We start from the raw sequence: 60948 nt of genomic DNA, 5'->3' as shown, positions 1-60948 counted from the left end.
TACTTTTCTTACGTCTTGAGTGTGTGGATATTGTTAAGTAGCGCAGTGAATAATACAATTGAGAACCCATAAAAAAGTAAATGATAATTAAATAAAACTTTTTTCACTAAATTGATTGCAGCACAAGATGTAGATTGCATATCGTCCGAGTCACAGTCATCTAGTTCATGCCACAATATATCCGTAACTATATATACATCTATATCATATTTTATTGACAACTGTAATACCATTTTTATTTTCCTGACAGAAAAGTTTAATTACGCCTCCAGATAACCATATGAATCTATTAGTTCTTCTGGAGGTCAACATGTTTCATGAATAGCATGTGAGTTTTTTTTATTTTAAACTTAATTTTGCCAGGAAATAATGGATCGGTTTGAAATTATTCTAATGTATGTTATGTAGAGTGTCTCGGGCACGGTAATATTGGCTTTTTCGGGCCGAAAATGCTTGTTATGTAGACTGTCACTTCAGTATTGCCAATTTCGTATTTTTACGTTTTGGTACTTTGTGGTGGTGCCTAAATTTAAAAGGAAATATAATGAGCTAACTAATATGAAAGTTCTTTCTATAGTAAATAATCCCACCATAGCTACTAATGGCTATAATAAGCAAAACCACCTAAATGAGACAGTGTGAATGATCTATTATTTGTTTAATATTTTTCATATTTATTTATTTTCATATTATTTATTGCTATAGATTTAATAGCAAGTTAAATACAAACCATGTAAACTTTCTCACAATGTAGGTATATCTGGTATTCTCTGGTTATCCGCTCTCATCTACATCGGTCTGATCTATTATATTACCTTCAACGTGTTAAATTTTGTTTAGTATTTGTACACTCCGAGAATATTTTTGTTTTTATCTTTTTTCAAATACGGCTGAAATTCGTCATTATATTTTTGCCTAATTTGTTTTGCTCTTGTTTTACAATATATACATATATTTATATACTTTAAAATTATTATTGGTGATACTTCTATCAACAGTAGTCTTTGAAAAAAAAAAATTCCGTGAGAATTTTTTAATCATTTTACTCACGTTAATTTCAACCGCGCCACCTGCGCCCTTTTCTGTCTTCTAAAAAGTTCTTATCAACATCGCGAATATTTGTTGATAAAGCAAAAAATTTTGCTGCAACAAAAAATTGTTTAAAATAAATTCAATAAAAATGAAAAAAAAATATGAAATATGAAGTATGAAATATTTCCCGTACACAAATCGCGTTCTTCAGTCAACAAACGTGGCTTGTGTCAACGTGTCGATCAAAAGAATATTTTTATTTCAGCATTTTGCAAATTAATAAAAAAACTACAAATAAAAATAACTATTTTCAATAAAAACTGTTAAAAACGTTTTATAAAAAGTTAATAAAAATTTGTTTACAAACAATTGAAAAGTGTGTCGTTACTTTCGTCTGAAGCCACACAGTTCGGTTGAGCAAAATGGCTAATGTGAGTATTATTTAAATTTAAAAATGCATTTTAAATATTAATTAATGAAATTAACTAATTTATCTAATTAAGACATTTTTTTTAGTTATTTAACATAATTGTTTAATAAGACTTAAAATAACTTTCTAATAATTAATTTAACTTCACTTCTATATCTGGCACTAATATCTCTACATATGTATGTAGATATTATCTTGTTACAAGAAAATACTGGTGTAGGAGAAACAGAAGATTGGCCTAGATTATAAATAAGTGCTTAGACAGATAATTACTAAGTGACTAGCACATATAATTTAAAACATGGAAATGAGGTCGTTGGTGTATTCTTGAGGTGCTCAAATTAAATTATTCTCCCGAGTAGGGAAGTACTGTAGTATTTTTTAGACAGGAGTTGCGGCTATACATATTGCAATATATGACTTCGCCAAAATAAAATATTTGGCAGGAATATAAACATTTACAGTCATCATGACACTTGTTGTTGTTTTTACAACATATAGACATATATCCGACTATCGTAAATCTAAATGAAATGTCGAACATATTTGGCCGTTTTAAATCTGATCTACTGACCAGAAGTGACCAAACGCTTTCCGTTATATTAATCGTAACCTATGTAGAAATCTAGGTATACAACTGTACGTACAAAACGTTTAAAAAAATTAACCAAATAACGTGCAATGAGCATAATTGTCTAACTATATTCGTACGTACGCTGTAGTCCGTCCATTAACTAAAAATAACTGAGCAAATGTTCAGGCTTTCACGTTAATTGATGTCTGAAATAATCGCTGTAGTGACAGGATACTGTCGCATTGGTAGACATGCCAATTGATTAAGAATTCTCTCCAATGAGTATTACACATTTATTCCGCAACCGTCTGGAACTCGCCAGAAGACGAACATCTATTCTATGTATTACCAGACAGATATCGCTAATAGCATTATTTAGGAAATGGGGTGCATAGAATGAATGTGTGTCTTCTGGTGAGTGATAATAGACAGCTATCACTAGTATTGCCAGTAAAAATATTGTTTGTTGCATTTCTAATCCAATAAATATAAGCTGCCTATTACCCACTATCCCATAGACTGGTTAAAAAAACTATCACAAACTGTAGATCTCTAATAGTCATGTCAATCATAAACGAAACAGAATATTTGTCTTATTGAAAGTTACAGAAACTCAATTGATTCAATTTATATACACATTGAAATATTAAACTTTTACTGCCAATTTTATAATGCATGTGTAAGTTATCTTTTTAAATGAAAGTCACATTTATTAGAACTCTAAGTCAGGCTTTAGTGCTAACATAAATATCGAAATCTTAAGGATGTCAAAAGAAATCTATCAATAAAAAATTAGTTGAGGAATCTATGTATAGCTGTACTAGGACAGTTGATGAACATGATTTTAAACTTTAAAAAACTACCAAAACTTTTGAATAAATACTTGGTAGAGAGCTTGGTTTTTTTTCGCACAATTTTCGAAAAGTAATGTGTTAACATTTCAGCCAGAAGAGTTTCTATGAAGAATCCAAAGGCTTAAAGAAATTCTAAGCTCTGTTGTCACGAAATATATATACCACAATAATGCGCACATCCGTTTTACTTTTAAAAATTCTTCAAACTTCTAAAAAAGTCTATAATAGATGAAGTGAAATATAATTTAAATTATTCCTGTAGAGCAATTTAGTGACGATTTTTGTTAACTAGCAATGCATTAACTAGCAAACTTTTAAACTTTAGCAACAATATCTAACCGCAAATTATTTTTTGATTGTTTATTAGAAAATAAGCTATCTTTTAATTTAAAAATATGTGATTTATTTTCATTAAATGATGCGTATTTTTCATAAATATCACAAAAAGCGTAAAAATACTTGCGTTTTAAAGTCCAGAGCAACACTAACACTCCATGTAAATCGAACAATTTTCGAACTTCGAAATACACGTCATATTTGCTTTTTTTCAAACATCTATATAACATAGTATCCAAATCGAATCAAGTGTGCGTCGTTCGAAAAAATTTTATTACATATCAAATAAAAAAATATTTTATTAATGTAAACTTATATGTTTTGTTAAACGATCAATTTGGAAGCAGCAACGAGTCCAGAAAAATCCAAATTTATAGTTGATTGAAAAAGATTTTTTCCTATTTATCGTTTTGGTGAGTGCTATTAATTAATATATTTTGGCAAATATATTTTCTTTGTATTTTCTTTATTTGTTAATTAATGCTTATTCCTGTTGCTCTATGAACATTACAGTATAGGTCCTTCTTCCATTATAAAGTATAACTTGTAATTATATCACAATTAGGGGTGAAAGGGCACAGGTTCATTTGTCCCGATTGATTACGCGTAAGGTATAAACAAAACGAAAAATGATGGTGTTGCCTTTTTATGTACTAATTTCTGAAAGGTTTTTCAGTTCATAAAAGATTTGTTTTGCAATATTGCAAGGCGTATGTATAGCTTTCTTAGTATTAGTTATCAAGGATCACATTTTTTCAACTCCTTTAGTGCTTCACAAGCTGCTTTTGATCAATTTTGTAAGTAAACTCTTTTGCTTCATTAGAAGTATAATAATTATATCGAATTAGCAGTAGATATAATTAGATAAATAGTTCAAATATCATATAGATGACATGTGGCCCGACTAGGTTCCATTTTTTCTAAGCTTTTTAAATTAGATACATTTAGTAAATGATATTATACTAGCATTAATATTTTTTCAATCACCATTAACAAATATATAGTCTCAACCAAAACTGATCACCCGTTTACATCAAGCTGCTTTAGAGTTCTTCAGCACAGTTCAAATTATATCTTAGAAGTGTGTTATGCATCTCTCAACTAAATGTCAAAGTAGTTCAACATTTCTCTTCTCTGGGTTGATGCTTACAGAGATATTGAACACAAGTTGATAAAAAAAATCTAACAATCTCATTTATATGTTACGTGCAGATATTAGTCTTCTGGTGGCCTTGCTATAGGTCACTATAGAAAACCGTGTTCACAGATTTTTAAATCTCCGTTTTAAATGTTTTCTACATTTAAAATAAAAATTATTCGACCTAAAATATCAACTACTAAACGTAAGTTATACCCGAAGGCTTGACTTGATTTATCTATATATAAATTAAAGTTTGAGACGGTTTGAATGTAAAAAACGATGCTAAGAGATGATAAGGCGTAAGGAGATACTCTCATCTTGTGAGCTCATCTTGTTCTACAAAGTCGAAATATTTGGTACCAACGAGTCGCGTCAAATGATTTCAGAAAGGAATCTTAAAAATCAGCAGATTGCAATTTTTCAATTTGCATAGTAAAAACCCAAAGCTGGTAAAGTAGTGTAAAACTAAACTGACTACGTAATCACTGTCCAATATCTTTGGTTTGAGTTCGAGAGGAATACAACAAAATGAAATTGTGGGTCAACAAGGATCAGAAGCGTTGTTTGTTAAGGAGTACATACTAATCTTATTAAACGCTGTTCCAAAACATATTTAGTATATCCTCAATAGATAGAGACGGCAGTGCTGGCAGATTACTGACTCATGCCGAAATATTGGACATTCCTTACAATTAAAAATGCAGGAGCTGTAAAAATGCAGGAGAACGTCAGAAAAAAGAAACAAACTGAATACAAGATCTATTTCGAACTTAGATTTTTAAAAAATAATCTCGTTTATCAATGAAGCAGATTGGTTTTAAAATAAAATTTTTATAACCTGGAAAGAAAACCAACCAATCACTTTAGCAAAAATGAAAAATTGGTATACTACATATTAGTGATAACCTACAATTACAAAATTCTTAGTATTACAGAGGCAGCGATGAACAAATTGACCGCTTTTGCATAGAGAAAGCAATGAAAATGATGTGGTTTAATCTGAGAAATGGCAGCACTTATAAAATAATGTATACCGATGAACTATATAAACTACTAAGTGTGAATATTATTATAAAATTATAAAAAAAAGACAAAAGCAGTAATAAAGAAGATATTTTACTAAAAAGCCTGCCGGAAAGCGAAATTAAATAGATAGAATAGAATAGAATAGAAATAAACAGGGTACTAGTTCCCACTGGAGCAGAGCACTGCGACCAGATTGATCTTTTGTGCCGTAACTGACCCTAATTGAACAGAAGACATTCCGCTTTCCGAATGAAGGCCAGAATGTCGTCCGTTGAGGACCTCCTAATGTCAGAAGGAGAGAGCAGCTCTCCTCCCAGTGATTTCCTCCTTGCCCAGATCAAGGCTGGGCAGTCACAGAGAATGTGGCTCGTAGTCTCGTCTGCCTCTAAGCATAGTCGACACTCTATCTCTTCGGACAGACCTATTTTGTTAAGGTGATAACGCAGTCCATGGTGACCCGTTAAATATCCCACCAGCAACCTCAAATCTGATCTGCTGAGGAGGGATGCCTTGCCATAACTATATGGATGAACCAGCTGTTTTGCCTGACGGTTACCTCGATTGTCACTCCAGTAGCGACCTCTCTCGGCTGAGATCCATTTATCAATTAGATAACTAGTTGTTGACCAACTTAGTCCACAATAGGGTTCTGGTCCACGGATTTTAGTTGCAGAACCTGCCCTTGCAAGGCTGTCGGCAGATTCATTTCCTTTTATACCTGTGTGTCCAGGCACCCAGCAAAGCGTCACCTTATTTCTGCTTGCCAGCTGTTGCAACATATCAAAGCAGTCTAATGAAAGTTTTGAGAAAAACCTCCAGGTGGATAGAGCTTTGATTGCCGCTTGACTATCTGAGTAAATACAGATGCGGGCGCCTTTCAACCCGTTGTTTAAGTTGATACGAGCGCAGACCTCGATGGCGTGAACCTCTGCTTGGAAGACAGTGGGCCATATACCCAGCGCTAGCGAGATTCTGGTGTTAGGACCAAATATTCCAGCACCAACACCTTCCGTGGTTTTTGAACCATCGGTAAACCATGATATCACTTCTGGTTCTGCTCCAGGGGTGCCATTTACCCAATCCAATCGATCGGGAATGAGGACTTCGAACTTTCTACCGAAGCGAAGTTCCATGTTCATGCGATCTGTCCTATCGCAGATCTCTATGCCAGGAACTAGTCTGCAGATAGAGTTTTGACTGTCAAGACTTCCGTGCATATTGATACCAGAGTGTAGCCTAGCTTCACTCAGGGCTGCCGTCTTTTTAATGAAGAGGTGCAGAGGGGTAAAACCCACTATGGACTCCATAACTGATGTGGGACATGTTCTGATAGTTCCCGTCATAGCGATACATGCGAGTCTTTGCAGTTTATTGCATTTGAGTATTGCAGCTTTTTGTTGTGCCTTATTCCACCAAACAAGAGCTGCATAGAATACAATTGGTCTGACCATTGTACGGTAGATCCATGAGAGAATTCTGGGACTAAGGCCCCAGGTCCTACCATATGCGTTCCTGCATGTCCACATTACCCTTGTGGCTTTGCCAATTACATTATCCAGGTGAGTGTTCCAATTAAGACGCTTATCTAGGGTGATTCCTAGATATTTAACTTCGTCGGAACATTCAATAGCCGTATCTTTTATACATAGATAGGGACCCTAAGTTCAGTTTGTACCTTCTGGAAAATGGTACAATTACTGCTTTTTTTGGGTTAATACTTAGGCCTTCTTTTATACACCAGCTCGAAACTTTGTGTAAGGCCGCCTGCATTACGTCAGTGTGGCCTCATATTTACCGCAAACTATGATTGCCAAGTCATCTGCATAACCTATGGCATGGTAGCCAGATTGTTCCAGTTTGACTAGTAGATCGTCTACTACCAACGTCCATAACAATGGTGAGAGAACCCCACCCTGGGGGCAGCCCCGTACTGCACTAATGCTAACGGTGGTATTACCTAACTTGGTAGATATGTTCCTGTCACGTAACATCCTATCTATCCACGTTATTGTACAGGAGTCTATATCTTTCCGGGCCAATGCACTGGATATGGACTCATAAGATGTATTGTCAAAAGCACCTTCTACATCCAGAAATGCACATAAGGCAATTTCTTTAGATTGAAAGGTGCTTTGAATTTTGCTGACCAAGTGATACAGCGCGACCTCCGTAGATTTGCCTTTTGAATAGGCATATTGTGTGGGGTGGAGTGGAACCGTTTGTCCCATTTTTTCCCGTATGTGCAGATCAATTAGCCTTTCGACAGTTTTTAATAAGAAGGAAGTAAGACTAATTGGTCTGTAGGACTTTGGCTGGTCCATGGGTTTATTACCCAATTTGGGAATAAAGATCACATTTACATCTCTCCAGGAGTGAGGGATGTAACCCATAATGAAACATGCCCTAAAGAGTTTGATTAATGGGTCTAGAATGATATCAGTACAATTCTGCAATAAAGCAGGAAAGATACCGTCGCCACCAGGCGCCTTGAATGGTAGGAATGAGCTGATCGCCCATTTCACCTTGTCCTTGTCAAAGATAACACCAGAAAGTGCGTATTCCTGACGTGTAGGAGCAGTTACTTCTCTGTTTGATTTTGATGTTGATGCTCCGATTAAAGAGCCAGGGAAGTGTGTTTGCAACAGAAACTCAAGGGTATCTTCACGACCAGTGGTGAAGGATCCATCGGGTTTTTTTAAAAGGCCTACTTCGTTATTTTTGACCTTAGTTAATGCCTTGTGTAGTCTGGCAGCCTCGGGCAGCTTCTCAATACTTTCACAGTGGCTTCGCCAGCTAGTCCGTTTGGACTGTCTGATTGATTTATTGTAGTCTGTGAGTGCAATTTTATATTCTTCCCAGCTACCTGAGCGTTTTGCTCTATTGAATAAGCTTCTTACTAATTTGCGCTTATTAGCTAGTTGCGAGTTCCACCAAGGAACCTTACCCAAAATTGTGGCATTGCCTGCAACCGTGCTGTTATGAAAGGAGGTTAGTAATACCTCACCTAAGTGGTTAGCGGCTAACTCTAACTCTTCTACAGTTTGTAAAGGCCTAGCTATGGAAAAGTTTGCGGAACACACTAAGTCCCTGTACCTATGCCAGTCGGTTTTTCTGGGTCGGTAAACTTTTTCTTGCTGTGCGGATATACCGGGAATTTCAAACCTAATATGTTGATGGTCAGAGAGGGACACTTCGTCCGACACATGCCAATTCCATATAGATTCCTCAATACCTCTGGTGCATAGAGTGAGATCTAGTACCTCTTCTCTAATTGCGTTAATAAATGTGGGTGTATTACCTTTGTTAGCTATATTCAAACCTGCTGATATGATATATTCTAATAGGTACTCACCCCTTTTGTTAATTAAATAGATACTAAGTATATATTATATATATAAAATATATTGCTAGTGTGAGGATTACAAAAATTAATTAACTGGCTAAAAAATAAGCAGAAGAAATGAACAAGAAAATTAAGCTATTGTCCTTATTATTGTATAATAATGAGGCCATCGGTTTAAAGAATTAATCAACTTACAATATGTTGATTAAAAAGGCAATAAAATATAGAGGTAGCATCTTTGAGAAATCTTTTGCAATTTTTTACTTATGGCCCTCGCTTAGAAACAAACGCGTTTTATGTTTTTTTAGACTGAGACATCAGCGGTTAGTAAACTCCTCTGATATTACAAACTTTATAGACGAGCAGGCTTATTGCACTGTTTTATATAAAAAATTACAGTCGCTCTGTTCATTTATGAATCTTCATTTTTCTCATAATTATTTTTTTAAAACTCTGATGGTAAATGTTGTAACTAATTAATAAACGATTTTTTCTAATATTTTAATTAATATGTCATATAAGGAAAATCAAGCATACTTTGAGAGTATATGCGTATATTTAAATATTTGTATGTTAAATTATAGACCTATATTAAAGCGTAAAAATATTCGCTTTTAAAATTTCGATGCAACACTTATTTGCTTAGAAATCGAACACTAACCAAATTTCGAACATAGTTTCATCTCTTTCTTTACAGTTATTAACAATTACATGCATAAAATGCAATTTTAAATTTGACGGGTTAGAATTGATATTTGAAAAAGTGATTAATCATTTAAAATTCTAGTTTATTAATATTAATTATCTCAGGAATTTGGTAAGTGGTTAAAATTTAGATATTCTGAAAAACAGTATCAACATATTTGTTTTATTGCTTTATTTACATATTTTAATAGCTATTCTTAATTATAGTATTTACAAATATCTTACATGATTAATTAAAATAAAACAATAATAATAGGGTATTCAGGCAACTGATTAGTTACTTAGTTGATTCAAAAACTTTATATAAAAAAAATTTAGCATTTTGATGTTAATCAGTTGCTTGAACGACCCAAAATGCGTAATCTGATTAGTTTGTTGTGTGTAAATGCCTTGGCAGCACTCGCATCAACAGCAAAAGCGAAACATACGTTAACAGTGAAAATTGTTTACACACAATTCAAACAGCTGAGAGAGATAGCTAACAAATTTCTATACAAAAGTTCATTTTAAGTGTCTTGCTTATTATTACCACACTTGGGACTGGCAGCACTATTAATCAAATTTGTACTAATCTGAGAATCACCAAAATAGTTGATTCCCTGCTTAGTTTCATTTTTGTGTGCAAATTTTTGTTGTAATCAACTACTAAGCAACTAATCAGTTGCCTGAATACCCCTAATATATAATGCATGCTTTGATTCTATTTGAGGTTATGTTTAATGAGTTGCTTCGTTGTCGTAATATGTATGTGTCTTGTGGGATATGTAAAAATTATATTAGTTTTTTGCTCTGTTTTGATAAAATCTTGAAAGATTTCATAATCCCGCGTGATAAAAAAGTTTACCTTAAAAATAGATATATATGAATTATTCCAAACTATATGGGTTAGCCATTCAAAATGGCTGACACAAGTTAATTAATATACAGAAAAACAGTGTTGCCTTTTGAAATGTTTATTTTTCGAAACAGAAGTTCAATATTTATAAATTTTGTACTTAGAAGACTGGAAGCAATCACACTGATGAATAAATTCCAATGTCAATTAAATTAGAAATAAAAAATAAAATTTTTGCAGTTAGAGTAAGTCTACTTGTGCGTTTAATAAAGCTAAACTTATTGGATTCTATAGACAATGGAACTAAATACTTATAATTTTAAACTTTCAAATAATGGAAACTAAAACAAACACATATTAAAAACGATAAATTTAACGCAACAACTTAATATTATATATAATTCATTAAAAATGTTTAATATATCATACCTAATTCTTTTGCTTCTGTAATTGATTATTAACGTTAGTTAGACTATTATATTCTTATATAATTAACATTACAATTTTTTTAATGAAAAATTTGATTTTTAATCTTTCTTCATAAAAAGTCGTTCATACATTTTACTGAAATGCTCGTAACTTTGAAAAATCTTGATTTAAAATTTTTTTTTGTTATATATATATTAACCCCATTTTCTGTGAACTTAATAAATTTATCGAGTATTGACAAATTATCGAGATTTTTGTTCAAGCAAGAGCTGTTCGGTGTTCTGAGCAAATATTAATGAACTTCAAAGCTCAAATGCCTAAAGCTTTTCACCACATTGTACTTAACAGTGTTTTATATACAAACAATTTTATTATGGCGATAAACAACTTAATACTACCATATTTTTATATTTTTTTTTATCAATTTCATTACATAAAATTTATTAAATTTAAATTTATTTAAATTTAATTTAAATTTATGTTTTAATAAATAATTATGAATCCAGTAATTCTTAATAGCTTCTTTTTTTGTCCAAAGCATTTGTCATACTGATAATTTTCAAGAAAATACCTTTTTATTTATGGCACAAATTACCATACCTTGATAAATAGTCAACCTTGATAAATAAACAAGATGGTGAGTTTATCAAGTATAAAATATATGTATTCGCTTAAAAAAATATTCGCTTTAAAAATTATAAAGCAAGACTGACATTCCATGCAATTCGAACAAATTTCGAACTTCGAAATATACTTTCATATTCGTTTTTTCAGACAGCTATATAGTAACTAAATTAAATCAAGTGTGCATAATTCGAAAAAAAAATTACTTTAAAATATATATTTGAAATCATCCGAGAGTGAAGAATAACCGAAATTTATTGCTGATCAAGTGGTTTTTATAGCGTTAGTTTACTTTTAGGTAAATTTATATAATTAATATATGTAGCATTCATTTTACAATTTTTTATTTATAAGTTACATATTTCATAAAAAACATGGGGAAAAAACTTATATTTTTACTTATATTTTCATATCTGAGGTTGTTTTTTAAATGCTGCACTAAAATGACTTAAAAACTGTTATTTATATAGAGGGTAAACAGATGATCTAGTATAAATGACAAAACTTTTGGAATATTATTTGCTGATGCGCGGTTACGTGTTTTGAAGCCTCGTGGTTTTGTTTTTGAAGCCTCCATTCTCCTCTAGGATGACTGCTGTTGATTTGCTAATCTCATATATAAATATTTTAATACAGTGTTGTCTCATAGTACATTCACACTGTCTTACTCATTTATATTAATGAGTGAACATTTAGTTCACAAATAATGAGCTTATTTATGCAGCTAATAGAACTTTCATACAATTTTATTAACTTCACTTAATAATACATCACACAAAAGAAGTAAATGCATTTCTTATTATTATGTTCAGGAAAGATGATTCTGGACTAAAGAGAAAATATTAAAAATAAACTAAAATTATCTGTAAAATAGTTCGTTGTTTTTTCTTAATTTTTATTTATAACAACTGTTTGTTTTATTTTTTTACTTGCGAAATAATATATAAAGCATTTTTAATTTTTTAATAATATTACTTAGAAACCTCTGAATGGAAATTCAAGTCTTTTTACATAACATAATATTAGTTTAAAATTGTGTTTGGTTTTGTTTTGTTTTGCGATATGAAACATATCAAAGCTTTATAAAGATTATCATTAAATCTGTATACTTGATTTGTATACTTGTATTATGGTTTACATCTCCTTTTCTTTCACGCAGACCTTTTGAGATATGCGAGAAGATTGTCATCGCTAGATGCCAAATCAAATGATATTGCGGATGCAAAAGCTATTTGAAGTATAATCTGAATTAAATCACCGATTTATTTTGTTTGTTTTAAAATCGGAATTGTTTTGCTTTTTCGGAATGAATAATAATGAAATATATGATTCTGCTTAGAGTTCTATAGAAAAAACTTTTTTTCTAAAATAATTTTATTTTTAATAAACTTTGTTTGTATTATTCTAAAGTTTCATTTGCTAAGTAATAATGCAATAATATAGTAGACATTGTGTTTAAAATTAATTTCTATATACATAAAAATAATTTTTATTTTGTGTTTTAAATCAGTTTAGACTTTGTGTTTTTGCCAATAAAAGACACCGAAACAAAATAGTGTATATTTATTTTATTATAATTTAGCCATGCTGCACAAGTATCGTAAGAGGTTTTATGGTAGTATTACCTTTCCCGCTGAAGATTTTGTAAATGAAGTAATTACTGGAGCTCTAAATAAACTCGCGAGGGACAGACATCGATATTTCATGTACAAGCGTCCATTTATAATACCAGAGAAGAGTAGTTCATCGCTAGAAGAAAGCTGTGAGAAGGATCAATCTGAAATGCAGAATATAGATTTATATGGTGAACGGGTTCAATGGGTTTCAATTGAAGACTTTTCATATCTGAAGGCTGTGAGAAATATACGTGACTTTATTGATTTATGGCATTTACCACGTCAAATAAAGTACTCACTTCTCAATGAAAATAGATTTGAAGATATTGCTGAATTGGGCTCAAATTTCTTTGTAAAAGCAATGTTCTCAGTACCAACAAAAAAGAATCCAAATCCGGTAACTGTTGCTTATGTTAGGTTTCGTATACATGTATCAGCGCAAATGCCCATGGATTATCCCATAATGGTTAGTTATTTGTTTGATGGCTTTAAAACAGTGTTCTATGCACTTGGTGAGTATCGAATGCTTGGCTCATTTCCAAAATACTTTATTTTGAATATATTGAGACTTAAATTTCAATGGTATGATAATGCTTTTAAATGGCGAACTGCAGAAGAAAGAAGACTTGCTCTTATAGAACCAGAAACCCCTGACGATGAGAATGCAGTGTCAACCGTTCCCACGTTTTCATGCAGAAAGATGTGCGAAATTCAAGAGGACTTGAGCGACACAAGTTTAAAGTGCCGCTCATCTCCACAATCTAGTAAGCCAAAACCCAAACCTATAATTGGAATTAAAATTATCAGATTAGGTGTTTAAATGAAGGCGTGTGTTTTATATTTTGAAATGCTGTTTGCTTTAATAAAAAGTAATAAAATTATTTAGAAAACAAGTTAATTTTATTATTTTGATAAAAAAAAATTTATATTGATTTTATTGACACCATTTGGCAATATATCCCTTGTAACTGTTCGGACAGGCACAGAATTTTGTGTTCTAACTCACGATCTTTGTGGTTTCTAGCAAAAAGAGAGAAAGAATTAGTAAGCTCTCATTTCTTGTGCACATATCCAAATTTGGCAAGGGGACTATTTTTGCAAAACTTTTTTTGTACAACCCAGAAAAACTCAGAAACTGATATTTGACATCTCACAAATTTGAAAGGATATTAGTGACACCAGAACCGAAGCGAAAACCTTATACAGGAGTAAATCACTAGAAGGAGTAACAAAGGCGGATAAACGTATAAACGTATATATCAATAAACATATATATTCACAATAACATATTAGTGAATTTTACGATCTGAAGTACCGAGCTTGTGGGTAAAAGCATTTTTTTGTTGTCACTATGGTATTGCTATATCACTCGAGATCGTGAATACTAGAACCGGAACTTAACCGAATAAATCGATATTATTGCTGGAGTGGAATGGAAATAAATATAAGATATATTAAGTTATTTTGTCTTATTTGCTAATATTGGTTGTATAACTTCGTTCAGTTATTTATTAGTTTACTTTTCGGCTTATATGTGATGCGACGAATAAAATCTAAACTTTATTCAACCCACAAAATATTTGTTTCATTCCTTTTAATACTGCTTTAATTACAGATACTATAACGTGGTGTTTATTTTATAATGCCTTGTTTTCGTTATGTCATTTTAAATTACAAAACAATTGTCATAATTGACTGGCGTGTCATAACATAACATAATAATGTTTTCATAACAGATGTCAAATAAAAATTGACAATTTTATACATCTGATACAAAAACAAAATAAAGGAATATTTAGTAAAGTGAGGAAAATTCTAAAGGAAAGTTTTGTTTGCCAGTGCTACAATAACTTTAACCCTTATCGGTAAGGCTCGAAGAACACCTAAAAGAAGCGAGGGAAGCACTGAAAAAAATAAACCCTCACATAAAATCAAATGTCGCCAGACATATAATAACGGAAAAACACCACATCAACAAAGAGAATGCCCAAATAATTAAAAACGTAAGGGATACCTGGAAATTAGAAACGGCAGAGAGCATCGAAATACACAAACATCAGGCAACACCGTTACTCAACGGCGATAAGGGAAACGTATCATCATGGCTTTTCAAATACATCCCAAAAAACAAATCCAACCAGTTGACCGAACTACCTGCGCATGATTAAGCCTGAACAACAAAAACTAACCCATCCCACCATTTTTTACCTAACACCCTCAAGGACAAAAACAACAATAACCCTACCAATTAGATTTAAATTATAAGACCTGTAATAAGTATAAATAGCTTGTAAGTTGCATAGATGTTTTTAATATTAGGAATCCTCCTGATGAAGGCAAAAGCGAATTTGCCGAAATACGTATAGAATTATACTAAAAAATAACGCACGAAATAAAAGTTAACATTCTTAAAAAACAAAACAGATTTTAAACTTTAACGGTAGCTTTAAACGCATACATTAAAAAATTAAAAAAAAAGAATTAGTGGATTAGTCCTGGTTTGAGGCAAAGAGCCGCTATCGGATTTCACGGTACATTACGCAATATGCTGGCACTACAAGAACCATATTGATTTCTTAATTTTTTAAAAATAAACTTAAAAGATTTTTATTACTTCGTGGACCGCATTTCTGTATGTATACTTGGCATTTTCACTTAATAAATTTGATGTTGTCGATGCATTAATTTGCAGTGTAGGCTCTAAAAATCTTAGGGAATTGTGTATAGACTTCATTGAATACATTTTTTAGCACCTTGTTTGTTCCATTTTATTGAAATTTGCCTAAATTTGCATTACTATAGTAACTTACATTAAGACTGAAAAGTTTTCGGAAATTCTCATTTAAAATTCGCGCGCTGTATATTTTTCGATATTTTAAGTTTATGTAGTTTGGCAGCACTGTCCTTAATTACTATGCCAAAAATGAGCTCGATCTGTCAGACAGTTCGTTTACGGCAGCTGTTGAAACCAGTTCACCTCAGTAGTGCGTTGCGAAATGTCTTCGACGGTCGTACGACCGTCCTGGAAGGCTTTGTACCACTCATAAACTTGAGTTTTCGATAAAACTGATTCCCCATAAGCCTTTTGTAGCATTCGCAACGATTCTGCACACGAAATTTCGTTCGAAACACAAAATTTGATGCAAACTCTTTGTTCAATATTTTTTTCCATTGTTTTTTTCGCAACGCCCTACTGAGGTGAACTGGTTTCAACAGCTGCCGTAAACGAACTGTCTGACAGATCGCGCTCATTTTTGGCATAGTAATTAAGGACAGTGCTGCCAAACTACATAAACTTAAAATATCGAAAAATATACAGCGCGCGAATTTTAAATGAGAATTTCCGAAAACTTTTCGGTCTTAATGTACATACTCTAAGTGTTTATAAGAATTATTCGGAATGAACGACGAAGGCTATTGCATTTTGCGCACTCCTATTTTGGAAGCAATAGCCAGTAACGATGTTCTTTGAATTGAAGTATTAGAAACAGACAAGTACATTTTTAAATAACACATTATTTAATACATTTCAACAATTAAATTTAAAATTTAACAGAAATTGTTCAAACTGTGTTAAATTTTTCAATCTACTTTTAAAAAAGTCTACCAAACGACTGTCATATGCAAACACATTGCCAACCTGCTGGCAATTTATTTTTCTCTGTCATACCAGTTGTCAAATGAAATTTTGCTGTTTTTACTTGAAAACTATTTGACACATAAATCACTTGTCAAAAATAACAAGAATGCATATGACATCATATGACTACCCGTTTTCTTTATACTGATAATATTTGTCATAGTGGAAATGAGGCATTAGGTTAAGTACATAACACTAGTGCCATAAGAATTATATACATATTATATTATATATTTTATTATAAATAATTTAATATATATAATTGTATAATATTATATATATAATTCGAGTTCTTATAATAGTGAATATCTTTGATGATATTGTGTTATTTTATATGTTGTAAAGGGCAACGAGTCTCTTTCCAAAATAAATATGTTATGTATTTACAACTTCTTACACAACTTTGAAAATTGATTTATGAGTTGGTTTAAATAGTTGTGTAAATACAAAAATTGTATCTGTAATTGGATCAGGTACATGAAATCCTTTTAACGACTCCAAATGAAGAGCTTCCATATTGGCAGGCTTCTGTATTTAAGCTTAACTTCTTTAAACGTTTTATGCGGTCGTCTTGGATTAAATGCATCCAAATAGTTATAGATATCTTAAATAAGAAATTTCAGTACATATACTCGTATCAGATATTAAACATCATTTGCTGTTTTTATATTGTCTTCTGCTCTTAACAAAATGCCCAACTGTTCATTTAACATTCCATAAACTACTTTCACATAATTCTTATAGCTGAGTAAACGTGCCAGTATTGAGCAATCGACCTTGTCTGCAAATGCAGCTTAAAATATTTCAATTATGGTAATATGAGCCCCATCGAGCCTAGAAACCATTAAGAATCTGTTAGTGAATTTAAAATAATAAATTTGATGATGACGCTGAAGTAAGATGTAAAAACTCTACTTAAAAAGTTTTTAAAACATTTTTCATTTTGTAACAATTTCCGGTCCACTGCTGATATTTGTATAAAATCTGTTTTTTTTTTAATTTTAATTGAAATCTCTAATGTATCTCAAAGTTACTACGTGCATTCACTCAAATAACCATTCACTTTCTTTTTAATAGCATTTTTCCTAATGCATATAAGATTCTTAGTAAATATTAAAAATTTCTGATTTTAAATGTAAAGCGAAACAACTGTTTTGGTATTATTTTTAAAAAAGATCTGCTTAAATTTTAAAATTTGTTTCTTACATTTTTGGCTTCTGCGGCATAACTCTACTTTTTAGATACATTTTCTTGAAATTGTACGTACTCTAAAAATGATTTATTAATTATGAATTATGTGATTTAGTTTTTTTATTAAAATCTGAGATATCTTCAACTTAATAGTTGTCCGTCTGTCCATTGGTGCGGATTACTCAATGTGAAATGTTTAAATAATTAAAAGGAAAATACAATCGAAAATAGTTTTAATTACCAAATAATAGGGAAGAATTTGTTTTTTGCTTTTAAATTTAATTTTCCTCAAATTATTAATTATTCTATTTATTTATTATTTAGGAAAATTTCAATAAAGTTTTGTATTTAACTTTGTGAAATTACAATGTTGTTTGCCGGATATGTTTTTTATTATATTATTTGGATTTTACTAAAATGGTTTTTCAGCCCTGTTGTTAGCTTATAGGTAAAAAAAAATAATGAAAAATATTTGGGTTTGTTAATTACACAAAAGATACTTTGTATTACAATTATTATAATGAACTAAAGAAACTATAAATAATATTGCTACCAATGGTACTAATAACTATATTATTTCAAGCTACTTAAGATACTTATTCAGTTTGTCTTTTTTTTTGTTGCTATTATTCATTAAATAAATTTAGTTTGAAAAAATAAATATATTTTTAGTATTTTAACAATTTAAGTTAAAATCGTTTTTATCTTTTAGAAACGCAACTTGCACTTTACTCGACATAATGTCGTCGGAAACATCTCTCATTAACTCAACATTATTGGAAGAACAAAATATTGAAATTTCTCCGGATAAACAAAAAGAAATTCTATTGCCACTTACATCAAGTAATAGTCCAATCATACCTCATGACGATACAGATTTGTCTTGCTCAGTAAGACTACAGCCGCTTAATATTTTAGCACTGGTGGAAAAACAAAGCACAGCAGTTTCTTGTTATAGGCCTTTAAATATTTTATTAACAAGTACACCAAAAGCTGAACCACAAGTTTGTTCTTCTGGTGAGGATCTGTCGAGCTCACAAACACTCTCGCCGTTGTTTTTAGTAGAAGAAACGGAGGTTTGTGAGCACAGATCCGTACATATTATAAGCACATTAAAGCCAAAAGTTGGATCAAACGTTTGTCGTACGGCTAAAGATTTGTTGTGCTCGAAAACACAACAGAACTCGTCCTCATCATTGAATGAGAGAAAAACTCAAAAAGTTTTTAAGCATAAGTCTACCAAAATTCCCGTAACATTCACACCAAAAGTTGTGCCAAAGGTTTGTTGTACTACTAAAAACTTACCGTGTTCAAAACTAAAACAACCTACATCTTTTTCGTCATTGTTTGCGAAAGGAACTGGAAGTACTTGTGAGTATAGATCTGTTGAATTCGTCGTAGCTTCTACATCACGTGCTGCTTCAAATGTTTTTAATTCGAGTTATTCGAAAGCACAACAACAGATTGTTATTCCATCATTAACTAAACAACGAATTAAAGTAGTTTGTGAGCATAGAGCAGTTTGTGCAGGAATTCCAGCCACATTGAAATCAGAAGCTCAATCAAACGTTTACCAGACCGGCAAAATTTTAACGTCCACAACAACTCTTCAACGAAATCAAACTATCAAGAAAAGTGTGCCAATACCACCTGCGAAATCACACAAGCCAACAAGGATACCAAGATATCGCAACTTTCATCCGCTGAAGTATAGCAGTACTGTCAAAAACAAATGCGTCGATGTTTCGCAACTGCGCACTGAAGAAGTGAATTTGAAACGGAAGAACAATTGTGATAATAACAATAACCATTCGCTTAAAACAGGCTCAAGTGCTGAAGCTTACACATTGGAAACGAAACAAGCAAATTGTGTATTATCCTTGAACTCCCTCGAACAACGGAATAACGGAACAACAAATAAAACAGTCACCCACGATACACATCCTACCGGCGATTTTAGTCCGTGTTCGATTACAAAGCAGCCATCACGAATACCAGAAGGCGACTATCCGTACACATTTTGCTCGCGTCGCAGCTACATAACAAGTGCTAGTAGAGCGGAGTTGGTTAAAAAACAATTATGTTCGTTTCGTTCAATATTCGGAAGCAGTGTTCAGTTAAATAATTATATTTTAGAAAATTCTATTGACCAAACCCGCGGTAGAAGACTTCGCACTCCAAGATCTACTTTTACTACATTCAAGTACATAAAAAGTTCTGTTATTAAAAGTAGCCGTTGTTTTCATGAAGGCCACAATTCCATTATGGAAAATGTTCTGAAATCCGATGATGAGACCGTTTCTAAGGAGGAGGTAAATAAATGAACAAATTTTTTGTTAAATCTTTTAAAATATATTCTGTATTAGTGCTGTTTTTATAAGATAATTGTTTTTTACTTTACTCGTCCGCTCCGAATGAGTGACTACGTAATATCTAAATACAAACGCCGCAAATTATCCTTAACTTTTTTTTTGGTGTCGTTGTAAATATAATATGAACATATCTAGTGTTAGTGTGTATGTGTAAAATAACTTTTAAAAACATGATAGCACTCCACAAGAAGGCTATCGTAATACAAATCTTCTATATCCTTCAATTGATAGCAGTAAGTAGAGCATAGACAGTTGAAACTTGTACTACCTTTAATCTGAATTTGAAATTAAATAATAATAAGTGTTGTTCTTTTAAAATATATGATAAATATCTTGTTAGTCTTTGGAATCCTTCATATATGTATGCACGAACGATGTACACATGTGAATGAATATGTCATGTCATAAGTATAAATCTATGAGAATATTCGATTTTTTTACTATGGCGCACTAAATCGTTAAAAGTTAACCTATATTTTTCGTAGCCACAGCTAGCATGGAGAAATGGGTAATACGAAGCTATGAGCGTGAGCACTATCAAGTGTTTGGAGGGATTGGTGAGTAAGTAGTTGTGTATTTTGACATACTATCTGCGAAAAACACCACGAATTAACGGTGTAAAGGTGTTATAGTGTACTAGAAGTTATACAATATGGTAGAACCTAAATTTGTTATAAACCGAATACCTTTTATTTGCGTTAAAGTTGCAGTTACTATAAATTCATTGGATCTATTTTTATAGTAATAATAGATTTCTATAGTAATAAAAAATCCAAGAAGTTGAAGTGAATTCGAAACTGAGTTACATATTTTATTTAAATGTGTTCGGTATGTTTGTTGGAAGCTAGAGACTCTTAAATCCCTAGTATAAATTTTTAATTAAATTATTGAAACATTCTTAAAAAATCTAAATTTTTAATAATTTTTTGAAAATATATTTGCTATTATGTTGTTTTATTATTATTCCATTTTGTTTTGGTTTCAATGAGTTTGTTTTTGGGTTTTTGTTTTGTTATGTCAAATCATTTATTTGTTTCACATGTTAGGTTTTTCATCTTCTTCTTGTTTCATTTTTCGTACCCATAGGTTTTATGACTATATGGTATGAAATTAGCTGCTCAACCCTCAGATTCCACCCTCTGAAAATAAGCGGAATTGTGTTTTATTTCCTCTTTCCGGTCTCGTGAAACTTTTTGGAATTGAATATTGTTGTAATTACTCTCTATTGTTATTTAGGTATACCATATGTCATTAATATAAGAAAATAGAACGAAAAACAGAGCGAATGTAAGAGAGGTGTTAACAGTTTATGCAACCCTATAAAGTGAACGAGGGTTGTGAAATGAGTTCATTTCATACTAATAAAATATTAATTTTCTTGTGTAACTTTTAAGTTCTAACATTAAAAAAGTGCAATTATAAAGCGACGCTGTAGAAGAAATTCATGTGCCGTGATAAGAAGTTTATATGTTGCTCTTAAGTGTTGCACTTATATTTTCATTTACTAGTTTTATCAACTTAATTTTAATGGTTATTAAAAGTTAAAAAAAGTTATTAAAATTTATGGACAAGATGTCGGTCTTACAAAGCAAGTTGAAGTCTAATTTTAAAACAATATAAATAACAGTAAATAAATTAATAGAAATAATATAAAGAAATTAAATGTATAAAATGAATAATAAATGAAAACTTTTGTAGAATTGTATTTTTAAAAGAATAGTGATGCATTCTTTTCGTTAGATAAACGAGTATTATTATTGCATACAACAGCCTTACAAATATATTGTTAATTTCAAGAGAAAGTTAGAGTATTGCTTTTTGGAAACTATACTATAAAAAATTATTTATGGTATAGATTCCAGTAATAAAAAATTGACCAGTAATAAAAAATTATCATTGGTTCTAAATTTCTATTTTTCATACTATTGTTGATCATGCACCCATTTAAAATATAAGTTTTTCTAACATACTCATTTATTTTTTTAACTAAAACAATCTTTAAAGACTTATACTCAATATTTAAAAAGATCTCAGGTGTTATGATACTAGTTTTTTTTTAATATAGTCTTCTTTATTTATATATATTAACTATTAACTGATAAAAAACTTAAGCAAAAAAATTATTGCATATTTTTTCTTAAATGTTAAGTAATTCACACATGTATTATAACATATATATTTTAGACACTATACAAAAGACATAAGACCTGATTAATTAGATAGTTAAGTATTCTAGGCTAGTACCGGGGTACTACTACAATTAACTTCTTATCAATGATATTCGCTGTTGGTATTTAGCCTGCTATTTGTATCTCGGACAAAATAATATCAAAAAACAATTGAATTTAACAATTTTGGATTGTTTTTGGCTACCAAAGTTCATCACCAACCTCGTTAGCATTGACGTTTCTGAAGCGACATCTCTCTAAGGATCTTCGTGAATACTCAATTTACTTTCAGTAACAAAATGTTTATTAGTTAAAAGTTGCGAAGTAACTATGGTTTCTTCCTGAATTGATGTGTTGTAGAAGTAGATTTTCAATGATATTTTAAATATTTCTTTTATTTTCTTTACATGTGCATTATCGGTGCAAAAAATAATACAGACGTGCTTCAAAACTCTGTCTAGTTGTAATAAAGATAAAACAAGCGAGCGTGTCAAAAACTGTTTTAATATTCTTTAAAATATTAAATATTAATATTGCATATACTATGATTTTGTTCTTTACGTATTTGCTATTCCAAGTCTCAGTTCTTAAGATTACATTAATCAGCTCCATATTTATACTAAAAATTTAACTTGACAATCGAGTTAACTACATTTTTCTAATACATTTATAGTTATCTTTTTCGAATATAAATTTCACGCTGATTTCTAGTTTACAAAAACGTTTAGATGCATTAACTTTCACACCTCATCCAATCTTAGTAACAACAATACTTAATCTGGCTTAAGTTCTCACTTTTATTACCTTATTTTTATTTTCATTTATGAAAGTGATTATATTAAGTTTTCTGTTAGCTGATATTAGCAGTTTTTTCACTACTTTAACTTTATAATATTATAAGAAAATTTCTAAATAAATAAATATAAACATAAATACAATAGTAATTAAGTCTAACTTCCTGGTAGCACTGTTCAAAGCTGTAGAATTCCTGTACTAAACTGAGAACGTGTAACCTTGATTAACTCGATAGAAAAGCAAGTATAATTGAAGATTAATGTATATTATAGTTTAGATTTAATTTTTACATATACGAAATTGATTGTACAAAAGATTTTATACTTGTGTTGGAGTATATAAATTACCTTGTTTTGTTGTATACAAAACATGAAGCTCAAGTAAAGTAAAGACATGTATGAAGAACAAGTACAAAAGCTCAATAGTTACTTACATGCTTAAAATGAGTATCAGTTATAGACAATAGTGTTACTTCATTGAATTTGTATTGAGATCAAGATCTGTTAAATAAATTTGTCTTATCATATATTTGAAGTTTATAATATATATGTATACTTTTATATAGAATCCTGACCATACAGAATATAAGGTTTCCGTTGTAAAAGAATGAAAAGTACTCAATATTTAAAATTCAAAAGATTTGATTTATCTTATTATTTACATGATAGGTTTTTCGTAGCCAAATAGACTATTTGATTCAAATAAACTATTTGATTCAAATAGACTATTTGATTCAAATAGACTATTTGATTCAAATAGACTATTTGATTCAAATAGTCTATTGTATTCTCTAATTAACAATTATTATATGGATATGCTATATATTACATTATGCAATGTTATGATAGCGTTGATTTAACAATGATCTTTCTTAATGTGTTATAACTACGGTGTTCCTACTTCTTAGTTTAGTGGAGGTATTTCGATTTGGTTTTGGATAATAGTACTTTGTTTACTTATTATAGTTTTCTCAAATGTGAATTAAGTAGCACGGGTACAATTACAAACTTCCACATTTGGTACTCTCTTGTTGTTTTGCCTCATTTTTTTAAATACAAAAAATATTTTCGTCACATCCCTCGTTTTTTGAACCAACCACTTTTGCTGTTGACTGAAAGCTCATACTGTTTGAGGCCATAAAGGGAATCTCTTCTGTAATTTTGTCGCTATTTCGTAAATTTTTTTCCTCATATATATTATCATGTATATAAGCATAGATTTTATGTGGCCTTATAAGAGTATCAGTATCTGAAGAACACTGTTGTATATGTGGTAAATAACAGTGTTTCAAATAAATTTGTTTGTATGGCTATACGTTTTGTAATATTTATGTTTTTGTTACTAGTGAAGAGTGTTTCCTATACTTCTTGCGTTTTTTGTTGATTCAGTACGTGGCAGGTGAATTCAGTTCGCTCAGTTCAGTTCAATTCTAGTTTTAGTGGTGTGCAAAGTTCAAACGTAATTAAAATTTAATTAAAAGTGCTTTAAAGACTCAAAGACGCAACAACGAATTTATTATTAAATTTAATTTTTTAAATATTAATTTTGTTTAGTCATCAATTTTTTTTATTTTGTTCGCTTTGTAGTATCATAAAAGTATTTTCTTCTGTGTTTATGTGTAATGAAAGGAGTTTATTGGAAAAAATAACGATAGTTTTAATAAAATTACGATGGAAATTATAAATGGGTAAGCTTACACTAAGTACGTCGAAAAGAATTTAATGAAGAAAAAAAAAATCTATACCTGTTCGATTTCAAATACTTTCTTTACTATGTAGTTATAACCTTCAGGTTTATAGGAAAATTTATGGAATGTCCTTCATATATAATTTTTGAAACAGTTCGTTTTTTTCGTAACTTCAATAAGTATTTTTTAATAATTTAGAAATTTCGTACAAAGATAATAAATTATTTTTCTGTTATTTTAAGTTCTGCAAAATAAGAATTTTTTAATTTTGCAATTATAAATTTTATATTATTTATAATAAATGATAAATATAAATTTACTTATTATTTATTTAGTTCATTGACCTTTAGACAATACATAAAAAAATTTTGAAGTTACCCATATGCCTACAAATTGACATATATTTGATTTATAAATCAAATATTGCACGTTTTTTGGTATGCAGACTTCATTATCAAAATGTAGGTATTTGAACCTATAAAGTACCTTAAACCTCTTCGTCTTTCAAGCGTAAAAGCTGTAACCATATTTTATATTCTGCACACACATATGTTATGTATGTGTTGATATCTACTTTTCCACAAGGCACTTTCAAGTCTATTGGTTTAAAGGTCTAAGTTTACGTACAAACTTGCATTTACAAAGTAACAAAAATGTTACTCTCATGCCAGTACACGTACACACAATAATTATGGCTTTGTAATAATAGAAAATGACGAATGATCAAAGCACTTTACTGTTTAGATATTTTCGTATTAGTTTATTTAATATATAAAAATATACAATTTTAGTGTCTTATTACGATGAACGAGTATATAACATGAATGATACTCATCGTCCATCAAAAGTTAAACATACCAATTATACTTAGACGACTTTTAATTTAAAATTTCTCTTTATGCAAACCCAAACGTCTTAGTAATTACTATAGTTCTAATTTAGGAAAATGTGCTGTGTAGTTAAGTTATAATTATAAATATACTTTAAGTTAAATATGAATATTTAAATTATGTACTGTAATATACTATACGACGTATCGAAACTAATTTATGTTTTAAAAGCTCTCTGAAGTATTCAATCGAACGCGATGTTAGACCTTATGTCGAGTATAGAAAAAATAATTTTCCAAATCTATTTTATAATATGTATTTTAAAAATTATAATATTTTGCTCCATTAAAATCATAGGTTTCAAATTAATAATTTACTAATAAAAGGTTAGCAAAAAGTTTTTAGTCAAAATTTATTATTTTATGCAATATTTGACTTTATTCATGAATTTATTTTTCTATTATTTTATTACAATTATTAATAAAATAGTAATAGTTAGCATAAATTGTTGGTCGCCCTTTTTCGGTATAACTATAACTAACGTCTTTAAGTTCTATAGAAAGCAAGAACATGGACAAAGTTACCATAAAACACTTTTTACTGCTTGGAACTGCGACGATAAGACTATCAAACCAGATCCTGTGGCTGATGGGTGGAAAATATGTCTTCCTCTCAGAAAAATAACTGGGAATATTTAACAGTTCTTGTTTCCTCGGCAAACCTTGTTTTTTGCTCACATGCACGAAGAAACTGTTTACATTTATATACATTATAAAAAACTTATAAATAAATATATGTTGTAACTAAATGTATTGTGAAGTTTGGCTATTGGCCAAAACTATTTATTTTGGCAATTGAAAAAATTTACAATTTCAACAATTGTAATTTATACATTTGTGTGTTGTTTTTTCCAAGTGGAACAAGGTTTCCCCCATATAGCTAACAATCAACATCTTGGTTAAGTACAAGAAAATGTGTTTTATTTTGGTTCTATCGATTTTTATGTGAAAAAATAATTAAAACTGCAAAAAGAATCGGTGAGCATCGTTGGGAAAGGAAAAACAATGACGGAATAATTGTGCATACATAATTTTTCATATTTAGTCAATTACAAAAACTGTATTAATTACATGGCGAATACTCTGTCTGTGGGTCTATGTTTAGCTGGTAATAGTAGTTGCTCTAAAGGTAACCATATGTGAGATAAAAGCTTTGTGGTCTTATTACCATTTTCCTCATATTCTTTTACTTGGTAACACGTATCACTTCACTTGTACGCTGTATGTTAAGGGTCTCGTACAATTAAAAATGGAAAACTTGTAAAAAATGTGAAGAAGAACGAATATGAGCCATCACATTTCTTCTCACATGAAAATAAAAAAGAATATCACATATTAACCCACTTTTTACATGCAAATCAGGCAAAAAAGCCGGACTAAGCATAAAGTGAACTGCTAAATTGAATTTTAGTGTCAAACTTTTAGCACAGAAAATTGATTTCAAAGCATCACCTAATAATTTTATTTAGAGCGTCAAATGTTAATTGCATTTGTTTAATTTTCCTTGACAAAATATACTTTTTAAAAATAAATTTTTCTTATTCTAATAACTCTAATAACAATGAATTGTTATGATCTCTGGAACTAACTTTATTTACCTTAGTCAAATTTAAAAAATCAATCACAAAAGAAAGAATGTTATCCTAACCAGATATCTAAATCAGGTACTAAAGAATTTCTGTATCTGAGTCCACAGCTCTGGCTATAATGATCATTGAAGTTAGCGCTTTAAATAGAGTTTCGTGGTGCGGTGATAAGACTCAGAATAACAATATTTGATTACTCTCATATGATATGCAGCTGGAACCAGATACTGTAACTTAAAGAGCAGAGCAATAAGGATATAAGATGGGTTTCACAACTTAATGTAGAAAAAATCATACCTATATGAGCCATCTACTGAAGTTTTTCAATTGAATGATTGCGGATGTATCATACATTTAGAGCAGTAAGAGTAAGGAGGTATTTTGCATATATTGCAAATAACCATAACAGAAAGCTTCTGTAAGCATATAAAAATATAATTTATATTCTGATATGCTGATGAGTAAATCTCACTTTTGTTACAAAATACATTAAAACTATTGTGTCTTAAGGTTGTAGTTTTATGGTAGATAAGCATATAGAAAATCTTCACATTTTAAGTCATATTTTCTTATTTAATAATAGTTCTGATTTTATAAACTAATACCCGGTAAGGTCTCACAATTTCTAGAAAAAACACTCAGTATTACAAGTTATTTAGAAGTTAATAGTGAAAATTTACAGTAATAATAAGTAATTATAATGGATGGTCGATCTTATGGGATGATTTAATTATAATAGATTTCATTGTAAAAAGCAGAGGATGAACAAACTGATTATAATGATAACAATTTCCTTTGATAATTTGATAACTAAACTACTACTTTATACTGGCTTATAAAAGATTGCTCTACTGAATTTAACTTGATGTTGTTTATATAATAAAATAAGTAATGTGACCGAATATTCTGGTTCAATTAATAAATCGTAGTATGAGGCTGATAAGTATGATACAACCTGCTGAATCGACTATTATTCGATTTAAATTTGAATTGATTAGTTTATATTTTAAGGAACTCTGATATTTGCCATATAATTATATTAATCTTATGGAAGTCAATCTTAATATGATTTTTTAATATTTCGTAATGATCGAAGATTCAACATATCGATATTCATTTTTAATTCAATGTGTACTGAATATGTACCACAAATAATTTTAACATTTTATAATTATTTTAAATTAAATTCACAATACATAGGATTTGAAATATTATATGGATAAAATAAGTGACGTTTTGAACTCATTTTCAATCCCTACTAATTATGAACAACCTTTGCAATACATTAATTCAAAGTACTTAAAGACTTGATTTGTAATTATTCAACATCATTTGACTGTATATAATACTATTGTAATAATATAATAATATTGTATAATTTTTTAAATTGTTTTTTTTTCTGCTTATTTGTTCTCGATGAAAGCACATCCCAATTAAGCGATATGAATACGAGAATATGAATCTTTTTCTTTTTTGTAGTCTCATCCCATTTCGGGTCTGCCCTCTTTGTGCGGTATCTCCTGGTTTTGATAGCCAGCTTAGCATTTCGTAATGTCCTTCATCTGTTGCCTCACAAATCAATATTAACTGATTTAGCTGTGGATCTTTATTCTGATTGATATGTTATATATATAGTGTTTTATTTTAATTAATTAAATTTATTGAATATATTTCATCTATTGAAACCGGAATTTTATAATCATGTTTTTTCATAAAAATTTTTTTTGAACCATAGTCAGATTCAAGAGAGGATCGGCTGTATAGATTCCTTATTCCTTCTGTATGTGTTTTGAGTATCGTTCGTTTTTTGTACTTAAAATATATTTGTTTGACGTTAATTTTTATTGGAGGGATATTATTATTAAAACGTTAGAAATCTGACAGTATAATACCCTCATGATTTTTCTAATTGATTTTTTTATATGGAGATAAAGCAACTTATATCAGTCTGTCACTAGCGAGTAACTTGCTCTTAATCCTATAACTTATATACTAAAGAGTTAACGTATTCCCAAAATTTTAATCTAATTATGTTTAACAGGTTTACAACTAATTTATAGGATTTGTATCTGTCTTTAAATACATTTCTCTAAAAATCTTTAAAAAAAAACTCGTTTATATCCACAAATGTACATATAATGAAATACAGATTAATAGTTGACTTACTTATATACACATGTACATAATTATTATTATTTATAATTATTACTTTTTGGTGTTTATGGTGATCAGTAAAGAGTAAAAATATCAAGCGAGATTTGTCATTTGGGCCACATTTTGAGCCACATTTTGAGACACAGTTTGAAAATAGCCAAGTGAGAAGGGGGCAAGATCTGTTTTAAATGTGGGAACATGCTATCATTTTGTTATAAAACTTTATAAAGACATGGCGTCTTTGTTCTACTATTACGCCCCTACCATCCTTGTCCGCACCAATCATTATAACATTTTAAACCACAACAGAATTGAGTGGATTACCTGAAATAATCCCTCCACTAATGGTAAGCTGTGTTTAAGTTCAAGGATTCTTTTATAATAAAGTCTTAAATATTATTACAGCTTAAGAAGTTAAGAAGTATTTTACAGTTCCAACATGTTAGCTTGTCTCCCTTCACTTAATATTTTTAATTAAATAGTTGAATTAAAGTTAATGTATGAATTTGTGTGATTATTACCAGTATCAATTTATGAAATGGGCAATCTAGGACATCATAAAGTGATAAAGAAATCCCAGTAATGATTTCTTTATTTTCTGGTTTATTTGAAGAACAAATTACTAGTTTTCCTCTCTGTTAGCTTTTGTAGTTAAATTTTACGCAATGGAAAAAAAGCAATGGAGCAATGGAGCAATGAAGAATACTATTCATATTTTAATGAAGCAAAAAACTCATTAATTACATATTTTTTACTATTTCTTGTTTATTTTATAACGGTTTTCAGCCTTTTGATATAAAGTTGTAAGACATCATAAAAACTTGATTAGGCAGCCAGTCTCGACAAAACGCTCATAACAAAATAATTACTGCGCTGGTAGTACTTGTCACGTTACGGCTTCTCTGGTCAGTGACTTCGTTTTTAAAATTGTTTTATCTTAACTTCATAGAAAGCAATTTTTTTGTTGTATGTATATGGTATTAATGATTATCTGTACTTACTTACTACTACTATTATTTCCCTTGTTAATTGATGCCATTCAAATTATAGAGAAACTAATTAACCGCATAAGCCGTTGAAATTTTTGCTCTATATTTGTTTTTTGTGAATTTTCGAACCTCAACTGAAATTAATATATGTATATATATATATGGTTAATATATGTAAAAATATTTTATCGAAATTTTTTCAAATAATTTTTAATATAAAATTTGGCAGGCAAAAAGTACTTAGGATATCAAACAAAATTAATATTTTATTTCATTGACAAGACAATTTTATCAATATACATTGAGTTTCTTTTTTTGACAACTATTTTCAATTAAGAACCATAATTACATTATTTTAGAATTACAGGGTCTTATCTATGACCTTAGTACTTTCCTCAGTCCTAGATCACTTGTATGCTATCAAGAAAGTAGTTGATTTTTTTACTTAACGAGAGGTTAAAAAACGTGAATAATAAAATTTATTGCAGACTTCAAAATGATAATCTGTCCATTCAGATCCATTTAAATTTTGTGATTGGTCAAGAATTGATATGATGAAATACATTATTCTGATTAATCAATCCACTCTAATGTTTTTTTATTTTATAGTTTTGAATGAGCCATTTGAAAGTGTTTACATTCGTTATAATTCGTTTGTCCTAATTTCAAACTGCTTATTTTTCAACTTGCCTGTTGATTTGATTTTTGGCCTGTGCCAAAAAAAATTTTGCATGAAAACTAAATAAACCTTCAAACCTTAAAATATATACTGAAAACATATTCCTAGCTTTGATTAAATACTTTTTGGAAAGTTCTAAAAAGAGGTGCATCGTTTTCGAGAAAATGCAAACATTGAGAAAACCAAACATTTGTTTACCTATTTTTGTAAATATGTTAAAAACAACTTTCTCAAACTGTCAAAATGCTATGAAGAGCTTTTATTTTGGAACATATTTGGAACTCATGCGAACGTCGTTGGGACGCATTCATACAGAATGTGATGCGAATGGCTCATTCTTGCATACAAAATTTCAAGCGCGAATGAGCCATTCCCTTCTCATTTTCGATTTTTGACCAAAATAAGCCATTTTCGGCCAGTATTAATGCCGCATTATTCCAAAGTCCACTTAAGCACAAGTAATAGAACTTTCCAAGCAATAATAGTATACTAGGATATTAATTCTAGTTTAGTTCCCTCAAAAACATAATCACATTGCATCACACTTCAAACTTAATCATTTTTAGCACTTAAACAATTTCATACAAGCTACAGATATGGTTTGCTTTCGATTCGCTTTAACAGCGTTCCGTAAATCGAAATTGGGAACATTACATTTTTTTGAACTCAGTTTATAATGCAACTAAACGTCGAGTTATTTTTTGTAACTAGTAAGAAGGTGGTATAAAACTTCAAAGTGGTTGATTTTCACTTTAGATTATTTTAGTATTTGCACTCTTGCGATAAAGTTATCAGAGTGAGAAACGGCGAATTTCCAAACGAACTTAAACAAACTAAGCACTCTCGGTAATGCGAGAGAGTATCTTTACTTTTTATATACTTTCAACAGATTTGATTATATTGCAATCTACTTTGACCGAATATAGGACAATTTTAAAATATGTTTCCCATGTTTTTTGGAAACTGTACTCATAATTTTACTCAAATAGTAATTACTAAGATGGGCCAATGCGTCATATGTCAAACAAAAAATATTTTTATAGACATCAAACAGTTTCAATTTCAATTCAAGCGAATTGCACAGAAAATTGACTTTGTTCTAAGTTCAATATAAGTATCGATATTTGCTTACAGTCAGCTGAAGCCCTGTCATCATATGTTAGGATTAATATGAATTTTAAGACTAGCAGCCCTAACAATCCCTTGCTGGCTTATATTGAAATTACTTTTTTCATCGATAGTAATCCTTGCACTTGTAGATCGATTCCTCAGAGACACTTCTTACGTTTTTTTCCTCTGACGACCGTTCCAAATAATTTTATACGAAATTTATTAAAATGTTAGTAACCATTCCCCTTTTTACGAATGAACCACTTTTGGTTTTAAGTCGTAAAACTTTTCCTAATTTATTTTCTTACATTAGGGGTATTCATTGTCTCTTGCAAGGAGCACGAAATGCAAGAATGCTATACAAAAACTGTACGAGTGCGAGAACACCTCTGTTGCAGAATTGCATCATCAAACTAAATCAGCTGTTTTTGCAGCCGTATCACATTGAGCAAAGAAAAATAGAAGTATAATAATGCCGCAAACAAGTGAAATACAAAAATGTGTAGATATTTTAATTGAAAATAGTGTTTTTAATATTCTGACTGAAGGTTCTAATATATAACATATAAATTCTGCTTCTTTTCCTTTTAGTTGCTGGTCCTCTGTTTTCCATTTTTATCTGAAAATAATTTGAAAATTTTAAATAACCAAAATTTAATATTTTAACTAACTTTCCTTTCGCTACCAAACTTAAATTTAAAAATGAGAAGCAACAAATGTCAAAACAGCTGATTTCTGCCATTTTTTGTAAGCAAATATTATATATGGTATACATATGTAGGTTTTAGTATAAGAAGATTGCAAGCAATTGCACAAAACTTTGTGCGTATATTTTGTTGTTGTTAATTGCATGTTCGTACAATCTGTGATTTTCGTGCACCTTGCAATGAAAATGGATTGCAAGCCAAGAATTTTCGCAACAGTTTTCACAAATTGTAGCATACTAACATAGTCAGTAGGATCAGTAAAAGACCTGCAAGCATTATTAGTAACTGATGTAAATATTTGTATTACTCTAACTTAATTTTTTTTTGTGTGCGATTGTTTCAGCATTCACATTCCATGCAAATCGTCTTCAGATACGCCTCTAAGCATATCTCAAACTTAGACATAAAATTTGTATGGAAAAAAATTATGGTGAACGCCTGCTACGCGCAGTAAGTGGAAAATTGACCACAAAAATTAAAATTATTACAGATTTAGTTGGCTAGTTAGTTAGATAGTTTATTTGGATGGCTGAGTTGAATAGATGGTTAGCTGGTTTGATGCTTGGTTGGTTGATTGGTACTACATTGCGAAGTACAAGATTACTGTTTGCCATAACAACACTTAAATATGCTGAGGAGTTTAGTTAAAATAGTAGTTCATATAGCATAAATATGCATGAATAACTTGCGCAAATAGTTTCGCATCGAACAGCAACAACAACAACTACTACTACAGCAATAACAACAACAGCTTAAACAATAAATTTTAAGCAAATGCGCGAATTACAAACTTAACTCGAGCATTAAAAAAGCGATCGGCTTCTTGAAGATATAAAAAAAATTGAGCGGACCAAATCCAATTCTGTGCTCGAAGGTAGATAAGCTAATACTTTCCACTTTATGCCTTCTCCTGGCTTTATATGCCTTTTGCATACCAAACACTCAGCATGTATAAATAACCACAACTGTGAAGTGAGAAACCAAAACAAGCCCAACAAAACTAAAAAAAAAGAAAAAATTCAAAAAAAAATAAAAAAAAAGAAATTACAAGATTTGCCTAATTAATGCGTTTTACTAAAAATATCTTTTACTTTCAATTTAACCTTTCTTCAATAACAGTGTGTTGACCAGAACGGCTTACCACATATAATACCGGACAGTATAGGTACAAATGTGATTGAAGATTCTGTTACAAGTGAAACTCCCGCAGTTACAATTTTGCGTCCCACAACACTGGATAAGTCCGTCTCTCCTATTGGTAGCAGCAGTAATGCTGGAAGTCAATTGAAGGTGTCATCACAAACTGGTATACCAACAGCCATTTCACCAAAGACTCCAAAGACTTCTGTCGTAACAAAATCTAAAGTCATATTGCCTTCACATACACAGCAAAAGAGTGAACCAAAACAAAACTCGTCAACAGCACACTCTCCACAACAAAAAAGCCATCACAAATCTGACAAGCACCATCCATCAGTGTTGAAGACACCAACTAGAGTTGAAGCAAACAAATTGAACATTATCAAAAGTGATACTAGCACCCAAACTCTAACAGAAATTAAGTCACTTGATATCCTTCAAGTCGCTGCAGATATTATTGAAGCTCCTAAGACACCGAAGACACCACCTGTTACACCGGACACACCTTTATGCGATTTTGATGATGACATAGATTCGATGTACTCATTCGAGACAACAACATCTGGTCGTTCAACTATGTCTTGCGAACATCCGTATGTAGCACGGTAAGTTGAGAATTAGATTGATAAATAAAATTAAAAATAGTACTTCACACATTATCTGTGTAATTAATCTATATGTGGATAATGATAATGTTTAAATCATGTGGTTTATAAGATTTCTTAATGATTTCTTATTAATATACAATTAACGTTTCGGACTGTGATAAATACCTCTATATTTATATCTACATCTTTGGTGCTATTGTCTTAAATTGATCTACGTATCTTGTATAAATGCAATTTATTTACACCGAGTAATATACAATATTGAACTAAATATTATGTTATTTATAAGACTGCTTAAGGTTCTTATCAATATCTCATTAACGCCCCAGTATGTCCTACTGTTATAATTAATTAGATTCAAACTTATTTATGGTGTTATACTAACAGTTAGTTTCTGAGAACACTAAGAGCATTCCCTGGTTTTCTTTTATTATTATTATGTAGTTTCTCCGTTTCTGGAATTTTTCAATCTCATAATCCATTGCGTTTTTGAGGTTCTCGATACAGGTGTTTATTATTAATTTTACTCTTTACTGAAGCTACTTAGTGGGGTTTGAAAAAAAATAATTCTTTCAAGCCACTTATAGAGATTATATAAGAAAGGAAGTAAAAACTTCAGTCCAAATTCATGAAATCTGGCCTTAATTCCTTATCTTCTCTTATTTGTAAAATCTTTCCCAGCGACTTTACAATATATATTGGTATAAGTCTGATTCAGAAGACAGTAATGGATTACACTGAAGCATCCTCGTCATACTATTACGTTCCTAGTCCACAGTTATGAAATGTGTCATTGATTTTTTTGATAGCATTTGCACCTCTAATTGTTTGTGCTAAATTGAAGCTAATATGTTTTGTAATTTTTTTTTTCAACAAGCTTGTAGACTTTCATTTGTCTGTCAGTCACCTATCGTGAATTTTACCGGTAATTTCTAAAACACTTTGTGATCAAAAAAGAACGAGAGGCCTGTTTTTGAATTCCCGCGCTTATCCAATCGGTAAATTTATTATACACATTCTGTCAAAGTTTAACGCATATCGTACGGTTAGTTTTTGTTTGGCGTCTATACAAAGAAGTCGAAAAATTTTCGTGTCGCGATTTTTATAGTGGATCAAAAATTAGAACAACGTGCGTGCATCAAATTTTGTGTTGCAAATGGATTCAAGTGTAGCGAAACTTTGAAATTGTTAAAAAAGGCCTTTGGTGATTTGTGTGTGTCGCAACCACGAATGCTCAAAAAGTACTCGGATTTTGTAAATAAAAGACACAAATTTAAATTTTATTCCAAATTTATTTTATCTCCTTCAAAATATGCTCCTTCTGAAGCGATACACATATGCCAATGCTTAACCCAATCTTCCATACACTTTTTGTAGGCCCGTGAAGGAATGGCTTTTAGTTCCTTCAGCGAGTTCTTTTTTACCGATTCAATCGACTCAAAACATTTACCACGAAGGGAAAATTTGAGTTTCGGAAACAGGAAAAAGTCGCACGGATCCAAATCTGGCGAATATGGTGCCTGAGTGATGACAGTGGTGCCATGTTTGGTCAAAAAATCGCGTACAACAAGAATTTTCCATAGTAAAAATCGCTAAATGCGCTTGAGGTAGTCTCACATTAACAGCTGCTGTAAACAAACCAATTCACAGACAGCGCTCAAATTTGTACCATATGTCAAGAAAGAGTGTATCAACATAACAAAAATAAAATTTGAAAAAGGTCTATTACTTAAGGAGTAGTTAACAAACAACAAAATTCAAAATACTTTTTGAGCAGAAGGTATATGAATGGTTTAAAAGGTTCAAAGACGGTCGTACAAGCTTGGACCATGATGAGATCCCTGCCCGCCCAATAACATCTGTTACTGAAGAAAACATTGAATCGGCGAAGCAGATCGTGTTGGAAAATCGTTGTAAACCAATTAGAGAGATTGCAGTGTTGTTGGGCATCTCATATGGAATGGCTGAATACATTTTAACTGATGTTTTGGATTTGAAACGCGTCGTTTCTCGGCTGGTAGCAAAAAAGCTGAATTTCATTAAAAGAAACCGTAGTTGTGATGTGGCCAAAGAGATGATTTCCAACGCAGATAGTGACCCCACATTCATCGAGCGCATCATAACTGCTGATAAGACATGGGTCTATGAATTTGACATGCCCACCAAACAACAATCGATCGAATGGTGCTTCGAAGGTGAGCCGAAACCGAAAAGAGAACGCCAAAATCGGTCCAAAATCAAGGTTATGCTAACTGTTTTCTTCGGTATTCGTGGTGTAGTGAATTTCTTCCGGACAGTCAAATGATCAAGCGGTCAATAAGAAGTATTATTTGGCCGTTATGCCACCAATATCAACAACCAAGCACCGTACTCTCCAGATATGGTCCCGTGTGATTTTGTACTTTTCCCCCGACTCAAATTGCGATTGCGAAGACCATAGACGCGTTTTGAGACCATAGAGGCCATAAAAGAAAATTTGCTGTGTGAACTGAAGGCCATACCTTCGGAGGCCTATAAAACTTGAATGGAAAATTGGATCAAGCGTTGATTTGTATTGTCGCAAGAGGAGAGTACTTTGAAGGCGATAATAAAGAAAATTATTGAAAATTAAAATTTTGCTTTTTTTTCCTAATTCTCGTTCTTTTTTGATCATATTATCGACTAAAATCACGCATAAGGTTATGATAAAATGAAAATCACCCAATTCGTATTTGATTTCATTCATTACTAAACCTTTATTATGTAGATATTTGAGTACAGCACTAGACTCAGAGCATTAAGGATGTAGTAACGATTTCGGTAATCCATTAACATGGTAGCTCTGCAAAGTGCCAACAACTAAACACACGTACTCGAAATGTGTTTTGTTCTTGCCGCTTTGCGATGTTACTATGTTACTTGGTTATCGAGCTCGTTTTGTGAGATCGTGAATATCCTTAAAGATTGTTCGTTTCATTCTTCTACAGAAATAATAAATATAATACTGCTAAAGTATAATTATAAATACTGCTAAAAATTTGACAGTAAGCAAATATACTGTTTCTGGTGATTTTTCACCATTTCTTTATATCACAACGATCTAATAAGTTTTTAAGTTTTCGTTCACAGTGACAAAATAAGTTAAGTTATAATTTGTATACTACAGACTACTCGTATAAAATCTTTTGGCAGTGATAATTAAGAAAATCAGGCTTATGAGAGCTTGATTACAGTCATTAGTATGAATTGTCTTACAATGTAAAATATTTTCTAATAGAATCTAGTCTTACTTCCGAGCTGTTAATAACTTATAGCACATTTTAGGTCTGACGCAAAACTTCTTTTAGCGGTTCATTTCTGAACGCGCTGATTTCACACATCAAGTGCAGTTAATGGTATTTTTTTATTCATAGCTTGCATTGTTTTATACAACTTTCATGAAAATTTGCATTCTAATAACACTTCGTTCAATAATGTGTGTGACTAACTAATTAAAACACATTTTTTTTGTCAAAATTCATTTTTATTCATCAACATAGTCCCCTTTTAGCGAGATACAATCATTCCAACGCTTCTGCAATCTTTCGATACCGCCTTTGTAAAACGATTTTTCTTTGCCTTCAAAATAGGCGTTAGTTTCGGCGATTACTTCATCATTTGAGCCAAATCTCTTACCACGGAGCATCTTTTTGAGGTCTGCGAAGAGCCAGTAGCAAACGCGGCACCCATTTGGAAAACATCTTTTTCATACCCAAATGTTCGTGTATTATGGTGTGTACACTGCCTGCTGATATCTGTAGAATGTCAGCAATCTCCCTCACTTTCAGTGTTTTTTCAACGTTTTCCGGAATAACAGCATCATTTGGCCGTCCAGTAGATAGAATGTCATCGGTGTCTGTACGACCACGTTTGAATTCGGCATACCAATAACAAATGCTTCTTTTTGATGAAGCAGAGTCCGAATAATGTTTTTCAAGCCATTCCTGGCATTGAACAGTCTTTTTTTCATTAAAAAACAATGATAAATCAGCAAAGGGAATTGCTTTGAATAAATTTTTTTTGAAAACTCAAAAGTAGCGTCACTTAAAGCACTGTAACTTGTAAACAAATGGTCGGATTAACATATGATTTTGACAGTAAGCCTAAAAAGGTATTAGTGCCGCCATCTATGTGTCAGTCACACACATTATTGAACTATTATTGAACATTATTGAACTGAAGTGTTACTAATACTTACTTTAACTGTATATAAAAGAAAAAGCAAAAGATACTTAATAATATTTAATATAAATCTTTTAATTCATTTAATTTAGTAACGGCACAACATTCAGCGGCCGCCGAATGAAGTACGTTGTGCACTGTTCGAATTACGCTGGACAGGTGGGTCCTGACTATTTGACACCCACACAACGTGCTCAACGTCAACTTCGCCGTCTTAAAGAGCTGCTTATAGCTGCACGCTCTGAACTAGAATTGAAAGATTCAGAAATAATACGTTTAACACGTGAAGTAGTGGAACTGCGCCTGTTTAAAGCTTCGCTTAGTTCACCTGAAGAACGTTCCGCTTCCAGTGATGCCGTTACTGTACGTGAAGCCGAATTGAAAACTTCTCAAGATGTGTCGCCTATAATAGATATGGTTGATGATGCTACAAAGTCCAGCCCGCGTCATGTTTCCAGTCTTGCTTCACAACCGCATCACCAACAAGTGCAGCAAACCGCAATAATGTCATCCGAAATGCAAAGCTCATTTGCTGACTCTGGACATTTCGAAGACTTAACATCGTCGTCGGTTAATTCCAAGGAAGGTTCATATACCGGCATCACTCATGACATTGCATGTGGTAATGATGAAGCAGCCGGCATCGAATCTACAACAGCGCACGAGTATGAATTGCAGCGTCAAGAATTAATACGCATGTATGAACATCGTATTGAGGAATTGATACGCTCGCAAGATAATGTAAACTCCGAAATCAAGCGTACACACAACGACAAGATAGAGGCGCTCTTACAGAAGCTTGCCGACTGTAATACACGTTACGCTGATTTAGTACCCGATTACGAGCACGCCAAAGAGCGTATACGCGAGCTGGAAAAACAGGTGGATGACTTGCAGAGAAAATTGGCCGAGCAGGAGGAGAAGCAAAATAAAATGTATCTCCATATGTACCAGCAGGGTCAGGAGGCAGAACGTATTGCTCGTGCCGATCAGGTGAGTTCAGATTCAAATTCAAATTCAAGTTCAAATTCTAATTACTCAAGACATTTATTGTGGTAAGTGAGAATAAATGCGCATGCGTTCATTTTAATTATCATTATAAATACACATACATGCCGCAAGTGAGTTTTATTTAATTTAATATGTGTTTCATACTTTAGGCTCTGGAGTTGGCTTACCGAGCACCTAATAAGGTCTCGATCAACGAGCTATTAATCCAATTACAAACAACACAGGACGAGTTGGAAAATATACGCGTAAGATTCTTCAAGATCTTTATCATATCATTTTCGATATTTCTTTTCATTTTGCATTTTGTTGCATTGTGAGTTTCTTTTTTTTTTGGTTGTTTGTTTGTTCGTTTGTTTTAAATTAAATTGTTTGTGTTTAGCTTACATTACAACAATTGCAACAACAACAACAACAACAACAACAATAATAATAACAATAACAACAGAAACAATAGTAATATATACAAATGACATTTTAATTATGTACTCACATGTTAAACATTTAAATATACATGCATATAAATTCATATAGACACAATCTAAGTTAATAGATTAACAATTTTAATATTGTTTACATTTCTCGTTTTATGTGTTAATTTATTCAAAAATCATATAGACTAAAAGGGTTAATAATACTACATTTTGTACTTGATGTTCATTTTGTGTTAGTTTAGTGCTTAGCTTAATTTAGCTTAAGTGTTACATGTTGCAAGCAAATATGCAATTGTGCAAAAATATCATATTTAACTTATATACATACAAACATACATATATATACTAAATAAAATAAGAACCGTTCAAGGATCAATTTGAAACTAAAATTAAAATTTCTAAGTGTTAATATGTGGTGTGTTTACTTTAATTTGGTATCATTGTTATTAGATTATCGAGTATCGAAACATATTATACATAGATTATTATACTTTGTTTATGCCGTCAAAGAGTTTTTAAGAGTTTTTACTTGATGACAGCAAACTCAAGGACTTATCTACTCAAAAAGGCTTTATACTAAACTTAACATTTAATATTGCGTAAACGACTTTTGGGGTCCTGATAGGAAGGTCAAGTTGGACTTAGTTTATGTTTGTATACACAATTGGCTCTGGGAAGTTATTTCGATTACTTCTAAAAACATAAAAGTGAAAGTCACTTTAATGAGTAATTCTAAGAATATTCAGGAATTACAATATTTCCAATCTATATTCTTCAGTTTTATATAGTTACTTAATTAACTATATAACGGCCAGCCGTTACATAACCGTTGCTAAATTTCAGCTTGACATAAAAATCGATTCCAGGTTTCTATCTCCGGTCTTATTTATTAAATTTGTTTAAAACTTTTTGAATTTATTTACCACATCGCATATAAGGCTTTTATCCACGTCTTCTACCTGTGAATGCAACTTCAAACAATCTTTTTCGTTGAATTATTTCAATCCATTTTCAAGATGTTAGCTACACGTCAAAACTATTTTATTAAAGAATGTCAATATTAGAACAAAGTTTATATAGGAACGATTAAGCGCTGTGTATCATAGATCTTGCGAACAATATACAATGATAATGATAATGATAACTTTAGTATTCTAAATTTATGTTTTCATGTTTGCATAGGATGAGTGAGCTTTTCTTAGTCGAGAAAGACTTCTGCATCACAGTTGTCAATAAAGCTTATAGCACAGGAGCTTTAGCTAACATCATTCTTGTTATGCATAATGGTAATATTTTCTACCGTAATGTTTTTTACAGTTATTTATATTTCATTAAGTTATCTATATCTCATTTATCTATATTTCAACTGTATTTCATTAAGTATGTACTCCCTCAATCTCTTAATTGCTTATTAAATGAAATTGAGAATGATGTCTTAACTTAATATCTACACCAATCTGTTACAAGTTCTTCCCCACATATAAGCTTACTCTACCATCCATCACTCATTTAACGTCATCATAATCTTGATATTACAATTCGTAGCAATAATAATTTAAAACTGTTATATCGCTGGCAGTACGACTCGCAAGAAACGCTGCTGTTGCACGAAAATTCGATTTTGACCCGGGAAACCATTTTATCCTTTTTGATGCCTGTATGGATAATATCGAATTTCTCGCAAATGACATGAAAAGTTTCTAAATTTAAAGTTTGATATTTGCTAAATTAAGCTATATTGACGTATGTATACTGAATTCGAAAAAGTTGTTCAAAATAACTGTTTTTACTAAAACTCTTTGTCTATTGAAAATCTTGGAAATCGGAATTGTGCCTTCACCAATTGTAAATATTCCGATATACTTTAACGTGTTTGCATTTCAAATTGGCATTGGTAATAACAACAATAGTAGATGAATGATATTTTCCTATTCTTCCTCTTGAGCCACAGCTGTAATTGTTAATAACTCACATCTGACCCACAGTTATAATATTTGATGACTTACAACCCACATCGTATATTTCTTTCTTTAACTTACTGCTATGACAATATATAAGTAATATTTTCATCTTCTTTTCCTGATTCACGGCCGGCATACCTGTCTATAAAACAGTATCCTGGCAGTAAGATAATTATCCAAATGAAAGTAAACACACCCTGTACATTTATTGAATTACATAATGAATACACAATATATACACTGAAAAATATAATTGCAAAAAACTACAGGAGGGCATGGTTAAATTAGTAAAAAAATTACAATAAATAAAATTTTAATAATTAGTGAAGTAGTTGTACTTTTAATATATATTAAACTGAAAAGATCATTTATAACTAAATAAGTTGCATGGTTATTGTTTTAAGCAGAAAACAATTTTTATAAGAATTAACTAACATATAGTGATTTGAATAAATACATAAATTTGTGAAACAAATATTTAACATATATATTATATATGCGTTAATTATATTATATGTATAATCTACATGCAAAGCATAAAATTAAGTAGTGCGTTAATTTTGAAACACTGGCATTTTGTAGCAATTAGTGTTTAATTTAAATATCTTCATTTGTCCTTTGAAGTCGCAGTTTGCAGCAAATCGTTAAATTTGTTAAATTAATTAAAGTTTTTATATGTTTGAAAATGTTGAAATTTGTTATAGTATAAAAAGTCTTTCTTAAGAGGATATTATTTTTTGCTTTGAATTGAATTTAGTTTAATTTTGTTTATTAAATTTTGTTGTACTGAATTCGATGCGCATTTTTATGGAGTTAATCCTCTTCTGTTTCCTTCGTTATTATCCATTTTTAAATTAATTTAATTAAATTTTGTTTGTTTAAACAAAACCAACAAAAAAAAAGAAACGAAAAACAAATTAAATATATTTTATAGGCAGCAGAATGTAGAAATGAACGCGGCAGTAATCATGCTCTCCTTACTGCAAAAGAGGCAATATCTTTATGGGTACTTGGCGCGCGTAAGGTTTGTAACAATCACACAGTACTGTACTTAATTTTATTTATTTATTTATATATATATATATATATATATATAATATATATATTTATTTATTTATTTAAAAATTAATTATTTACATTCAATTGGTTAGTTAAATATTCTTTATAAAAATTGTACTTATTTTTTATTCTACATTCATATAGTATATAGTCGTATCGTATGTTTTCTTTTCTTATATATTTTTATTTCATATCCATTGTGATCTGCTATTCATATCGTGGTGTTATGCTGTGTCTTATTCATATACCATTCTTGCATTTCTATAGCAATTCTGTGCGGGGATACAAATATATTAATATATATATATATATATATATATATAGTATATGTATAATATCATAATATTCATAGATATATATTCATATATATTATCATAATCACCATATTATGTACTATCATACACAACCATAATAACATGTGTTCATGCAGTTTAAGTACATTTGTATATATATAATCAATTTTTTAGTCGCAGTTCATCAAACACTACCACTCCACAATCTCAAAAAGTGTTCTCCAAAGATAACGTAGAGCATAGAAGCATTGATAACTCAGAAACTTTTTGCATATCATTTCACGATACAAAAGCTGAAATGTAAAAAAAAACTAATACTATAAATACTATAAGTGTTGATTTGATACTGACTGCTATTTGAATTGTAAGTGACACTTTAGTGCCCTATATCGAAAATTTAAGAATTACTAAACTTAATGTGCATTTTTAAATATAATTAATGGTATATAAGATAGTGTGAACTTGTTAGGAAAACTTAAACATAAACTTAATTTTTTGTGATACTAGTTCGAGGTGTGATTAGTTAAACCCTCGGCAGCTGTTATCTTGTTTTAGTAAGACTTGTACAGCGCTTGCTTGGTCGAATAAAAAATCTTGATTGCAGCAACCTCGTAAATGAAATTGGCAAAATCAAAGGTAGCCTGGATTGTGTCAGGGGTAGGGTTATATTTTGCTGACAATATTGTTTCAGTTCACTTAATTTCTGTAATATGTGTTTTATTGTCAAATGTGCGATCTATATCCTTATCCACTTCGCTAAATACGTCACTGTTAAAAATTTGCTTACAATTATTAAGCCACAGTATCGCTTAAATGATGTTTCCACAATCTGCAAGCGGTTTAAACAGAAAATTAATATTTTTCATATGAATTCAAAATAAAATAATATATATTATATATCTTTTTTCCTATGTCATACAAGATTATATTTTTCTTATGCATACTAAACATAACCAGACATACGTGCACATAACTGCTAACACAGATGTAAGTATCATATGATCGAGAAATTTCAATGCTAAAGAGACATTAAATATGTCATACCTTCTGCTCAAAAAGTATTCGGATTTTGTAAATAAAACACACAAATTTAAATTTTATTCCAAATTTATTTTATCTCTTTCAAAATGTGCTCCTTCTGAAGCGATCACATATGCCAACGCTTAACCCAATCTTCCATACACTTTTCGTAGGCCCGTGAAGGTATGGCTTTTAGTTTTTTCAGCAAATTCTCTTTTACCGATTCAATCGACTCAAAACGCTTACCACAAAGTGGCAATTTGAGTTTCGGGAACAGAAAATAGTCGCACGGCGCCAGATCTGGCGAATATGGTGCCTGAGCGATGACAATGGTGACGTTTTTTTTTTTTTTTTTTTATTTATATTTAAACAAAATGAAGAGTTTAAATTTACAATAACTAGTCATATTGACTAACAAGAGGTTAGTCAATATGACTTATATGCTCTAGGGTGAGCATATAAATACGAACTAGTCATCTCCTTGCTGGTTGAAACGCCTCAAAAGGTCATTAGGTTTGAAGCGGCATAAGCGTCTGTGAGTGACATCACAAAGTAGCGCTGGATTGGTGCTGTTTAAGTGTTGTCTCAGCCTGTCATAATGTTTTTTAGCAGCCTTCTGAATTTCTTGCTTGACAGTAGGTATTTCAAGGTCACGATGTAGATTAGAATTTCGAACGTACCACGGAGCGTTAACAGCATCCCTGATTGCTTTGTTTTGAAATCTTTGCATCATATCTATTATATGTTTTTTCGCACAACCCCAGACTTGGACACCATAGAGCCAGACCGGCTTGAAGACTTGTTTATAGATCATAAGCTTGTTTTGCTCAGATAATTTAGATCTCCTTCCAATAAGCTAAGTTAACTTTTTGTATCTTATTTTTAGCTCATTTAATTTTTTCTTGACGTGTACCTTCCATCTCAGTTTGGCATCTAGACTCATACCCAGATATTTCGCAGAATTTGCAACTGGAATTTTTACGCTATTTAGAAATAATGAAATTTGATTTTCTCTTTTGTTAGTAAAGTCTACATGATTAGATTTTGAACTGTTTACTATCAGCTTCCATTTATTTGTCCATTGTTCAATTTCTTGAAGAGCGATTTGAAGCTTAGTGGTAGACACCTTGTTGTTTGGACTTGTAGCCATTAATACCGTGTCATCTGCAAAAGTTCCAACAATACATCTTGGGTTCACTGGCAAATCATATGTGTACAGCAGGTACAGCAATGGGCCTAGTATACTCCCCTGAGGGACCCCGCGATTTATAGGATATAATTTCGAATACGCGTCAAGTAGTTTAACTCGATAGTACCTTTCACCAATATACGATTCCAGTAGTTTACAATATTGCTGTGGCAGGATAGTGTTTAACTTATATATCAGGCCAGAGTGCCAAACCCCGTCAAAAGCCTTTGATATATCCAGAAACACAGCTGAACAAGTTTCTTTGTTTTCTAAAGCCTTTTTTTATTTCGTGCGTAACTCTGTGTACTTGTTCGATTGTTGAGTGTTTTTTCCGAAATCCAAACTGATGATTTGGGATAAGATTTCTTTGACAAACTACTTTTTCGAGTCTTTTACAGATAAGCTTTTCGAACAGTTTTCCTATGGTTGGCAGGAGAGAGATTGGTCTATATGAAGTTGGAGAATGTTGGTCCTTATCTGGTTTTAGAACCATCACCACTCCAGCAACTTTCCAATAGCTAGGGACATGATTTAATTTTATACTCGCATTAAATATCTGTGCAAGTTTGGCTACTCCTTTTGGAGGTAGCTTTTTCAACACTTCACTAGTTATGAGGTCATATCCTGGTGATTTCTTTAATTTCAATTTTTTGACTTCCCCAGTTACTTCTTTATTTTTTATCCGCAAAATAGCTTCATCATCTATATTGTTATTTGGCTCTATATGATGGGTTTCTTCTTGATTGATGGTATTACTTAAATATTCAGCCAAAACGTGTGCCTTTTCAATGTTGCTTTTCGCCCATTCATTATTATCTTTTTTTAATGGAGGATTATGAGTGATCGATCTTTTATATTTTTTCATAGCTTTCCAGAGAGAATAGTTAGTTTTGCTATCATATGTCAAGTTTGTAAGATATTTCTTAACATTTTCATTTTTAAAATTACTGATTTCTCTTCTTAATTTTTGAGTGGCATTATTAAGGTTTCTTTTATCTTGCATTAATCGTGATTGTTGCCAACAATCACAATGGTGCCGTGATTGGTCAAAAAATCGAGTACATAGTAAAAACATAGTAGTTTCCATAGTAAAAATCGCTAAATGCGCTTTAGGTAGTCTCACATTAACAGCTGCTGTAAACAAACTAATTGACAGATGGCTCTCAAATTTGTACCATATGTCAAGAAAGGGTGTACCAACATAAAAAAAAAGTTTGAAAAAGGTCTATTACTTAAGGAGTAGTTAACAAACAAAATAGTCCGGAATCTTTTTGAGCAGAAGGTATACACACTCGACAGTGGCAGACATAAATTCACATGATTGGATGAACAGAGATACCATTTACCATTTAAGTAAGATCGAGAAAATTCAGATCATAAATAGACTAATCCGCAACTCAATTTGTCTATAGATGCTAAACTTGTTAAAATCATTAATGTGAAACATTTACAGTCTATGATAGGTTTCAACTGAAAACGTTTGCTGTTTGCTTCAATTTAAAAATATAATAGATAAATTCCATTATTCAACCGGCAACTGTATTAGTTAAAATATAAATAGATGTGACTTTTTGATAAGAATTTGTTTAAATGTGCCATGTAGCAGACTTGATTTTTTACAAAATTCGCGAGGTTGCATAAATTCATTGATTCAATTGAGTCCTCTGAGGTCTATCTTATAGAGACTTAGGCTTATATGGACTCTCATCTAATGCATTTACTACGATTTCATAGTTAACACACTAATTTTTTACATTTCGAAGATATGATCTCTTCTTTTTTTAAGATCTCTTCTTTATAGGTTTCATATGCTTATAGTCTTTCAAAAGCCACTTCTTAATACCTTCTTCCGATTCCTTACTTGCACATAAAAATTTTTTTTTGAAAATGTCATTAGATATCCGTATTTTTACGGCTACTTTTTGTGTCTAAGAAATCCTATGTAATTTCTTTCCCCAATAATCCACCTTCGTATTAGATATAATATAATTTTCTTTCCTGTATTTAGCAATGTGTTTTAATTTATCTATTATGTTAGAGAATAAACGGATTAAGTTGAAACGAATGATAATTTAGTACTTAATGTATGTTATAAAGGATCTCTAAATAAAACAACATTAATATATATATAAATTGTACGCTATAATATTTCCCTTGTTCCTAGCATATGTTAGATACTCGTATATAACCATTACAAAATTGCATAAAAATATATTATAATATATTTAAATTAGAGAACATATTTGAAAAAATTATTAGGATATCTAAATCAAAGACCTCTGATTCGTAGCATAGATATTCGTATTAAACTATTAGAAAATTGGACAGAAATATATTACCTATAATATATTTAAATTAAAGAACATATTTGAAAAATTTATTAGGATATCTAAATCAAAGACCTCTGAAAAAAGAATAAAAATTTCTAAAAAATTGAACAGGTGAATTTCCATTGAATTAAAATTTTATAGATAATTTGCAATATAATTTGCAATATATAATATGTAAATTGCTACTTAAAAATGAGGAAGAAAATTTTATTTAGGGTTAGCAAACATAGTGAATAAATGAGACTACGTCCTTAAATGACGGCGAAGATTTTGAAAAATTGGTTTAATCTATTATTAGTATCAAAAACAAAATGATTTGTTTGGTTGTGAATACAGCAACTATACAAGTGTTATAGATAGATTATAAAATATATGCAATGATTTGAATCGACTTTTGGTGAGAGATTCCGTTGCCGATTTCATTTTTCAATTGTATTGAGAAACAAAAACGTTTCTGTAAACTTTTTAAAATAGTTATTTGTTATAAAAATTTTATGTGTGTATACCCGTAGTCAGAGCTTTTATATTATTTCAGCACTTTTAAAATTTTTTTATTCAATAGTTGTAATGAATATAAAATGCATATGTATAAATATAGTTTTACAGAGGGGTTAAATTTTTCAAACTAATTGCTTTAAATTTGAATAAACAATCATTTACGAATTACAATGAAAAATTATAATGTCACATACGTCCTAGTCACTATATGGAACTTATAAAACTTCACTTTGCGTTTCACTTCTAATGTATCAACGTATGTAAAGCTTTCAAGTTAGTTTGGGCAGGGGTTAAATATATGTTGATTGCAGTTAAGTTATATTTCACCCAAACGCTTGACTTTGGTTTTTAATTCTCTGCCTTAGTATATACAAAGTTTACTCCAGTTATTTAACTCATTCTAGTCATTATTTAATGACCCACATATTGTATATGTTTGTATATATCCGTATGACGAATACCATTATTTTATTCAATTTATGTCTTTCTGATTCCCATTGTTTTTTTATTATATATACAATAAACAAATTAAGTTAAAATATTCATTTTAGTTTTTTCTTAAAATTATTTTGGTTACTAAAACTATTATAGCTACTACTTATATAAAAAGGAACAAGGAGGTATGTAAAGTAATTTAATTTTTTTTCGAAAAACATGATATTGTTATTTTTTACTTACCTTAATTTAATAAATGTTTACTTAACAATTAGGTGTTGATGAGTATATATATATAAATATATATAAATAAGTACTAAAAATATCTATCTTCCTCATAAATATACATATATATTTTTATTTAACTAAATAAATAGATTTTTATATATATGTAAAAGTAAATAATCCTAACTATCGTTAGCATGCTTTCCACTCAAACTTTAGTTTAAAAAAATTAAAGCTCCAACAAATCATTAAACCGACACAGTACAAAATATACTAGACATATCTCAAACCCTCCTCCCACTGTACCACTCTACCACTCACATTGAATACTTGTACCATTATCATTATATCATTTGTAAACTGTATACATAAATCTAAATGTTTTATTAACATTTTTCCAACTAATCCTTAACTACTCGTACGTAGGTTCATATAAGTTCGTATATAAGCACATTAAAAGATATGTAAATAAACAATTTGTATTATTTATGTTTTTATAAATTATATTTTGTAATATTGATAAGAAAACATTTTATTTATTTTTTAAATTTATTTTGATATAATATATAGTTATATAATATGTTCTTTTAAAGTTTTTACGCTTTAACTTTTTAATGTTGATTATTGCACATTTACTATATATTTTCCCTTCCCAATTTTTTCACACTTCACAGACCATCTATCGTCGTTTATTGGAGGCTCAAAAATCCCGCTGCCCCGTGGATCCAGAAGTCACACTGCAATTCTTGAAGAGTGCAATATACTATTTTCTAACTGACAAGGAAAACTCACAAGGACACCTGCAAGTCATCGAAAGCATTTTAGAATTTACCGAAGCCGAGAAACAAAACATAAGCAAGGCTCGATCACCTAAGTGAATATATAAATTAAGAATAAAAAAAAAGCAAAAAAATGGTTTACAAGTTGCAAGTTGCAAAAAGAGATAAGAGATAAGAAACAAGAGAAAAAAGCTAAAACTGAAACACGAAATAAGGAAATATTTTTATATGTTAGTACTTCTAAGTTTGTTATCGCGAAATTTATTGTTAACATTTGATTGCGACTCATGTATGTGCATGTATACGACTTTAAGTTAGTATCCTTTCGCGCTTTAAACACAGTTATATATACATATATACAATCATATGATATGTCACTAAGTTTGTTATATATATTTGATTGTGTCTGTGTATATTTAGTTGACAGGCATGATTTTAAACAAATTCTGTTAAACATTATACAATGCTGGACTAATTTTGTTAGTATTTATGTAGTATTTAACATATACATATATAAGATAATCCGCATAACCTGCAAGTGTATGTATGCATATTATGTGGCACATCAAAATTAATGTACGAGTTTAACGAAAATCTAAGGTTGTAAGAATATAAAATTGTGGTTATATTTTTATTTTTATTTTATACGAATTGCTACGAGAAAAACATTTAATTTACAATTTTGTTTTATTGATTTAAAATAATATTGTTAATTCCAAATTCCAAGTATTGTGAAACTTTTATTCGAAAACGAAAAATAAATACATAAACAAAATTATAAAAAACTTTTTTTTTACTTCTTTTTTCATTTTACATAATATGGATATAAATTATGAATTTTATTTAATTTTTTTATATTCAAAAAATATTTCATTTTAATTTTATATAAATTATATAGCTTTTTTATAGCTATAAAATTAATTAAACATTAAATTAAATTAATTTTAAATAATTCATAAATTAAAAACTAATAATGTAATTTTTATTTAAAAAAATATTTTGAAATTTAACTGCGCTGAGCGAAGAAAATCGAGAGTTGATTTAAAACTTTAAACAGAAAAAATTCTAAATGACTAAACGGGCAAAATAGAAAACTTGTGACCTATGCTTTGGTTAAGCAAAGTCGCTGGTTATACTGTAGTCAATACAGTATTGTATTGATCCAATACTATAGAAAGTATAATACAAACAATTAAAAAACTATTTTTTTTTTTATATTTAACAATTTTTTTATCCTTCTATCCTTTTTTTGAATCCTTCTAAATAGAAATTAACAATAACTGTGCGAATCTTAAAAAAACTAACATGTTTACTATTGAGCTAGGGCAGGGCTGTCCACACCAGATACGATCACGGGCCAATACAAATCGCTGTACAAATTGGAGGGCCGCAGAAACAAATACATACGTTCAGAGTTGTTTTCCACCAAAAATAAAATTCTGTTATAATGTTAAATTTAGTTTTATTAATTTATTAATTTAATTTCATTTATTTGGTATACCATAAAAATAAAATAATGTACTTTTACCAGTACATCAAAAGAATATTTTAGTAATTGTCGTAGATTTAAAACATGTTGCGGGCCGCACAAATATGTCGCGGATCGTGCTTTGGACAGCCCTGAGCTAGGGTGTTCATGCTTATCAATGTTTTTCTTTCAAGGCGGCTTATTACAGTTGCAGAAGATAAATGTCGAATATGAGGATTTGGATGTGACTTGAGTTACTCACGGAATTTAGGAATATTTAATAATTTGATTTGAATTTATAAGAGAGCTTTGCGCATGTATGGCAAAGTGATGTAATCCAACTTCTGCTAAGACTGAGATTCCTCCTTTTGAAAAAGTATTGCTTAGAAGCTTAGTTGAAAGTTTCATACTTATCCGTTAGGCACTGATATTTCAATTTCGATGATTTGTTCGTCGGTAATGAGTGCTTGTGTGATAAGTTTTAGAAGTGGCGTAGACTAAATTCTGAAACTACTAATCTGCTAGGAAAAAGTTACGCTCATCTTTTTTTTGCAGAGTATCTTCGTACGTTAGAATGGTAGAATTGTATAGATTACAACAACGAAAACAGTAGTTTTGGAGCGTAAACTAGTTTTCCAAGCATATTTACAATTACTTAATTCGATGTTTTTGCAATCTGTACTTTTTGAAAGGTTCTGAATAGTGTTATTTTTATCTTATTATATTAACAAGAACAAAATTAAAACTTTTATGATACTGAATTTGAGTTTCAATGCAATATCTAAAGATGTTGAATTTATTCTGATATGAGGGGTGAAGTTTTATGTTGAATTCTTCAGTCTTTTTGCAAACTTGATATGAGAACAATACTTTAAAAATAATTTCTAATGTTATTTGTGTTGCAAGTACTGTTCACATAGGAAAATATATATGTTCATCCCATACTTATTATATTACATATAGATATATTATTCTTTTTTCTCAAAATTTTTTCTACTGTTTGCTAGGGTTTTGTATATACATATATATCGTTAACTTGAATAAACTGCTTGTGTGAGTAACGTTTGCTTGGCAATTAATATGAATTGAATTTAGTACAGCAATTCATATGTGGTTTGATTTTGATATATTTGTATAACTTAAATATATTAGCAAATGATGTAGTGAATTTTTTTTCAATTCGAATATTTCGTGTCTTTAACCACAAACGTAATGTTACATAACAAAGGCCCTATCATATAAATAACGATTTAAAAAACGAAAACGTTAAATTAGTTTTAATTTATTTATTTCCCATTTTATTATGCTCAAATTTGTGAAGATTTTGCATGGTAGTACTAGAAATGATCAGGACCATGTGTTTTTTCTCTATACTTTGTTTTGTACTATCAGACCATTTACATAATTTCGAAACAGCTAAGTACAGCATTTTAAAATGACCATTTTAAAGATTGAGAATATAATGCTGTGAAATAATCATAGCGCAACAAACATTTTATATCGTATTATTGTTATTATTACTATTTTATTTTTTCAAACTATGAAGTATTCATATATATATATATATTGATATTTATATGCTCCAATAAATTTAAAATTTTTGTTATATTTTTTGTAATATAATTATAAAGTATTGTTATAAATGAAAATTACGTCCATGCGAATTGGTTCGAAAACAAAAAAAAATTATTCAAAAAATCTTATTATGAAATAACATAGAAAATGAAACATAGAAATTCATATTGGCCTTTTTATTGTAGTTAAATATTTAATAAATTTTTAAAAATAAAACTACAAAATATAAGTAGAAAAATATGAACAAGAATACAATGAATACTATAAATATAATATAAAAATAAATAAAATGAATAGTTTACATACAAGCAGAAATAGAAAACATAGAAAATAAGCAAAAAGAAGATAGCAATGTAATTAATATGTTGAAAGTCCTCCTTCCTGATAAATTTTAGCCAAATAAGTATATTTCAATACATAAACAATATCTAGGTGTGGTTTACTGATGATGGTATCCTAAAAACTTTCCTCAGATTTGGAAAAATTTATTTATTTATAACAACAGAAACTCAGAATATTAAAACTAACTGAAAAAAGTTCTATATGCTTTACTTTTAATAGCCACATGAAAAATTTTAAAAATTAATAAACAAGAATTGTTTAAACATAAAACTAATTTGTGTTTAATTATTATTATTTTTCTTAGTAAAAGTAAAAAAAATAAATACTGAGCTAATTTCTGTATTATTGGTACAATAATTATTGCTGGGTGTATAATAACGTAGTTTGTTTGGTACGAATGGTACGAAGTTGGTTTAAGCATCTCCACTCCTGTAACTTTGTATTTCCAATTTAATCGAAGGATAATTGAAAGAGAGTTGGTACTACTGAACAGTAAATTACGGTTTTGATAAGTTTTGATAAGTTACACATAACCTCGGATGTTGCTAATTTTCTTCTCACTGATGTAGCTGCTCTGAAGGTGCTAATTGAAAAGGTAAATACATATACTGAATTCAATTTTCTGCAACATTTACATCCGCAGTAATTAGTGTTATTCATTTTTTGTGTTAGAATTCTTGAATATTGCTACGACTTGAAGTTAGTTTATAAGACCAATAATCGTTCAAATAAATAACCTGACTGCAACAACAATTGATGAAAATAGTCAAAAGAAATTACTGATTTTGCTAAAGTTTGTGAACAATGATGTTCAGTAACAATATATATGTTCCTTACCATTGGTGGGGGAAACAATATATGATTGATGAGGCATCAATTGTAAGTCAATAACTGATTTTATTTTAAATTATTCGTCTTTTATACAAAGGAAAATGCAACCATACTTAATTTTATAGTGCAAGATATACAATAATTACTTAAATGAATTACTAAGCAACAGGTGCGAGCGATTAACTTATGACCTAATTCTTAATTTTTGGTTGATTCGTCAACAGTTTGTATTGCTGATGGCTATGATTATAATATTGTAGTATCCAATCAACGATTTCATCTTACAATCAGAAATAATAACATCGATGTCAGCATATATCTCCTCCGAAGAATTCCCATTTTCTATAAATGCTACAGTTGACTCGGTACGTCCACAGACAAAACAAACAATCTATAGTTTACTCACTTCCTGCGCTTGAATTGGTGCATAAAAATCTGAGAACTATACTGTAGTACTGGTAGTGTCTGAAAGAATAATTTTCAAAAGGATTCAAATTATTGACTTCAAAATCAAAACCTTACTAGCTTTAACACAACTTGAAAATTATTCAAAAAAGTGGTCTAGCGGTTTCACAAGTCTAATCATATCGTGAAAATAAAAACAACAACTCGAGACTAGTAACTACAAAAGACGTTTTAGTTACACATCACAATAAACTACGTTTAACACTCAACACATAATTTAATTTCACTCATTGTGGAATTTCAATATAATCTAAAATAAAATAGGTTAGTTTTATTTAATAAATATTTTGTATTAAAAAAAACTTACAAGTACCACACCGTATCTGCAAAGGTAACATACGGAGTACATCTGAAATTACTATCACAATTAACAACAAATAAAGAAATGTATTTCAATAAGTGAAGAATATACACTCCTTATTTATTCACTATTTATATATTTATTTTATTTATTGTTTAATATTTATTTTATTTTTTTATTTTATAATTTTATTATTATGATTTTTTATTAATAAATAAATATAAATAGTAAAAACAAACACCATCGGCACCAATTAAAAAAAAACACGTTTGTCAACAATACAAGAAACGTCAAAGCATGAGAGCTTTTGTTGAACAAAACACAAAGCACAGAAATTACACCTAGGAGGACAACAGTAATAAAATACAACAAGTACCGAAAATACGAATGGCAAATGCATTGATGCGCTACATGAAAAGCTTCGGTCGATGCTTATTTATACAAGCACGCAACATAGAACACATATGACTTGTTGAGTAACTCTCAAAGCTAACGACGTTTTCTGCTACTGCAAGAACTACCACGAGGAGTGGCGTCCGTTCGAGAGTATAAACTCAACGTCTGCACAAATTATCAAAACACAAAATCTTACACAATTACATTGAACAAATTATTAAACTAATAATATATTATAATTATATAAATTTCTTTTTCTTTTTGAATTTTCTTTTAAATAAACAACAAACAAAATCCATCCAGAAAATAAAAATTATATTGCAACGACCCCTGAACAACGGCCAATATATACATATATATAAATATAGATATATGTATTTAAATATCCGGTGTGATGTTTTTTAAATGAGCTGCTACGATGACGTAAGATCCCCGCAAACCTATATTTTTGGTTTTAATTACAAAAATGTGATCAAAATATTTGTTTCTTTCAATTTTTATAAACATTTGATGTCGGTCGATGAAAAAATTATTAAAAATATTTTGATATTAAAAACAGCTTATTATTTTCAATGTTGTGTTTTAAGGTCTTGATCATAAATACAAAATCAAACATTCTGTCCTTTAAACATTCTGTCTCATATTCAGGACCAAAGTTAAAATGGCCCACCTATAACAAAATAAATCCTCAGAACTCATCAAAAGAGATCGCTTGAACACTGCAAGGCAGTGTTACCAGTTCTTACTGGTAATTGGTGTGTAGGAACCCACTAAGAGAAATTGCGTATTCCGCATAACCATTACTGCAGAAGTTGTGGAAACCCGTAGGAGAAAGAAACAATAATACATTTTTTCTGTGAATGTCCGGCTTTAGCGTCCAGTGATAGTTTATCAGACTATGCAACGATGAAGATGAAAGACCTATTAAATTACCAAAATTCGGCGGGATGGATTTTGTCTCTTCTCTTCTATACTAGGATTCTTGCGAAGAATGTGGTATCAAAACGGCGAAAAATCGCTAATTGAGGTACATTTGAAGTTATCTAATGGCCTGCCACTGCAACCAACCACCCATGGACCAATAGTAGCTTTAAATATTGTAAATATATTTAATTATCACAAATTTTTAAATTTCATTTCAAAATAACGTTTAATGGACGGACAGACGGAAAAATGGTTCATTAAGTGCTTAAAACCGTTACACATTGAAGAATTTAAAAGCATTTTGGAATTAAATAAAAGTTAAAAGATTTTTCAGTAGATAGTGGCGATGAATTACCATGAGATATTAAATATAATTCGAAGATAAAACATAGAAAAGGCTGGTTTCATCTGATATTCGAACTTTTATAAAATAATGTGTATACTTTTAGGAGAAACGTTGAATGGATTAAGAATGTTAATACTTAGTGTCATATACGTACCGGACATTAATAAAAGTTTAAGTGAATAAGAATAAAATTTTATGTTTCTTTAAATCAAAAATAACAAATTTAAATATATAATAATTTATTATTTTCTTTCACTCATATTTACTCTATATTACCATGTCAATTTTCACAGATAAATAATATAAAACCATGTCTTTATAATAGTTGTTGATATACTTGATGCTGAAAATAGTAGTAGCAACAGCAGCAGTTACAATGAATTCTTGAAAATAATATATAATAAATAATATATAATAAAATGCAGAACTAACAACGAATATCTTCTTATATTTTTAAGAGAAAAATATTATTGTATATATAGGTGTAGTCAGAATGATTATCAGATTATTATATGCTTAACAAAAAATTTCACAGCACTTTTTTATATATACAATTTTTTTTATTAGTTATACAGTCTTTTTTTTTCTTAAATGTATATATACCTTCTAATCAAAAAAGAACGAGATGCCTGTTTTTGAATTCCCGCGCTTATCTAATCGGTAATTTTTTTTTATTTTCACGCTGGCAATACTTTTATACACATTTTGTCAAAGTTTAAAGCATATCGATTAGTTTTTGTTTGGTGTCTATACAAAGAAGTCTAAAAATTTTCGTGTCGCGATTTTTATAATGGATCAAAAATTAGAACAACGTGCGTGCATCAAACTTTGTGTTGCAAGTGAACTCAAGTGTGCCGAAACGTTGAATATGTTAAAATATGTTAAAATAGGCCTTTGGTGATTTCTGTGCGTCGCAACCACGAGTATATGAATGGTTTAAAAAGTTCAAAGACGGTCGTACAGGCTTGGACCATGATTAGATCCCTGGCCGCCCAACAACATCTGGGACTGAAGAAAACATTGAAGCGGTGAAGCAGATCGTGTTGGAAAATCGCTGTGAACCGTTTAGAGAGATCGCAGTGTTGTTGGGCATTTCATATAGATCGGCCGAACACATTTTAACTGATGTTTTGGGTTTGAAACGCGTCGTTTCTCGGCTGGTGGCAAAAAAGTTGAATTTCATTCAAAGAAAGCTGCAGTTTTTGGCCAAAACCTCCACCAATATCATCAACCAAGCACCGTACTCTCCAGATATTGTCCAATTTAACTTTTTCCTCTTCCCCCGCCCCCGACTCAAATTGCCATTGCGAGGAGCGCGTTTTGAGACCATAGAGGCCATAAAGTAAAAATCGCCACGCGAAAATTTTTCGAATTTCTTGTATAGACGCCAAACAAAAACTAATCGTACGATATGCGTTAAACTTTGACAGAATGTGTATAATAGTGTTACCAGCATGAAAATAAAAAAAATTACCGATTGGATAAGAGCAGGAATTCAAAAATTTTAAATTCTCGTTCATTTTTGATTATAAGGTATGTTTTAATAAAAGACATTTATAAAAAAACATATATAAAATAATGTATTTTAAAATAAATTAGTTATTAGTTAAAAATTTAACAGATTACTTAATTTATTTAATATTTTCTTAAAAGTAAAATATATATATTTATTTGTACATATATACACATATACATATTTCAACAAAAATTCATTAAAGTGAAATGTATATCATAAAGTATAGTAATGGAATATTATTAAATAATATTTTAAAACAGCAAAAAATTAAATATTTTATACAAAAATTTCTTACTTACTTTCTCTCTTACTTTATTTAAATTATGTAGTAGAAATTTACTACATAATTTCATTAAAATTAAATATGATATATATTATATATGTATTGTAATATGTATAGTAATAGTATTTTATTCAACAATGTCTTAAATTACCAATAAAAAGTTAAATATTTTATATATGTATTTTTTATTTCTTTATAAATTTTATTTTTAGATTAATATATAATATAACTCTGTATGCAATCAAATGCAACTTTATTTATCACGTCAGATGGCGGTATGAAATGTAAACCAAATCATATGATTGGCAACACTAAGCTGAAGAAGCGATTTTGTTAAATTCTCATTTAGTTGACATTCGTTCCTTGTCAGTTGTGTTGCGTGGCGGAAGAAAGTTAACATTTGTTTGTATGTGCGTACTCGAATCGAGAAGCATAAATAATTTTAGGAAATTGGTAAACGTAAACGAGTAGTCAACAAAAGGATAATTTTCACATAAAAGTAATATATGAATGCTGTTTAAAAAAATATTTAATTACATTGAATTTGTAAACAAAACCAAAGTATAACAAACGTATGATTAAGACGGTTTTATTATAATTTTTTTTTTTTTTGCTAAGATTTTGTGGTTTAATTCAGTTTTACGCGTGTGAACGAGGAAAGTGGAAAAAGAAGGGGTGCACGCGGTATGCATTTAGGGCACAGGGAGCATGTAAATAGCGTAGTGAAAAATTCAAATTAAGTGATTTTCCTGATTGAAGCAGTTGATAATTTCCGCGTTTAAGTCTCTTTGCGCAATAGAAAGCGGGGCGAAAATTAGCCGCAGAAATAAAAATTTTGATTGTAACATTCTTGGTGCTGCCAGTTGATGTTTTTGTTTATATCCCTAATTGTTTTTTTTTGTGTTTCGTGCTGCTGCTGCTGGTGCTGGTCTCGCTTTCTAAAAAAGCAATGTGCAAAATAAATAAATAACAAATGAATTTAAATTTTAATAAATCCAAAAAATAATAAACAGGATAAGCGCACGCACAACTGCCGGAATTTTTTTAAACAAAAGACAACATAAACAACAAATTTAAGAAGACCAAAATTCCGAATTACAAGAGAAAAAAAATTGTTTTGCATATACACATATACATACAAAAACACACGTAAACCGATAAAGGTATACCACCAACGCCGCTGTTTCAGAAGGTAATAAACACTTTTTTGTTGTATTTGACAAATGCTCATCTGCAATTGTTTGGTTTACGCTATTGTTGCCGTTTTTGTTATTGTAATTCGGATTCTCTTATTATGTCAAGCGATGCTGCCGTGCTGCGAATGCCATTCGGACAAAAGTCCAAAAAGATTTGTTCTCCACCGGAGTGGTGAAAACTTATAATGAACAACAGGTTATGTAGGGTTAGACTTGTGCAGGAAGGCAGTGGAATGACGAGGTGGAACTTGAGTGTCCTTACTTTAGATTAGAGTTATTTTCTGTGCTTTTCAAATTACATCGATATTACCTAATGTTTTCCCAATAATATATTTTACAATAATTAGTGAAGCTCGTTCAACTGACAATCTTGAGGCCATCAAATTCTTCGCGCCTTCTTAACCTAATTTGACCTATACAATAGTATATTCTTGTTTATAAAATTAATATTTACAGGACAAAAACCTTTCGCATTTGATTCAGAAGAAATTCTAACAATTACATATATTATAGTCAGGTCCTAAATTGATACATTTCGTAACTAGATCGGCGTAGTGAAGACGACACATATAAATATATGGGTGTTTGTATGTGTCTTTTTATCTTTATTCACGAAAAATTTTCGGAAAGTTGATCTTCATTGAAGACGAGTGAAAATTCTTGTTCGGCTGTTTTTGTAGGTTTAGGAAGTGTGCAATCAAGTTTCGTCCTTTTAATTTTGGGGTTTTTTTAGCAATTTTGATCGCTCTCCTAATATGTTTACATACCATGAAACGTCCAAGAAATAACATAATTTGCATGCATTTTTTGCGTAATAGAAACTTCGTTTGTTTTCAGAAAATCTTTATTGTGTAAACGACACTTAATGAATTTTAGTCTTATCATGATTTGATTTCTGTATTATTCGTAGAGATACAACGTTCAACAATGAAATGTTATTTTCTAAGAAGACATTTATTAAAATTTAAGTGATGGTAAAACCTAATATGTTTTGCAATAATAATTGATTATATGGATCTTAATAATTTAAAAGAATGAGTAAAATTATCGACGTCTTAAATAGAATTTGTTCAAAATCATTAATGTATACTAACATAATCTGTTAAGGACACATCACTGTCACATAATCTTTCTGCAATCAACTCTTTTTCTTGCTACTATTCTACGGTTGTTGACACGCATATTATATAAATTCTCATAATATCTTTTGACTT

At 30.3% G+C, this 60948-nt stretch overlaps 3 protein-coding genes and 1 long non-coding RNA gene across 11 annotated transcripts in view; 3 read left to right on the top strand and 1 right to left on the bottom strand.

The window, feature by feature from the left end:
* The first annotated feature begins 1346 nt into the window (after nt 1-1346).
* Nucleotides 1347-50852, top strand: LOC119661985. 5 transcript variants are annotated; one of them, XM_038071514.1, is made up of 7 exons: nt 1349-1463; nt 18489-20088; nt 34032-34657; nt 38953-39853; nt 40021-40116; nt 43198-43287; nt 49987-50852. In XM_038071514.1, the coding sequence occupies exons 2-7, from the start codon at nt 18517-18519 to the stop codon at nt 50188-50190; spliced, it is 3489 nt and encodes a 1162-aa protein (XP_037927442.1). In that variant the 5' UTR covers nt 1349-1463; nt 18489-18516; the 3' UTR covers nt 50191-50852. The 5 variants fall into 5 exon arrangements, with proteins under 5 accessions (XP_037927445.1, XP_037927444.1, XP_037927443.1 ...); XM_038071513.1 differs by lacking the exon at nt 1349-1463 and adding an exon at nt 9537-9553 and having other exon boundaries at nt 49987-50190; XM_038071517.1 differs by lacking the exon at nt 43198-43287 and having other exon boundaries at nt 1347-1463; nt 38953-39915; nt 49987-50076.
* Nucleotides 3508-13818, top strand: LOC119661986. Its single transcript, XM_038071518.1, has 2 exons — nt 3508-3639; nt 12912-13818. Exon 2 carries the CDS (start codon nt 12914-12916, stop codon nt 13763-13765), a length of 852 nt encoding a protein of 283 aa, XP_037927446.1. The 5' UTR covers nt 3508-3639; nt 12912-12913; the 3' UTR covers nt 13766-13818.
* Nucleotides 50853-54367: 3515 nt separating the features above from the next.
* Nucleotides 54368-55154, bottom strand: LOC119687016. The gene is made up of 3 exons (XR_005253076.1): nt 55080-55154; nt 54830-55022; nt 54368-54772 (listed from the first exon to the last, which is right to left on the bottom strand). It is a non-coding gene; the product is annotated as an uncharacterized LOC119687016 (long non-coding RNA).
* Nucleotides 55155-58899: 3745 nt separating this feature from the next.
* The window catches only part of LOC119687961 (polypeptide N-acetylgalactosaminyltransferase 5-like), a 55351-nt gene continuing 53302 nt past the window's right edge, over nt 58900-60948 (top strand). Inside the window, exons 1-2 of one of the 4 annotated variants that reach the window (XM_038102527.1) lie at nt 58900-59037; nt 59552-59730. The gene's annotated coding sequence lies outside the window, so the exon portion shown is untranslated. Of the gene's footprint in view, nt 59038-59156; nt 59731-60948 lie in introns of all 4 variants that reach the window. The other 3 variants (XM_038102526.1, XM_038102529.1, XM_038102528.1) reach the window with 3 other exon arrangements.

This window comes from Teleopsis dalmanni, chromosome X (genome assembly GCF_002237135.1).
Source record: "Teleopsis dalmanni isolate 2A chromosome X, ASM223713v2, whole genome shotgun sequence".
NCBI classification, from domain to species: domain Eukaryota; kingdom Metazoa; phylum Arthropoda; class Insecta; order Diptera; family Diopsidae; genus Teleopsis; species Teleopsis dalmanni.
Note: the sequence above shows the minus strand (reverse complement) of the source record. Positions and strands in the feature narration are given on the sequence as shown.

Coding starts and splice junctions, on each gene's coding strand:
- LOC119661986 (XM_038071518.1), top strand. CDS start 12,914: ATGCTGCACAAGTATCGTAAGAGGTTTTATGGTAGTATTACCTTTCCC.
- LOC119661985 (XM_038071514.1), top strand. CDS start 18,517: ATGTCGTCGGAAACATCTCTCATTAACTCAACATTATTGGAAGAACAA. Junction 20,089..34,031: donor AGACCGTTTCTAAGGAGGAG/GTAAATAAATGA, acceptor CTTCAATAACAG/TGTGTTGACCAGAACGGCTT. Junction 40,117..43,197: donor ACGAGTTGGAAAATATACGC/GTAAGATTCTTC, acceptor TATATTTTATAG/GCAGCAGAATGTAGAAATGA.